General features: G+C 43.4%; 6 protein-coding genes and 1 long non-coding RNA gene across 14 annotated transcripts; 2 read left to right on the top strand and 5 right to left on the bottom strand.

The window, feature by feature from the left end:
- Positions 1-14,762: 14,762 nt before the first annotated feature.
- Positions 14,763-17,671, bottom strand: LOC132459042 (uncharacterized). The gene is made up of 6 exons (XM_060053427.1): positions 17,537-17,671; positions 16,974-17,241; positions 16,178-16,386; positions 15,917-16,064; positions 15,534-15,646; positions 14,763-15,110 (listed from the first exon to the last, which is right to left on the bottom strand). The coding sequence occupies exons 1-6, from the start codon at positions 17,669-17,671 to the stop codon at positions 14,763-14,765; spliced, it is 1,221 nt and encodes a 406-aa protein (XP_059909410.1).
- A 13,380-nt stretch (positions 17,672-31,051) lies between these two features.
- LOC132458738 (sia-alpha-2,3-Gal-beta-1,4-GlcNAc-R:alpha 2,8-sialyltransferase-like) lies at positions 31,052-36,275 on the top strand. The gene is made up of 4 exons (XM_060053016.1): positions 31,052-31,540; positions 32,287-32,409; positions 32,515-33,072; positions 33,655-36,275. The coding sequence occupies exons 1-4, from the start codon at positions 31,383-31,385 to the stop codon at positions 33,935-33,937; spliced, it is 1,122 nt and encodes a 373-aa protein (XP_059908999.1). The 5' UTR covers positions 31,052-31,382; the 3' UTR covers positions 33,938-36,275.
- On the bottom strand, positions 36,058-43,417 carry LOC132458750 (ras-related protein Rab-27B-like). Of its 3 annotated transcripts, XM_060053038.1 has the most exons (7): positions 43,148-43,417; positions 42,398-42,425; positions 41,922-42,103; positions 41,238-41,323; positions 40,398-40,501; positions 39,961-40,084; positions 36,058-37,036 (listed from the first exon to the last, which is right to left on the bottom strand). In XM_060053038.1, exons 3-7 carry the CDS (start codon positions 42,075-42,077, stop codon positions 36,850-36,852), a joined length of 657 nt encoding a protein of 218 aa, XP_059909021.1. In that variant the 5' UTR covers positions 42,078-42,103; positions 42,398-42,425; positions 43,148-43,417; the 3' UTR covers positions 36,058-36,849. The 3 variants fall into 3 exon arrangements, with proteins under 3 accessions (XP_059909021.1, XP_059909020.1, XP_059909022.1); XM_060053037.1 differs by lacking the exon at positions 42,398-42,425; XM_060053039.1 differs by lacking the exon at positions 43,148-43,417 and having other exon boundaries at positions 42,398-43,141.
- A 124-nt stretch (positions 43,418-43,541) lies between these two features.
- On the bottom strand, positions 43,542-44,407 carry LOC132458745 (uncharacterized). Its single transcript, XM_060053029.1, has one exon. The coding sequence runs from the start codon at positions 44,405-44,407 to the stop codon at positions 43,664-43,666; it is 744 nt and encodes a 247-aa protein (XP_059909012.1). The 3' UTR covers positions 43,542-43,663.
- LOC132458735 (DNA polymerase iota-like) lies at positions 43,542-50,756 on the bottom strand. Of its 2 annotated transcripts, none has more exons than XM_060053013.1 (8): positions 49,709-50,756; positions 48,501-48,632; positions 48,071-48,307; positions 47,661-47,839; positions 47,258-47,349; positions 47,046-47,179; positions 44,765-45,027; positions 43,542-44,498 (listed from the first exon to the last, which is right to left on the bottom strand). In XM_060053013.1, exons 1-8 carry the CDS (start codon positions 49,803-49,805, stop codon positions 44,421-44,423), a joined length of 1,212 nt encoding a protein of 403 aa, XP_059908996.1. In that variant the 5' UTR covers positions 49,806-50,756; the 3' UTR covers positions 43,542-44,420. The 2 variants fall into 2 exon arrangements, with proteins under 2 accessions (XP_059908996.1, XP_059908997.1); XM_060053014.1 differs by having other exon boundaries at positions 44,816-45,027.
- A 1,078-nt stretch (positions 50,757-51,834) lies between these two features.
- Positions 51,835-60,280, top strand: LOC132458720 (RNA exonuclease 1 homolog). 4 transcript variants are annotated; one of them, XM_060052983.1, is made up of 17 exons: positions 51,835-51,968; positions 52,090-52,240; positions 52,499-53,847; positions 53,930-54,028; positions 54,503-54,722; positions 54,930-55,261; positions 55,361-55,501; positions 55,752-55,866; positions 55,934-56,005; positions 56,080-56,220; positions 56,879-56,992; positions 57,072-57,145; positions 57,358-57,462; positions 58,237-58,352; positions 58,623-58,761; positions 59,205-59,325; positions 59,853-60,280. In XM_060052983.1, exons 2-17 carry the CDS (start codon positions 52,090-52,092, stop codon positions 59,942-59,944), a joined length of 3,381 nt encoding a protein of 1,126 aa, XP_059908966.1. In that variant the 5' UTR covers positions 51,835-51,968; the 3' UTR covers positions 59,945-60,280. The 4 variants fall into 4 exon arrangements, with proteins under 4 accessions (XP_059908966.1, XP_059908967.1, XP_059908964.1 ...); XM_060052984.1 differs by having other exon boundaries at positions 52,496-53,847; positions 53,942-54,028; XM_060052981.1 differs by having other exon boundaries at positions 52,496-53,847.
- Positions 60,281-66,400: 6,120 nt separating this feature from the next.
- Positions 66,401-68,248, bottom strand: LOC132459240 (uncharacterized). Of its 2 annotated transcripts, XR_009526171.1 has the most exons (5): positions 67,908-68,248; positions 67,586-67,636; positions 67,320-67,383; positions 67,153-67,233; positions 66,401-66,948 (listed from the first exon to the last, which is right to left on the bottom strand). It is a non-coding gene; the product is annotated as an uncharacterized LOC132459240 (long non-coding RNA). The 2 variants fall into 2 exon arrangements; XR_009526170.1 differs by having other exon boundaries at positions 67,153-67,383; positions 67,908-68,212.
- Positions 68,249-69,676: the final 1,428 nt, after the last annotated feature.

Raw genomic sequence — 69,676 nt, 5'->3', positions numbered from 1 at the left:
CAGAGATATCAACGTTTCTTGTTTTTATGCCCGCAAAATGCTTTTCAGAGCGCCAGAATCACTTTTTGACAGACAATGTGTTTTTGACTTTACATGGTTGATTTTGCTCAAAACTACTTCCAAATGGTGGAGTATGGCCCTATAACCCATTGCTGAACTTAGTAACACGTTTGCATTGAAATTGACAGAGATATCAACATTTCTTGTTTTTATGCCTGCAAAATGCTTTTCAGAGCGCCAGAATCACTTTTCGACCAACAACGTGTTTTTGACCTCACATTGTTGATTTCACTCAAAACGAATGTATTCCACTTCCAAATGGTTTAGTATGGCCCAATAACCCTTTAGTAAGCTTAGTAACACGTTTGAACTGAAATTGACAGAGATATCAACGTTTCTTGTTTTTATGCCCGCAAAATGCTTTTCAGAGCGCCAGAATCACTTTTTGACAGACAATGTGTTTTTGACTTTACATGGTTGAGTTGCTCAAAACTACTTCCAAATGGTGGAGTATGGCCCTATAACCCATTGCTGAGCTTAGTAACACGTTTGCATTGAAATTGACAGAGATATCAACATTTCTTGTTTTTATGCCTGCAAAATGCTTTTCAGAGCGCCAGAATCACTTTTCGACCAACAACGTGTTTTTGACTTTACATGGTTGATTTTGCTCAAAACTACTTCCAAATGGTGGAGTATGGCCCTATAATCCATTGCTGAGCTTAGTAACACGTTTGCATTGAAATTGACAGAGATATCAACGTTTCTTGTTTCTATGCCTTTAAAATGCTTTTCAGAGCGCCAGAATCACTTTTCGACCAACAACGTGTTTTTGACCTCACATTGTTGATTTCACTCAAAACGAATGTATTCCACTTCCAAATGGTTTAGTATGGCCCAATAACCCTTTAGTAAGCTTAGTAACACGTTTGAACTGAAATTGACAGAGATATCAACGTTTCTTGTTTTTATGCCCGCAAAATGCTTTTCAGAGCGCCAGAATCACTTTTTGACAGACAATGTGTTTTTGACTTTACATGGTTGATTTTACTCAAAACTACTTCCAAATGGTGGAGTATGGCCCTATAATCCATTGCTGAGCTTAGTAACACGTTTGCATTGAAATTGACAGAGATATCAACGTTTCTTGTTTTTATGCCCGCAAAATGCTTTTCAGAGCGCCAGAATCACTTTTTGACAGACAATGTGTTTTTGACTTTACATGGTTGATTTTGCTCAAAACTACTTCCAAATGGTGGAGTATGGCCCTATAATCCATTGCTGTGAGCTTAGTAACACGTTTGCATTGAAATTGACAGAGATATCAACATTTCTTGTTTTTATGCCTGCAAAATGCTTTTCAGAGCGCCAGAATCACTTTTCGACCAACAACGTGTTTTTGACTTCACATTGTTGATTTCACTCAAAACGAATGTATTCCACTTCCAAATGGTTTAGTATGGCCCAATAACCCTTTAGTAAGCTTAGTAACACGTTTGAACTGAAATTGACAGAGATATCAACGTTTCTTGTTTTTATGCCCGCAAAATGCTTTTCAGAGCGCCAGAATCACTTTTTGACAGACAATGTGTTTTTGACTTTACATGGTTGATTTTACTCAAAACTACTTCCAAATGGTGGAGTATGGCCCTATAATCCATTGCTGAGCTTAGTAACACGTTTGCATTGAAATTGACAGAGATATCAACGTTTCTTGTTTTTATGCCTTTAAAATGCTTTTCAGAGCGCCAGAATCACTTTTCGACCAACAACGTGTTTTTGACCTCACATTGTTGATTTCACTCAAAACGAATGTATTCCACTTCCAAATGGTTTAGTATGGCCCAATAACCCTTTAGTAAGCTTAGTAACACGTTTGAACTGAAATTGACAGAGATATCAACGTTTCTTGTTTTTATGCCCGCAAAATGCTTTTCAGAGCGCCAGAATCACTTTTTGACAGACAATGTGTTTTTGACTTTACATGGTTGATTTTGCTCAAAACTACTTCCAAATGGTGGAGTATGGCCCTATAACCCATTGCTGAGCTTAGTAACACGTTTGCATTGAAATTGACAGAGATATCAACATTTCTTGTTTTTATGCCTGCAAAATGCTTTTCAGAGCGCCAGAATCACTTTTCGACCAACAACGTGTTTTTGACCTCACATTGTTGATTTCACTCAAAACGAATGTATTCCACTTCCAAATGGTTTAGTATGGCCCAATAACCCTTTAGTAAGCTTAGTAACACGTTTGAACTGAAATTGACAGAGATATCAACGTTTCTTGTTTTTATGCCCGCAAAATGCTTTTCAGAGCGCCAGAATCACTTTTTGACAGACAATGTGTTTTTGACTTTACATGGTTGATTTTACTCAAAACTACTTCCAAATGGTGGAGTATGGCCCTATAATCCATTGCTGAGCTTAGTAACACGTTTGCATTGAAATTGACAGAGATATCAACGTTTCTTGTTTTTATGCCTTTAAAATGCTTTTCAGAGCGCCAGAATCACTTTTCGACCAACAACGTGTTTTTGACCTCACATTGTTGATTTCACTCAAAACGAATGTATTCCACTTCCAAATGGTTTAGTATGGCCCAATAACCCTTTAGTAAGCTTAGTAACACGTTTGAACTGAAATTGACAGAGATATCAACGTTTCTTGTTTTTATGCCCGCAAAATGCTTTTCAGAGCGCCAGAATCACTTTTTGACAGACAATGTGTTTTTGACTTTACATGGTTGATTTTGCTCAAAACTACTTCCAAATGGTGGAGTATGGCCCTATAACCCATTGCTGAACTTAGTAACACGTTTGCATTGAAATTGACAGAGATATCAACATTTCTTGTTTTTATGCCTGCAAAATGCTTTTCAGAGCGCCAGAATCACTTTTCGACCAACAACGTGTTTTTGACCTCACATTGTTGATTTCACTCAAAACGAATGTATTCCACTTCCAAATGGTTTAGTATGGCCCAATAACCCTTTAGTAAGCTTAGTAACACGTTTGAACTGAAATTGACAGAGATATCAACGTTTCTTGTTTTTATGCCTTTAAAATGCTTTTCAGAGCGCCAGAATCACTTTTCGACCAACAACGTGTTTTTGACCTCACATTGTTGATTTCACTCAAAACGAATGTATTCCACTTCCAAATGGTTTAGTATGGCCCAATAACCCTTTAGTAAGCTTAGTAACACGTTTGAACTGAAATTGACAGAGATATCAACGTTTCTTGTTTTTATGCCCGCAAAATGCTTTTCAGAGCGCCAGAATCACTTTTTGACAGACAATGTGTTTTTGACTTTACATGGTTGATTTTGCTCAAAACTACTTCCAAATGGTGGAGTATGGCCCTATAACCCATTGCTGAGCTTAGTAACACGTTTGCATTGAAATTGACAGAGATATCAACATTTCTTGTTTTTTTGCCTGCAAAATGCATTTCAGAGCGCCAGAATCACTTTTCGACAAACAATGTGTTTTTGACCTCACATTGTTGATTTCTCTCAAAACGAATGTATTCCACTTCCAAATGGTTTAGTATGGCCCAATAACCCTTTGGTAAGCTTAGTAACACGTTTGCATTGAAATTGACGGATATCAACATTTCTTCTTTTTATGCCTGCAAAATGCTTTTCAGAGCGCTAGAATCACTTTTCGACCAACAATGTGTTATTGACCTTACATTGTTGATTTCGCTCAAAACTAAAGTATACCACTTCCAAATGGTTTAGTATGGCCCGATAACCCTTTAGTAAGCTTAGTAACACGTTTGAACTGAAATTGACAGATATCAACATTTCTTGTTTTTATGCCTGCAAAATGCTTTTCAGAGCGCCAGAATGACTTTTCGACCAACAACGTGTTTTTGACCTCACATTGTTGATTTCTCTCAAAACGAATGTATTCCACTTCCAAACGGTTTAGTGTGGCCCAATAACCCTTTGGTAAGCTTAGTAACACGTTTGCATCGAAATTGACAGAGATATCAACATTTCTTGTTTTTATGCCTTTAAAATGCTTTTCAGAGCGCCAGAATCACTTTTCGACCAACAACGTGTTTTTGACCTCACATTGTTGATTTCACTCAAAACGAATGTATTCCACTTCCAAATGGTTTAGTATGGCCCAATAACCCTTTAGTAAGCTTAGTAACACGTTTGAACTGAAATTGACAGAGATATCAACGTTTCTTGTTTTTATGCCCGCAAAATGCTTTTCAGAGCGCCAGAATCACTTTTTGACAGACAATGTGTTTTTGACTTTACATGGTTGATTTTACTCAAAACTACTTCCAAATGGTGGAGTATGGCCCTATAATCCATTGCTGAGCTTAGTAACACGTTTGCATTGAAATTGACAGAGATATCAACGTTTCTTGTTTTTATGCCTTTAAAATGCTTTTCAGAGCGCCAGAATCACTTTTCGACCAACAACGTGTTTTTGACCTCACATTGTTGATTTCACTCAAAACGAATGTATTCCACTTCCAAATGGTTTAGTATGGCCCAATAACCCATTGCTGAGCTTAGTAACACGTTTGCATTGAAATTGACAGAGATATCAACATTTCTTGTTTTTATGCCTGCAAAATGCTTTTCAGAGCGCCAGAATCACTTTTCGACCAACAACGTGTTTTTGACTTTACATGGTTGATTTTGCTCAAAACTACTTCCAAATGGTGGAGTATGGCCCTATAACCCATTGCTGAGCTTAGTAACACGTTTGCATTGAAATTGACAGAGATATCAACATTTCTTGTTTTTATGCCTTTAAAATGCTTTTCAGAGCGCCAGAATCACTTTTCGACCAACAACGTGTTTTTGACCTCACATTGTTGATTTCACTCAAAACGAATGTATTCCACTTCCAAATGGTTTAGTATGGCCCAATAACCCTTTAGTAAGCTTAGTAACACGTTTGAACTGAAATTGACAGAGATATCAACGTTTCTTGTTTTTATGCCCGCAAAATGCTTTTCAGAGCGCCAGAATCACTTTTTGACAGACAATGTGTTTTTGACTTTACATGGTTGATTTTGCTCAAAACTACTTCCAAATGGTGGAGTATGGCCCTATAACCCATTGCTGAACTTAGTAACACGTTTGCATTGAAATTGACAGAGATATCAACATTTCTTGTTTTTATGCCTGCAAAATGCTTTTCAGAGCGCCAGAATCACTTTTCGACCAACAACGTGTTTTTGACCTCACATTGTTGATTTCACTCAAAACGAATGTATTCCACTTCCAAATGGTTTAGTATGGCCCAATAACCCTTTAGTAAGCTTAGTAACACGTTTGAACTGAAATTGACAGAGATATCAACGTTTCTTGTTTTTATGCCTTTAAAATGCTTTTCAGAGCGCCAGAATCACTTTTCGACCAACAACGTGTTTTTGACCTCACATTGTTGATTTCACTCAAAACGAATGTATTCCACTTCCAAATGGTTTAGTATGGCCCAATAACCCTTTAGTAAGCTTAGTAACACGTTTGAACTGAAATTGACAGAGATATCAACGTTTCTTGTTTTTATGCCCGCAAAATGCTTTTCAGAGCGCCAGAATCACTTTTTGACAGACAATGTGTTTTTGACTTTACATGGTTGATTTTGCTCAAAACTACTTCCAAATGGTGGAGTATGGCCCTATAACCCATTGCTGAGCTTAGTAACACGTTTGCATTGAAATTGACAGAGATATCAACATTTCTTGTTTTTTTGCCTGCAAAATGCATTTCAGAGCGCCAGAATCACTTTTCGACAAACAATGTGTTTTTGACCTCACATTGTTGATTTCTCTCAAAACGAATGTATTCCACTTCCAAATGGTTTAGTATGGCCCAATAACCCTTTGGTAAGCTTAGTAACACGTTTGCATTGAAATTGACGGATATCAACATTTCTTCTTTTTATGCCTGCAAAATGCTTTTCAGAGCGCTAGAATCACTTTTCGACCAACAATGTGTTATTGACCTTACATTGTTGATTTCGCTCAAAACTAAAGTATACCACTTCCAAATGGTTTAGTATGGCCCGATAACCCTTTAGTAAGCTTAGTAACACGTTTGAACTGAAATTGACAGATATCAACATTTCTTGTTTTTATGCCTGCAAAATGCTTTTCAGAGCGCCAGAATGACTTTTCGACCAACAACGTGTTTTTGACCTCACATTGTTGATTTCTCTCAAAACGAATGTATTCCACTTCCAAACGGTTTAGTGTGGCCCAATAACCCTTTGGTAAGCTTAGTAACACGTTTGCATCGAAATTGACAGAGATATCAACATTTCTTGTTTTTATGCCTTTAAAATGCTTTTCAGAGCGCCAGAATCACTTTTCGACCAACAACGTGTTTTTGACCTCACATTGTTGATTTCACTCAAAACGAATGTATTCCACTTCCAAATGGTTTAGTATGGCCCAATAACCCTTTAGTAAGCTTAGTAACACGTTTGAACTGAAATTGACAGAGATATCAACGTTTCTTGTTTTTATGCCCGCAAAATGCTTTTCAGAGCGCCAGAATCACTTTTTGACAGACAATGTGTTTTTGACTTTACATGGTTGATTTTACTCAAAACTACTTCCAAATGGTGGAGTATGGCCCTATAATCCATTGCTGAGCTTAGTAACACGTTTGCATTGAAATTGACAGAGATATCAACGTTTCTTGTTTTTATGCCTTTAAAATGCTTTTCAGAGCGCCAGAATCACTTTTCGACCAACAACGTGTTTTTGACCTCACATTGTTGATTTCACTCAAAACGAATGTATTCCACTTCCAAATGGTTTAGTATGGCCCAATAACCCATTGCTGAGCTTAGTAACACGTTTGCATTGAAATTGACAGAGATATCAACATTTCTTGTTTTTATGCCTGCAAAATGCTTTTCAGAGCGCCAGAATCACTTTTCGACCAACAACGTGTTTTTGACTTTACATGGTTGATTTTGCTCAAAACTACTTCCAAATGGTGGAGTATGGCCCTATAACCCATTGCTGAGCTTAGTAACACGTTTGCATTGAAATTGACAGAGATATCAACATTTCTTGTTTTTATGCCTTTAAAATGCTTTTCAGAGCGCCAGAATCACTTTTCGACCAACAACGTGTTTTTGACCTCACATTGTTGATTTCACTCAAAACGAATGTATTCCACTTCCAAATGGTTTAGTATGGCCCAATAACCCTTTAGTAAGCTTAGTAACACGTTTGAACTGAAATTGACAGAGATATCAACGTTTCTTGTTTTTTTGCCAGCAAAATGCTTTTCAGAGCGCCAGAATCACTTTTTGACAGACAATGTGTTTTTGACTTTCCATGGTTGATTTTACTCAAAACTACTTCCAAATGGTGGAGTATGGCCCTATAATCCATTGCTGAGCTTAGTAACACGTTTGCATTGAAATTGACAGAGATATCAACGTTTCTTGTTTTTATGCCTTTAAAATGCTTTTCAGAGCGCCAGAATCACTTTTCGACCAACAACGTGTTTTTGACCTCACATTGTTGATTTCACTCAAAACGAATGTATTCCACTTCCAAATGGTTTAGTATGGCCCAATAACCCTTTGGTAAGCTTAGTAACACGTTTGCATTGAAATTGACGGATATCAACATTTCTTCTTTTTATGCCTGCAAAATGCTTTTCAGAGCGCTAGAATCACTTTTCGACCAACAATGTGTTATTGACCTTACATTGTTGATTTCGCTCAAAACTAAAGTATACCACTTCCAAATGGTTTAGTATGGCCCGATAACCCTTTAGTAAGCTTAGTAACACGTTTGAACTGAAATTGACAGATATCAACATTTCTTGTTTTTATGCCTGCAAAATGCTTTTCAGAGCGCCAGAATGACTTTTCGACCAACAACGTGTTTTTGACCTCACATTGTTGATTTCTCTCAAAACGAATGTATTCCACTTCCAAACGGTTTAGTGTGGCCCAATAACCCTTTGGTAAGCTTAGTAACACGTTTGCATCGAAATTGACAGAGATATCAACATTTCTTGTTTTTATGCCTGCAAAATGCTTTTCAGAGCGCCAGAATCACTTTTCGACCAACAACGTGTTTTTGACCTCACATTGTTGATTTCTCTCAAAACGAATGTATTCCACTTCCAAATGGTTTAGTATGGCCCAGTAACCCTTTGGTAAGCTTAGTAACACGTTTGCATTGAAATTGACGGATATCAACATTGCTTGTTTTTATGCCTGCAAAATGCTTTTCAGAGCGCTAGAATCACTTTTAGACCAACAATGTGTTTTTGACCTTACATTGTTGATTTCGCTCAAATCCAATGTATTCCACTTCCAAATGGTTTAGTATGGCCCAATAACCCTTTGGTAAGCTTAGTAACACGTTTGCATTGAAATTGACAGAGATATCAACATTTCTTGTCTATGAGGGCAAAATGCTTTTCAGAGCGTTAGAATCACTTTTTGACCAACATTGTGTTTTTGACTTAACATGGTTGATTTTGCTCAAAACTACTTCCAAATGGTGGAGTGTGGCCCTATAACCCTTTGGTGAGCTTAGTAACACGTTTGCATTGAAATTGACAGAGATATCAACATTTCTTGTTTATGAGCGCAAAATGCTTTTCAGAGCGTAAAGAATGACTTTTTGACCAACAATGTGTTTTTGACCTTACATTGTTGATTTTGCTCAAAACTACTTCCAAATGGTGGAGTATGGCCCTATAACCCTTTAGTGAGCTTAGTAACACGTTTGCATTGAAATTGACAGAGATATCAACATTTCTTGTTTATATGAGCGCAAAATGCTTTTCAGAGCGTTAGAATAACTTTTTAATCACTTCCAAATGGTGGAGTTTGGCCCTTCAACCCTTTGGTAAGCTTAGTAACACGTTTGCATTGAAATTGACAGAGATATCAAAATTTCTTGTTTTTATGTGCGCAAAATGCTTTTCAGAGCGCTAGAATCACTTCCAAATGGTGGAGTTTGGCCCTTCAACCCTTTGGTAAGCTTAGTAACACGTTTGCATTGAAATTGACAGAGATATCAACAGGGCCCCGTTTCCCGATAACGATGGATCTTCGCTCGTACGATCATTCTCCCGATGGATCTTGCGATCCATCGATAATTTCTTTGTCGCGTTTCCCGAAACTCCTCTTAAAGGCATATTGTACGATTTTCAGTGATATGCACTTTTTAATATGTTGTTGAAATTGGTTTATACATCCTGACAGCAATAAATAACTTATGGGCAATGAAAAAGAAGCGAAAAAAAAACGAATTCTGTATCTGCTATAAACCTGTTAAAATGCTTACCAATTGGAGACATTGTTCCCGAATCTAAAGAACCAATCACAAGCCTGCGCGTTCTCTCCCCTCTGTGTACGAGCCTGAGCCGGCCTGAGCGCGTTCACGGAGGGCAAAGAAAGCGTTGTTATCATAGTAGTTCATGACAGTGGACTAGACCTAGTGAGCCTACAACGTTAACACAATGGAAGAAAAAAAACAGAAGTTACCACTGCCACCGTTACTTGCCCCGGTTCATCCTTTTAAAAAGGCAAGAAAAGGAAAGACAGAAAATGAAAAGGCAGCAACAAAAAAAAAGTTGGAGAATGCTCGAGGAAAAACGAGAATAAATATTGGATTCGCTTTTCAGCGATGGCGACAGCTGAGGGAGTTGAATGGCCTGAAAAGTGACGCAATGGTTGCTGTTGAAGTAAGCCGTAAGCAGCATTAGCGCTCGTGCACGGCTCTGTGTCGAGGGGTTGGGGCAGGGAGTCCTGAAGGGTGGGGGAGGAGTTAAACGGAACTCCGAAGAGAAGCTCATTTCAAATCATGCTAGCTCTCTCACATCGTACAGTATAGCTTTAACGTGAACGCGCATTCGCTGCACTCACGACGTCGTAGGATTGTAACTGTCTACTGACACGGTGCTGAAATGGGCTCCGTAGGAGGGGGAGGGCAGCGGAGGGCTCCAGTTTTCGCCGGCCAAGTCATGCGCCGTGATATGTGTGACGGCTATGTTGCACAACATTGCAGCTAAGGCAGGGGTGGCTTTGCTTGAACCGGAGGACGTTGAGGACGATGACGACGAGGAAGATCGGTGTGAGGACGGCCTCCCTCATAACTACGCGGCTGGTTTTCATGCGCGTCGAAGAGTGATTGAGACTTTTTTTTAACCCCCTCCACCCTCCCTCATGTCACTAAACATTCCCGTCAACGTGACCAATCCCCACCATATCCCAGCCTTTTGCCTGCTCCTTTGCTTGTTTTTAATAATTTTTTTAATTTAATTAATTTTTTACATTATTTTATGCTACGTTTTATGAGTAGCCTATGTCAGTCTGCACAAATCACCCCACTTTCTCTCACACATTTTGAGTGCCCTGCCTGCGCAAACATTTTCTGGACTGTCCCGTTTTATTTTGGCCATTTTAACATCTTTATTAATAAATTAATTAATAATCTTTATTAATTACCAAACTAAGAACATAAAGGCGCAATGCGTTTTAATAAAACGCAACCAATGCACGGAATGTCCGATGGTGACGCCACTGAGGCTATAGCTGACGATGCTCTTAGCGTCCTACGAGTACCTACGAGCACCCCTGGAGTACTCGTTAGCTACGAGCGTTTTCAAGACGTTCCTTCCCAACGATGCTTTCGGGAAACGCGGTGAAAACTCTACGATGCCCTTTCGACGCACTTCACGATCCACTTAGGCTAACGACGCTTTCGGGAAACGGGGCCCAGTTCTTGTTTTTATGTTTGCAAAATGCTTTTCAGAGCGCTAGAATTACTTCCAAATGGTGGAGTTTGGCCCTTCAACCCTTTGGTAAGCTTAGTAACACGTTTGCATTGAAATTGACAGAGATATCAACAGTTCTTGTTTTTATGCTTGCAAAATGCTTTTCAGAGCGCAAGAACCAACCCCACGCAACCCCACGCCACAAAACAAATAAATAAACAAACAAACAAATAAATAAACAAATAAATAAATAAACAAACAAATAAACAAAAAATATATAGATAAACAAATAAATAAATAAACAAATAAACAAACAAATAAAAAAAAACTAATAAATAAATAAACAAATAACTAACTAAATAAACAAACAAATAACTGAATCAATAAATAAACAAACAAACAAATAAATAAATATATAAATAAATAAAAAAGGTATGAACTGGAAAAGGAACTGCAAAAAATGCCCTCTAAAAAATAAGAAAAAAATAGTGTTTTAGGTGAAAAATTGCTTTTTTTGAGCAAAATAATCTGCAAGTGCAGCAAGCAAATGGGACTTGGTAACATTTATTAAAACAAGACAATAATATCCAAGTAGTAAGCATGCAAAAAAACTTAAATCAAGTATAAAAATATTTTTTTTCTTTTACTTGTTAAGATTTTTTCTCTTATTTTAAGCAATGTATTCTCATTTATTAGTCATTAGCCTCTAAGCAATTATTGCTCAAAACAAGCATACAACAGGCTTAAAAACAAGGCAAATGTACTTGATACCAGCTAATTTAAAGGCTTAAAACTAGTCTGATTTTCTTATCTAGAATACTTATTTTCTTATCTAGAATTAATTTCTTGTTTAGGTGTAGAATGTATGGGAAAAATACACTTGACAAGAACTTCAAAAAAAAGTTTTTTATTAAGATTTTTGCAGCCCCCCCCCCCCCCCCCAAAAAAACCAACAACAACCACGTGCCAAAGCTGACTGGCAGGCCTAACAATGAAGATATGATCGAGACAGGGCCTATTCAAACAATGAACCTGAGCAACCTGAACTATTCAAACAATGAACCTGAGTGTGCATCTCTCATACACCCTACCTAAGAAAGGCCTGCCAGTCAGCTTTGGCACGTTTATAAGATTCAGATTCAGATTCAGATTCTTTATTGTCCTTGTTTAACAGAGTTAATCAACGAAATTAAGTTTAGAGCATCACCACTGGCATAGTATATAAATATAAATATATTAATAAAAAAAAAAAAAAAAAAAAAAAAAAGATGAATAGATAAGTAAATAAATAAATAACAATAATAACTTGAATAAGAATGCAGCCAAGTCCAGTCCATAGTTGTGATGTGTGAGAGTGAGGGGGGTTGGGGGGCTGCAGTCCTGCAATAGATGGAAAATAGTGTTATATGAGTTATATGACCGAGGGGGTGGGGTGGGGGGTGCGGGGGGCAGGTTGTTCGTTCAGCAGTCTGACAGCCTTTGGATAGAGGCTATTGGTCAATCTGCTGGACCTGGAGCGGATGGAACGATATCTCCGTCCGGAGGGCAGTCGCTGGAAGAGATGGTGCGCTGGGTGGACCTGGTCCTTTAGGATGTTGTTCACCCGGCGTAGGCAGCGGGAGGTGAAGACTGTGGAGATCTCTGGGAGGCTCTTCCCAATGATCCTCCCCGCAGCCTTGACCACTCTGTGGAGGGCCTCCTTTTCGGCCCTGGTGCAGCTGGAGAACCACACCAGGAGTCCGTAGGTGAGTACACTCTCTACTGCGCAGTGATAGAAGTTGACCATCAGTCCCTGTGGAAGTTTAGCCCTTTTTAGTTTCCGAAGGTAGAAGAGGCGTTGTTGTGCCTTACCCACGGCAGAGGTGATGTTGGTCCTCCAGGACAGATCGTCGGCCACAGTCACACCCAGAAACTTGAAGTTGGACACCCTCTCTACCTCCTCCCCTCCGATTAGGAGTGGAGAGTGGCTGAGGTGTCTGGCCCTGCGGAAATCGATGATCACTTCCTTGGTCTTGGTGGTGTTGAGAACCAGGTTGTGATCACCGCACCACTCTACCAGTCTCTCGGCCTCCCTCCTGTATGAGGTCTCATCATTTCCTGTGATGAGGCCAAGTACTGTTGTGTCGTCAGCAAATTTCACTATGAGGTTAGATGGAGAAGAGGAGCAGCAGTCGTGAGTGAAAAGTGTGTAGAGAAGTGGGCTGAGCACGCAACCCTGGGGGGCCCCGGTGTTCATGGGCAGGGTGGGGGAGACATGCTTGCCAATCCTGACATGTTGTGTACGGTGTGTTAGAAAGTCCAAAATCCAATTGCATAAAGTGGTGTTCAGGCCAAGTTTGTGTAGTTTGCTGTGTAGCTTGTTAGGCAGGATAGTGTTGAAAGCTGAACTAAAGTCAACAAAAAGGAGTCGCCCATATGTGTTACTGTGCTCAAGATGTTCTAGTAGAGTGTGTAACACAATGGCAATGGCATCCTCTGTTGACCTGTTCTTCCGGTAAGCAAACTGATTCTGATCTAATGATGGCGGTATGGAGGCTTTAATGTGTTTCATGACTAGTTTCTCAAAGCATTTTGCGACGATAGGGGTGAGTGCCACAGGCCTGTAGTTGTTCAGACCTGCAACATTTGGTTTCTTGGGAACCGGGACTATTGTTGCTGCCTTGAGACATCCTGGGACCCAGGATGAGGCCAGAGACAGGTTAAAGATGGTGGTGAGAACTGGAGCTAGTTCAGCCGCACAGTCCTTGAGCACCCGTCCCTGGACTCCATCTGGGCCTGCTGCCTTCCTGATGTTGATGTTGCGTAGGATGAGTCTGACCTCATGAGTGCTCAGGACTAGGGTGGAGCCGTCAGAGGGGAGAGGGGGCGACACCGGGTCCTTGTTGTTCCTGTCAAAACGTGCGTAAAAGATGTTTAACTCCTCCGCTAGGGGGGCGCTGCTGTTGACAGGGGGGGATGTTCTTCCCTTGTAGTCCGTTATTGCCCTAACGCCCTCCCACACCTGCCGGGGGCATGAGGCGCTGTTGAACTGAGCTTCAATGCGGGTCATGTATGCTTGCTTGGCAGAACTGATGCCTTTCTTCAGGTCGGATCTTGCCGTGCAGTATGCATTGGTGTCACCGGTTCTGTATGCTGCATTCCTGGCTCGTAGTAAGGATTTTACTTTAGGTGTCATCCAGGGTTTAACGTTTGGGAAGACACAGAATTGTTTCCAGGATGTAACAATATCCACACAAAATTTGATGTAGTCAAGGACTGAGACAAGATAATTATTCAGAGACCTACGTGTCAACACACCCAGTCCACTGAAAATGTCCCAGTCTGTGGAGCTGAAGCAGTCCTGGAGCCTAGGGATGGCGTCCTCAGGCCAAATCCTGACAGACCTGACTTCGGGCCTACTGGCTCTGATTTTGGGTGAGTGCCAGGGGTGCAGGAGGAGCGAAACATGATCAGAGAGACCTAGGTGGGGGTACGCCTGGGTTCTGTATGCATGGGCTATGTTGGTATAAACCTGATCAAGTGTGTTGCTCCCTCTGGTAGCGCATTTTACATTACGGTGGAAAGAATGAAGTACAGACTTTAAGTCAGCATGATTAAAATCCCCCGCTGCAATAAAGATACTGTCGGGATGTGCCAGCAGGCTATTGTTTACAATGTCCTGTAGCCTTACTGGTGCCAGTTTAGCATTGGCGTCGGGTGGAATGTAAACAGCACAGATGTAAACAGAAGAGAATTCTCTTGGTAAGTAAAACGGTCTGCATTGGAGCAACAAAAATTCCACGTCAGGGCAACAATGTTTGCTAACAACTGTGACATTGGTACACCACGAGTCATTGGTATAGATACACAGACCTCCTCCTAGCTTCTTACCCGAGTCAGCTGTTCTGTCTGCTCGATAGGCAGTGCGGCCATCTAGCTCAATAGCCGAGTCCGGGGTCTTTTTATCCAGCCAGGTTTCCGAAAAGATTAAGCTGCAGCAGTTCTTCATGTGTTTTTGTGAAACTAGTTCCAGTCGGATCACATCCACCTTGTTGCGGATCGAACGGACATTTGAGAGAAAGATGGTAGGAAGCGGGGGTTTGAATGGGTTCGCTTATAAGCTGCTGTTTGGTCTTTCTCATGAATCGCATCACCCAAGACCTCGGTCTGAAGGAATAACAGAACCGATGACACACATTTTGGATACGTCATGTGAAATGCGTAGTAGTACGCCATGACGTACAGGACCGACTCAGCAAGACTGCTCCTACCAAAGGACACAACAGGGGCATTTCCGGCGCAGAGGAAGCAGTCCTCCTCTCCTACCAGGATGAACGGTGTGGCTAGTGGCCGTCTTCTCAGATACATTTCTGGGGCCTCTGTGGGCTGAACATCAACACAAGATTACATTACACTTAGCTGACGAGTACTGCAGTTACAGTACAGTTACAGTACGACTTACAGTTAGGCCTATTTACAGGGTATTGGTTACAGTCCCTGGAGCAATGTGGGGATTGGTGCCTTGCTCAAGGGGACCTCAGCCATGGAGGGAGGAAGAGACTAGTAAGGATGGGGATTGAACCGGCAACTCTGTGATCTACCGTCCAACGCCCTAACCATTACACCATGGCTGCCCAAAGATAAAGCTAAAGATAAAGCAAGACTTTATGCTCAAATGCTCAAGGACACTTTAATGGTGAATTCAGAGTGAGGCTCAAACCTGCCAAATGTTAAATGATAATAAGGATGGATACATAGGCTACATAGATATTTTATCTTGCATAAGGTTATGTAATTAAGTTGGTTCACCCGCAGAACATGAATGAGTGCCTCTGATGGAGATGACATCTTCTTTGGTGCGGGGTAATAACCAGAAGGGAACATATCTGGCAGGGAGATGATCAGGTCAATGGCTTGCTCATCTACAGAGAGAGAGAGAGAGAGAGAGAGAGAGAGAGAGAGAGAGAGAGAGAGAGAGAGAGAGAGAGAGAGAGAGAGAGAGAGAGAGAGAGAGAGAGAGAGAGAGAGAGAGAGAGAGCGAGAGAGAGAGAGAGAGAGAGAGAGAGAGAGAGAGAGAGAGAGAGAGAGAGAGAGAACTGAGTTACTTAGAGACAGAGTAATTGGAGCTACTCAGTGAAGTAACAAATAGTGCAATTTGCAATTGTAATTTCAGAAGGATTGCAAAACCTTACCAGCAGGTAGTCCCATCGGTGGCTTCAGGACCTTCTTATAGACACCATAAAAGGAGAGTTTGGTTCTGTAGTCTGCCCAGCGCTCCTTCAGCTCTTTCACATAATGCACGTTGTCCTTCGCCACTATTCGTCTCAGCTCCTCAAGAACCTTGACATTATATTGCAAAAAAGGGGATTAATACAACATGTTTTTCTTAAAATACAAGGATACAGGCTGACCGGTACATTCTTCCTTTAATTCTGAGTAGTGAGTGTACTTACATGGTCTATGTTCTTGAAGCACGAGTAGGCCTCAAGGATTTTGCCAGGTCTGTCGGCTTCCTTGAGGGTCTCCGAATCGATGAACTGCCTTCTTCCCTCAAATTCAAGTTCAAGGAGCTGTGAGACATCGTCTTGGTTTTGCTTATTCTTCCGGCACATCTCTTGAAGATGTCTGTAGTGCCTAGCCTGAGCCATCCTACTGTCGTGTCCTAAGTTTAAATAGGGATAAAAACATCACATCATTACATTTTTAATCTCAATCTCAATCAATGACTTGTCAGAACTGAAACGTATCGGTTTTTGTTCGGTGTTTCTTGCACGGTTGGCTAGAAAGATAACCCATTGGGGCAACCTACCAACAGAGTCCCCCTTTTATAAACCATAGCCATCATGAGACCATTTGTATGAGAGGAGACAGAGCGCTGAAGACATAAATAAATGAGGATAGTTCGTAACAGCAGTATGGCCGTTATCCCGGCTGTTCTGCTGACAACAGACAAATCATTATGCATTCCAAACATATTGCATGCTGCACTGTTCTTCTTGTGCCGTTACGGAAGTACTGTATCTGTGCAGTGTCAAAATAAGCCATGAGAAAAGTGGCTCTAAAAGCTTTATTTTGACTCACAATAAACACATTAGTATAATCAACTTCTCGCAACTGATAATTATCTATAAGTCTATTAGTCACGTTTCCCCATTCTTTTCGAGAGGGTCTGGTTTTACTAATCTGATATAGAGTAAATATAATTTTGCGTGTAAGGCTAAATGAAAATGTGAAATCCAATACACTTACCAACAGCTGCATATTTCACTGGAGTGCTTGTTGATGGGGTGTGGACCTCAGGGAGAGTGGAGGGCGGAGTGTGGACCTCAGGGGTGCTAGGGGTGCTGCTGGGGCTTGCCGTATAGAGAATGGTAGATGTGGTGGAATCATCAGTGTCATCGGCATCCGTATATTTCAGTTTTCGTTTTCTCTTCCCCCTTGCAGGAGTGCCACCCTGGCTTTTCTTCAGTGATCGAACATTGTGGATTCTCTTTTGCAGTCGTTTGTAGACTTCAATCTAGGCAGAAAATACAAAGACCAAGAGCAAGACATTGTCAAATATCCACATTTGCTAAGAAAAAAAAAAAAAAAAAATACGTAATCAGAATAATAAAGCTTTTTTTAATCATACCCTTCTACAACTTGTATCATTAAATAATAATAATAATAATAGCAATAATAATATTGGGTTTAGGTATGTTACCTTACAAGTATGTTACCTAATGTAATGGGTTCATGTATGGGAGACAGTAGAATGAACAACCAAAGGCGTGCGATTTGAGGTACTTTATTACATTGAAAGCAATACTTACCCATGGACGCTGTATGTCGAGCTTATCAGAGAGCATGGGATAGTAGATCACCAGGCGTTTGGCCATGGCTACGAGGTCCTCCTTCGATGGATACTGCTTCTCTTCACAGTGCAATGCCCTCACCGCTGACACCATGTTGGTAATTGTATTCCGGATCAGTCTACATGTTAGCTCTTTGGACAGCTCACACTCTCCTGCTCTACCAAGTCTTTTCAATTGAAAAAAGTAAGATTTCACATTCTCCAATTCACTATCAGTGTATATCACGTATTGGGGGCTTGGCAGTGTAAGTGTTCTGTATGTAGTCCCCCAACTCTTCTCCTCCTCTTTGCTGTCACTTCCCCCACTACTGGTTCCAGTGGCCGCACACTCTGTTCCATTGCTGACCTCAATGGAGGCGGCAGAAGAGCTGCATGAGGCCTTCTCCTGTAAAGGAATCAGCAAAAACTAGTCAGAAAACCCATGCTTAATTAATTAATTTAACAAATAAAAGTTCAGAACATACCAACACAGAGGACAATTGGTTGAACACATAAGACGAGGCAACTTGGTATGAGAGAGAGAGAGAGAGAGAGAGAGAGAGAGAGAGAGATGGGACAAGAGTGACAATACCATACCCCATGATATTGAATAGCCTATTTATAGGCTTATAATAAACCTAGTATAACTCGTAGCAAAAACGAAGACAATAAACCTGACATCACAGTGACACCACTAAATACAAAATAAACATGGGACTAGATACTAAATAATAGCAGACTATTTTAGTGACAGGTGAGTGACAGGATGCACTAGAGTTTTGATGACAGTCATAGGTGTGCACAGATAGGGACGAGGTGGTGCTAAAGCACCTGCCCCTTTGCCCTACTTGTTTTGTTTTTTTAAACCTTTTTTTGTCACAATGTACTCTGGTCCATGTTGACATGATAATCTCCATGCTTCACGATCAAAAGCATGTGAAAATAATGCCCCGATATAATATAGCCTCTCTTCTATAACCTAGTAGCGGGAAGTTCCACATGCCCCCAACTTCAGCACCTGCCCCCCAAAATGTCTGTGCACGCCACTGATGACAGTGAAGTGGTGAGTGTTTTGGCCAAAAGCGAAGGATTGTAGATGGATTATAGTGTGTTTGTATAACCGGACATGGTTAGTGGGTGGCACACTAGATATGAGCATGAACAAAACTGAATCCAATCGCCTAAATACAAAACTTTGCCTCAAACTCCCCAACAGACATTTAACAAAACCCCAGTCCAGTCAAGTACTTTTCCACCGTAGTCTCTGTGCATGTAGGCTACTGTGTGTATGCAAACTGTGTTCCTCTATCCACTGCCATCAATGGATGTGACACAAAAGCGTGTTGCATTGTGCTACACAGCATTCTGGCATGAATGAGTTAACCACTGATTGTACATGAGGTTTAAAAAACTTTGCTTACCACAGGGTGACACAGATCCCATATAGATTTTCTTCGCAAAAAATGGTCCTGGGAAGAGGTCGCAAAGCTTTTCTCTCGAAAGCATCTTCAGTGCCTCCATATTGACATTGGCAGCTGTGTCACAAACGAGAGACAAAAGGTACAGAACATGTACCTGAATCAGATTAATCAACAGATGAGGTTCACTGATGCCCCAGTGACTGTCATTTAACATTATTTTAGTGTGTGGGAGATTCTATTAAAGAGTAAGTGAAAAGTATCTCAGGAAGTATTAGTATTTATTGTGGCTCAAGTCTGCTGTATGAGCTTGCTGAATGCCTTAGACAGGAGGGCGAACAAAACTGTATAGTGAATGCACAGCTGACACCAAGATTGACCCATAAGGTCACTTTCACTTTTGTTACTCACAGCACCATTCACATTATCTTCTGATCTGATCCAGTATTTGTTGATCCAAATATTTTTGGTCCCATTTGTCTAAAAATCCCACTCAGCAAGCTCATACAAGCCAGTATGACAGATTAGTAACAACGATTTTTTTTTTCGACGCAATTGCCACTCTGGCAGCAATATAGGTACAAATAACAAAACAATTCAATTTGGGAGAATTTCACACACACCTAACCTGTAATGAACTAATGATATTAGCAGATACACAAATGAGAAAATCGACACATTCACTTAATTTACATTCACACATGAGCACCATCATCACTGTATCACGTTATCATAATTACCTGTTAAGATGTCTTTGGCCACACGGTCTAACTTATCCATATTGCCGTCCATATGCCCGTTGTGAGCAAAGCAGCTGGAAACAACTCACTCGTTAACTGTGAATAAAAACAAAATACTGTCAAAACAAGCTATACATTAGACAGAAAATCGTGCAGAGCCAGCCTTTAAAACCAAGCAGAATTGTTTAGGTAAAGTATAATCATTAACACTTCACATTATTTACGGCGGAGTATAGCCGCATTAGTCAAAGTAATCAACAGCATGTTTGAGACCAAAAATGGCCAATGCGAGGACGATGTCGCTATGCTCATGCGCCCCCCACGTGTTAACATGCAGACTTATGGCGCATTTCCACTGCAGGGTGCGGAACGGATCGGATCGCAAAGGTGCGGGTCGGATCGCGTTTCCACCGCCAAAAGTGGGCGTGACCCGGACTTTGCCGTACCCGTTCCGACCCCATTCTAGGGACTCCTCCGTTGCGGTACCCAAAACGAGACCAGACGCCTGAAAGGGTACCCTGGAATTCTAGCTACACCCCCCCTCCGTTGATTGGTCGACAGAATCGTCACTTCCGGGTGACACGGTGATAAAAACAAACAAACAGTAGCCTCGAGGTATTATTCTTTACAATTAACATGTCGCGTAAAAAGCTTGCTTGGGCGAACAAGGAGGTGGAGACGTTCGTCTGCATTCTTGCGGAGGAAGACGTTGTTTACGATGTTTACGTAGCTGCCGCGGCGATTGACATCCGGCCTACCACCAAGGGTACTGTCGGCAGTGGAAACGCGACCTCGGAACTGAGCTGGGCTATACTGCCCCCTCCCTACCGCCCCTTTGCGATCGTTCCGCACCCTGCAGTGGAAACGCGGCATAAGGGCCCTTACATAGTCGACGCGAGCGACGCGCGTAAGCGACGTGAGTGACGCGAGCGTCGCGCTTCCTTTCATAGTCTACACAGCATACGCGAACGTCGCGGGCAATGCATGACATGCAATACACCACTCACGCCATGGGTGGCAGCAGAGTCACCGGTGTTTTCGCGGGGGGACGTTCGAGGTGACGTTCCGATCAAAGTGGCTACGGAAGAAGAGATGAAGCGCAGAGATAGGCGGTGGTATGTGCGCCCTTTAAATACCACACGAGATCAGGATGGGGAATTTGTTTCTCTGGTGCTTCCAATGCGAAGCATGGACGAGGAGAGGCATTTCCAGTATTTTCGGATGTCGGCACCAAAGTTTGATGATCTCCTTTCGCGAGTCATCCGATATCTTCCCGACTCTCACCAAAACCGGCCCTTGTCAGGGAGCAGCTGGCAGATTATTTTTTGTCAGATGCTGGCGTGTTTCCCCACCAGTACAATGTGCTACGATTGGGTATGCGCACTGACCAATAAATGTATATACATTGGTCACTTGGAAGCATGACTTTTGATTCATTAGTTATGTTACACAAGTTACCTAATTTGGTTTACGTCAAACTCATTAATTCATATCCATATAAAATGTTTATACAACGAGCTATTGCCTTGACAGATGAATGAATTATTTAAGTGTAGGCCTATAGCCAAAGGCTTTAAGCTATAGCGCATAATGTCCACAGAAATTATATGGTAGCCAACATTATTAGAGAAAAGGGGTTTATTTATCAAATACAGAAAATAGTCCCACCATACACGCACACATTTTTCATTCACTACACACTCACGCTTTCAAATTTCATTCACTCAAAGAAGCTACTGAACTTATGTTTCAAATTGAACGTGAACACAAAACATTACGTAATTAATCAAATAGGCTAACAGTAAAACAAATAAGGCCAGTAATAGAACGAATATCGGGTGACAAGAAGATCATTAAAATGGCTCACAATCCCGCATCAGCTGTTTGATGTCGCGCATCCAAATAGCACTTTGACCCTGTGGAAGGGTTCGCATAAATTGGCACAGATAATTAGTAAAAGAGACGTCAAGTCATTCTTATCACGTTCCCGCATCCTCTCATATGTTCTTCTGTAAATATAACCTATAGTAGTAATAATGTACAATATTTGCAGTATCGCCCCCACCGACTACGCTTGGTATTGCATGGATCGGCGCGTCGCGTATCAAAAATTTGGAGGACGCGTTTTGCTACGCTTCGACGTTTAATGGCGGCCGAAGCGTCGCGTCGCGTAGCCTTTTGGACGCGTAAGCGTAGCGTTGCGTCGACTATGTAAGGGCCCTAAAGGGAAACCTTATACTTGGGGATTCACGATGTCATTCATGCCAACCATTGCCAACAAAAGACAGCATGTATAACATATAATTAGCCGAGTAAAATATATCATGCGAGGTTACTACATATCATGCGAGGTTACTACATAAGGCAAACTGCACCAAAGTTTGCCTTATGTAGCATTAGCCATCTGGAGATTGTGCAAGGTGCACGAAGCTTTAGCCCCCTTTTCCAATAGGTTTATTTTTTTAATTTACCGGAACCTCGACTCCGTTAAAAATGTACTCAAATGATCTTTGACTGAAATAATCTCCAACCCTCATACACACCTGATAGCGTATCTGTATCTTCTGATATCTCCTCTTCTCACGTCCTTGCAGCAGCAGTAGTGTTGGCTCGTTCGTTCGCGAACCGGTTCGAATGACCGAGTCTTTAGGACGAACGAACTGAACCGGTTCGTCTCTCTCGTTCGTTCGGTCGTCTCGTTCACCATTCGATTCACCGGAGACTCGACTGAACGAACGAACGAGTTTCCGGTAGCACTAACTCCTCTGAGTCTGACTGACTCAACTGAGAACCGTGCAATGGTGTGCATTCCATGATGCAATTCACCGTTTCCGGAAACTAGGCTGAATCGCGAACGACTCCTCCACGTTCAGTCGAGGAGGAGTCGTTCACGAATCGTATGTTCGTTCAGCCTGGTTTCCGGTAGCGGTAAATCGCATCATGGAATGGACCCCATTGCACGGTTCTCAGCTGAGTCAGTCAGACTCAGTGGAGTTAGTGCTACCGGAAACTCGGCTGAACGAACGAATGAACGAACGATTCGCGAACGACTCCTCGTGGCGAACTGAATCACGCGAACTGGGTCACGGAAACGAATCATTGAATCCACCACTAAGCAGCAGCAGCCAGGGTAAAAAGAACGCGCGTATATTTTTCAACGGAAAAGTCGTTAGGCGAATCCAAGTCAGCCCGAATTGGGAGTGCATGGAATTGTGAAATAAAATCGAAGAGTTATGAAGTAGTCAACTATAGCAGTCAATAAAAGTTTCGTCTCCAGGTTTGAAAAATAAATTGACTATTTGGGTAAAAGAGGCTGGGTGCAATCACACAATTCACATTAGGTCAGTCACCCCAACCCCCCGGTTTTGTATGGAATTGTCCATCGCGAGAAAGCGGGAAAGCGAAAACGCGGGATCTCAATCAATCAATGCATAGTTAGGAACACTTTGTGAAGATGGCTGGTTGGCGATGTGTGATTTGCTTTGCATTTATTGCACTGACTTTAAAAGTGTTTTTAAGCCATATTACAGTTTTTTCCTATCGTTTTAGGCAATTTACCTAAACCATGTTCACATTCCCTAAACACTTCACACAGTGAGCATACCAGTAGACCATGTGAACCAAACTGTGGTTACTTGCCCCTATGCTAAGATACAAATGCTGGCAATGACGCCTTCTTCCAAATTTCATGGATACCTGCCCCAGTTCACTACCGGCAAAACGCTGTGGAACTACAGCATATTTTACCAATGTTTAGATACTCTGTTCAAAACAGTGAACTTTCTGTTCAAAACCTAACTTATCAGTAATTTAGATCACTGTAGATGGAAAGATGCTGCATTTGGACAGACAAATGAAGTTACATTTATACATTTTATAAAAAATATTTAGTTTATAGTTTATTTATTTTATTTTACAGTAATTTAGATTTTTTTCCCCCTGTGCACCATAGTTCTTGGTGAATTGGCATGGAATTACTTTTTTTACGTAAAAGCAACACTACATACAATGATCTGTACAAAACACAGAGGATAAGTTTTGCAATGCAAAACACCTGGTGGTCATTTCAGCTAAAGACCTACTCAGCTAAAGACCTACTCAGGTGTTTTACATGTAATTTGTGCCTCGTTGAAAAAGGGCCTTCTTTGGCATTTGCTTTGGACTTCTTTACGTAGTTGGTATAGGAAAATGGATGCAGCAAGAGCAAGAGGCAGAGGCAGAGGCAGAGGAAGAGGAAGAGGTGGAGGTGAAGGTGAAGGTGAAGGTGAAGGTGGAGGTGGAGGTGGAGGTGAAGGTGGAGTAGGAGGAAGAGGTAGAGGAAGAGGAAGAGGTGGAGGTGAAGGTGAAGGTAAAGGGGGAGGTGAAGGTGGAGTAGGAGGAAGAGGAAGAGGTAGAGGAAGAGGAAGAGGTGGAGGTGAAGGTGAAGGTGGAGGTGGAGGTGGAGGTGAAGGTGGAGTAGGAGGAAGAGGAAGAGGAAGAGGTGGAGGTGAAGGTGAAGGTGGAGGTGGAGGTGGAGGTGGAGGTGGAGTAGGAGGAAGAGGAAGAGGTAGAGGAAGAGGAAGAGGTGAAGGTGAAGGTGAAGGTGGAGGAGGTGGAGGTGGAGGTGAAGGTGGAGTAGGAGGAAGAGGAAGAGGTAGAGGAAGAGGAAGAGGTGGAGGTGAAGGTGAAGGTGAAGGTGAAGGTGGAGGTGGAGGTGGAGGTGAAGGTGGAGTAGGAGGAAGAGGAAGAGGTGGAGGTGGAGGTGAAGGTGAAGGTGGAGGTGGAGGTGAAGGTGGAGTAGGAGGAAGAGGTAGAGGAAGAGGTGGAGGTGGAGGTGGAGGTGAAGGTGGAGTAGGAGGAAGAGGAAGAGGTAGAGGAAGAGGAAGAGGTAGAGGAAGAGGGAGAGGTAGAGGAAGAGGGAGAGGGAGAGGAGCAGCAGCAGCAAGGACAGTTGTATCTGATGAAATCAGAGCAACTGTCATCGACCATGTAATCAATCATGGTCTGTCCATGAGGGAAGCTGGTCTGAGGGTTCAGCCGAACTTGCCAAGATCAACGGTGGCAGCAATCGTGAGGGTTTTCACACAAACTAACAGGTACTATACAGTATTTACAGCATTCTGACTGATGTGTTTGTAACAGTAGTAATGTGATGTGAGAAGTCTCCAAAACTCTCCTGACGTATCAGTGCATTTGTGTCTGACTCACTATTGTAGGACCCAACGGTTGCCCCACTCAGGTGGAAGGGGAAGAAAATTCACTTTGCCACAAGAAAATGCAATAGTGCAAATGGTTATTGCTAACAATAGTATAAGGCTAAGAGAAACATCATCGCAGACATTGGTGTATTTGCCAACATTGAGAATGTTGGCACCACGACCATCGCCAGAGTGCTGAAAAAGCACCAAATTCGAATGAAGCAGCTTTACACTGTCCCCTTCGAGAGGAACTCTGAGCGGATAAAGGAACTCCGGTACCAATACGTCCAGGTAAGACTGAACACAGGACACACTGTCATGTTGATTGTGATTTTGCACAAAACTGTAAGCTATGCCATTTTTGTCTTATGGTATCTTGTGTATTCTCTAATTTCCTGAAGAGAGCCATGGAACTTGAAGCCAGTGAGAATGAACATGCGTTCATCTTTGTGGATGAGGCTGGCTTCAACCTGGCAAAAACACGTCGCCGTGGAAGGAACCTGATTGGGAAAAGGGCCACGATAGATGTTCCAGGCCAGAGGGGTGCGAACATCACCATGTGCGCAGCAATTTCGAACGATGGACTGCAGCTGCAGAAGGCCGGCATAGGCCCATACAACACCGAACGCCTAATTGCCTTCATAGATGAGCTTTACGAAAGGCTCACAGCAAGAGAGGTAGACAGGCAGAATCTACCAACGTATGTAATTGTATGGGACAATGTGGCCTTTCACCACTCCCGGCAAGTCACAGGGTGGTTTGCGGCGCATCCTAGGATGAGGTCACTTTTCCTTCCGCCTTACTCTCCTTTCCTCAACCCCATCGAAGAATTCTTTTCGGCGTGGAGATGGAAGGTCTATGACCACCGCCCTCAGGACCAGATGTCCCTATTAGAGGCAATGGCTGCTGGGTGTATGGACATAGCCCCAGAAGATATCCAGGCCTGGATAAGGCATTCCAAAAGATTTTATCCACGTTGTATGGCAAGAGAAACCATACGTTGCGACGTAGATGAAAATTTGTGGCCAAATGCGGAGGATAGGAGGGATTAGCCCAATTCTGCGCCACTGTTGGGCTACTGTAATATACAGTATGTGCAGGTTTTGTGCATTGCATTTTTTGTTAGAACACATTTTTTGACTTTGTAATGTATTTTCTGTTTTGTGTAACACTTCAAAAAAAATCTCCAAAAAGTAAAGCACAGTGAAAAAAACTGTTGTGTTTGTGATTTGTTTCTGAATCATATATTACGTACTTACTGTATGTAATTTGCATTACAACAACTGAAAATTGTTATTCTCAGTTTCTCATAAAACACTTACAGTATTTACTGTATTTACAATTACAGTACATTTACCACACTCAATTGTGACATCTTTTGTGGGAGGTAAACCGACATATGAACACTGTCAGCAGATACTTGGCTTGGATTGTCATACTGTAATATTACAAACTTTATTACTGTAGTCCAAAGAAGTGTTTGTCTGTGTTTTTTCTCTTTTTTTCAATGCAACACTACAGGAAATCTATGCCAAACTGGAGGACACAGCAACATTTTATATATGCAATTGGCAATGCTTCAAGATGTTAGTGTTTTTTAGGTCATAGTGTTCTGAGAGGAAACATGTGTTAAGTTATGGCAGCATTGTTTGTGGTGTGGTTGTTGTAGTGCATTTTGCACCAAAGGTTAACAGATATGCAGAGGTGTGTGTCTCTAAAGCCCACTGTGTTAAGTGATAGGGAAAAGTGACCATAGTATGGGTACATGACCGAAAACGATAGGAAGAAACTGTAAGAAGACCCGTGTAATATAAGGGATAATGTATAGAACGCCGGTCATTATCGGGAAAATAAATAAAATAATGACCTGTGGTAGGAGGGGCATTAATGACCGCTAGGGGGGCACGGCCCCCAAATGCCCCCCCTTAGCGCCGACACTGAGCAGGAGCTGGTTAAAGACTTGACCAAAGAAAGGGACTTCCTGCTGGAACAACTGGCTATGTGTAAGTCAATTTGCCATATTTGACAATACACTTGCTAACTTGAAACCTTTTCGTGCCAGCCCAAACGTGCCCTCATGGTCTAATACCACGTGCTTATAATCTCTTATGCTAACATAAAGTTATCATTGTGTTGCCATATGCGTTACTGATGATGTAAGTGCATAATTGTATGTTCCTGCTAGCATTAGCCTACTCTCTTCGTGTTTATGTTGATCAACATTATTGGTTAAATTCTAGTCATTTCCTCACGTACGTTTGCATCGACCTGTGCTAGCCTGTCTCCTACACTGTGCCACGGAGATTCGCGTGTTCGGATCGTGGTGGTAGCTGGACATAGGCTCCTAGGCAATGCCTGTATTTTCCATTTGTGGTCTTAGAGCGCCATTTTGTGGTATATTTATGTAACTGCATTGTAATTCTTGTGTTTATAATACACTGAGTGCAGGTGATTGGTATAACAATTATTATTATTATTTCAGTTGTTTGCATAGCAAATCTGCATATTGCATAATAGTGAATTATATATTATGAATTATTAATATGTAATTGCACAATAGTGAATTATATATTATAAATAATGAATAATTACTATGTATATTGTTAAATATTAAGGATATTGGTACAGGTTGCTATTATGTATATTTATTTTCTGTATTCTGTATTTCTTTATTCTACAGAAAGCCAAACTTTAATTAATAATAACTAATGAATTATGATATTTTTAATACGGTAAATAATAAAACAAAAAACAGTAACGGGATGATTTTGAACTCAGAAAACTATCTTCCAAAGACCATCACACTTACTAGTGTGCCACGCACATGCCTATATTTTCCACTAATCATCCTCGGTCATTGTCTGTTTTTAGCAGCAAGAAAAATGGACAAGGGCAGTCCACCCCAGGCGAAGAAGTGCCAGTCGCAGGGAGCCAACTCAACCGACTCGTCCAAGTCGGGGCCTGATTCTTCCCACTCTTCTTCCGACTCTTCTTCCGACTCTTCCTCCGACTCTTCCTCCTCGGATGAGGGACGGAAGAAGAAGAAGAAGAAGAAGAAGAAGAAGAAGAAGAAGAAGAAGAAGAACAGCAGGGGAAAAGGACGGAAGCAGGGGAAAAGGGCAAAGAACCGGAAGGGGCAAGGTGTTTACCAGCGAGGTAATAAGAATATACAGTGGCGGGGGAAAGTGTACACCCACTTTCAAGTGTATCAAGTTTGATAATTGAATTAGTAGTATATGTATGATGTGCGCTGTACTAATTTTACCTTCTCTCATTTGAAGCTAAAGATCCTGAAGAGGTGGTGGCCTGGTACCGCAAGGTGCTGAAAATCTGCAGGAAGGGAAGAAGCCTTCAAAGGGCAGCCTTCAAAGCTGTGGGGGTCGACCGCAACACCATTGTTGTAAATGCCCCCATGGCAGAGCTGTGCATTGCTACCCCAGAGGCGTATGCAGAGCTAAAAGAGAGCGCCCCCAAAAAGGAGAAGCTCTCCAGTTTTGCACAGAGGTGCAAGGATGCCATAGACGTGGACGAAAACATTGTTACCCGAATCAAAGAATATAAAGACTCTGGCAAACTTTTGGCAATTACTAAAAAAAACTAGCTGATCCCCTTATTTAAAGTTACGTTGTTGTTGTTGCTGTTGTGTTAGATATTAGATTATTAGAATGCATGTTTAAAGTGAATTTATTGTCAGTGTGGTTTTTTAAATAAATGTTTTACAATTTCACTTCATTCCCTCGATGCTGTGTTGTGTGTTTTTGCCATTGATATGTTTAACAACCTAACGTTTGAGGTCATTTTTGGAGTTGTTGCTGCTGCAGAAGTGTCTTCTAATGGTATGTCCCTCAGTAACAGGCCATTTGTAAATGCTTATAAAGACCACTTTATATCAACCCATGCAAAACACTTTACTAATGATAAGTAAATGCTTTCTAAAAACCTATATTAAGCATAAACTAAGGTGTTACATGTGCTCACATATATTATTTCACTTATGAATTGGACGATAGCTTATGCTTGACAAAGGTTATTCATGATGACCCATAAATGGTGAGCAGACCATCATCACATGCCTTATAAAGGATATTATGAATCATTACTAACTCATTGAAACCTGCTTGCTTAATCATTTGTAAAATGTGAGCAGGCCATTATTATATACCTTATTAATGATCTTATAAATAATTAGAAAATGGTTTGAAAAATGTTCATACAAACATGACTACTCGTTTACAAATAGCTTGCTAATGTCCTTATAAATGATCTTTTAGATCGTTAGAAAATCATTTGAAACATGTTCATAAATACATCTATACTCATTTAAAAATAGCTTACTAATGTCCTTATATATGATATTATAGATCATTAGAAAATCATTTGAAACTTGTTTGTAAATACATTAATACATGTTTGTAAATACATTAATACTCATTTATAAATCCCTAACTAATGTCCTTATAAAAAACTTATAGATCATTAGAAAACAGGTTCATAAATACATTACTACTCATTTACAAATACATTACTAAGGTTTGTAAATGTTGGGATAACAATTTGTAAATGATGAACAAACTATGAACAAATGCTTCATAAATGGTTTATTATGGAGGGTTATTATAAAGTGTTACCAGTTAAGATCTGGGCGAAGTCCCCATGGCTCCCAAATGTTATCCTAAATTGACCAGCATTTGTATGTAAGCTTCTTAGAAAAAGTTTTAGGGGGGGAACTAATCTCTGGGCCGTGGTGGCGCCGGGTCTCATATCTGGCAGTAGTTCTGCGGAGGGAGGACATGCTATACCATGGCTGTTACTACAAAGCTTTATTGGTATGTCTCTGTTGATCCCTTCAAAGATAAGTGAGGGTGAGCATCTCCAGTGGAGAGGACTTGTGGCCCAGTGCATGGTCCAGTACTACTCGGGGGGAATGTACCAAACAAGAAGCTGGTCTGGATCATGTCCAGGCGCAAAGCCCGGAGCCTGCGAGCCAAGCGCTGCCAGGCCTGCCCACCATCCCCGAGGCCAGCCGGGATGAGAGGTGAAGACCTGGGCGTTGGCACACTGCCTTCTGCTAGGACATCCATAGTTAACGATACTCTTATTGCTGTGGAAAGCAAACCTATCTGCTGTAGGATCTCATCTGTCAATATACTGGGCCACAAGGTGGTTTATTGAGTCAATTAACAGCATACGGTTATGAAGGAGTCGGTTTGGGACCTGCTGCTTCATGACCTGTATCTGAAGCCACTGTTAGTCACCTGGATAAAATTGTCTGTCTGTAAATTGTACCTGTTAATAGTAACAACATTAAGAGATGGACTCTTTAAATGTAGCCCCCTCTTATTTTTCTCCCTTTTATGACGTGTTCTCCCCTCTCCCACAGCGAGGACTCGTGTGAGGACATGAGCTGCAAGGAAGACAGCCTCTACAGCTCCCCGGGGAGCAATGGTGGAGGAGCCTCCACCCTCCGCTGCAGAGAGTAGCCCGCCAACCCGTGACCTGCTGTCCCTGGAGGGGAGCTGTGTGTGTTGTTTGTTTTAGTCCCAACCTGTTTGGTGTCCTAACTAACATTTATGCACCAGTGGAACCAAGTGCCAATGTATGTCTTGTTTACTGTGGTTAGATTCTGTAGCTTTTTCTAATTTCAATGGACAGAATGTCTTGGCAGCGTTTTGTCAATATTTGTAGCTGTGATGGTTTTATTTAATTTTAGTCTTTCTCTCATGGCAGGTTGCATGCTAACAAGACATATTCCAAGAGACCAGCTGTTACAGCTGCAATGTTAAACATGAGTGATATATTTATGGAAGGACAGTACATGCATATTTAATTGTGAATGCACACGTTACTGTCTAAAATAGCCCATTGTAAAAAATCAGAAAAAAAGTATACAAAAATCTAAGAAAGAGAACAAAAACATGTGATGAATACTATATTGACTAATATTAAAAAAATTAATGTGACCCGTCCTAAAAATAAAAGATTCAGCCTGATTCACGGGATTTCTTGCTAGATTGTGAAACATTATTATTATTATTTATAATTTCATAAGCACTCACTAGAGCATGTCTGACATAAGCTGATGAACGGAGGGAGGTCCTCCGAACCATTCATGTAATTATAAAACAATATTTATTTTATACCAAGGGCTTTTCTGTGTTTGTGTGTGCATGAGGGAAAGAGGGAGAAAACCATCTCCTTGATTAGACGGGCTGCTACCGAGACTGCGTTGCAGTGCGCTGTGGAGCCACAAGGGCTGGAACGAAGGAAACGGGAATCTGATCCGCGCTACAAGACATGCGACCGACCATCATCCTCAAAACACAGCGCACAGATAGGCTATTTTTGCGTGGTTCATTTCACAGGAAAATATGAACACTTAACTTCACTCGGCGACATTATTTACGAAACCACAGTAAGGAAAATAACCCGTACCAAATCTCCCCCTTCCGATGACTGCATAGGCCCTGGCAGGGGAATGAGAAGGCACCAAGATGGTGCGCATCGCGAACGCCCTGGGTCTGGTCATCCTCAGCGTCGCTCTGCTCATCCTCTCCCTCATCAGTTATGTGTCGCTGCGCAAAGACAGCTTCCTCAGCTCCTCCAAGTACGACATGGGGGGTCCGAGGATCATGTTCCACGCGGGGTTCAGGTGAGTGGCTTTTCGGTACAGTGTCGTCTTCATCTAATGCGATTTGAATGAAAATGTGGATTGTCGCAATAGAAGTGAAAGCTGGATTTGGGCCTGTTATCCGATACGTTCCTTTAAAATACCCGAATATGCAACTGAAATTGTAGCCGGCCAATTGTATTGATGGACATAACCTTTTCACTCCACGTTAGGTTGTCTGGTGTCTTGACCCACTAGTCGACCCTTTACTCTAAAGTCTCACGCATTGGGCGTGAGACACACGCATTTCAACCCATGCACCCGCTCAAACGCCACACGTATTTCTCAAGCAGAGAAATTACCATGATAGCGCCAACCAAATTGCGCCGCTATTTAACAGTGGAACAGGTAGGGTCCCCATACGTAGGGTGACCAGACGTCCTCTTTTGCCCGGAGTTTCCCTCTTTTTAAGGCACTTTAAAACAAAATGTGTCCGGGCGGAATTTAAAAATCGTCCGGGATTTTATTAAAGCCTCATACATGTTCACATTCAATTTGCGTTGGGTTTCTCTGGGTCGTTCACAAACGAGTTAGGCTACGTCCAACAAAACAAAATCTCACTCAGTTCAAAACATCAGAGCCCTAAACGTCAACTAAGTGAATCAAACAGGAGAACTCTCCATGGTGCTAGGAGTAAAGTAGGCCATGGGACAGAAATGGGGTTCTTCGCAACCCATCCCAGATGGCCTTTCGAAGGAAATCCACACATTAATGGAATCTATCCTCAGGTCTCAGTTTGCCATGAATTTCCTGGACCCATCCTTCATCCCCTTGACGAACGCACTTAACGAAGAGCTGCAAGGAAAACCCTCTAAGTGGAAATTCAACAGGACTGCTTTTTATCTACAAAGGTAAAATACTTCCACTGTATCTATCTCTAGTCGGTCTATTCTCACTGAAAGCGCTGCTATGAGTGTGAGTGTGACGAAGGCTTTAACCTCATACATGTCTTCCAGGAAAGAGATCTTCCACTTCATCGACATCGCAAACAACTTTTCCCTCACCAAGAATGGCGTCCGCGTGGGTCAGTTGATGCACTTCGACTACTCCAGCAACAAGTATGTGTTCTCCATCAGCAACAACTTCAAGTCCCTGCTGCCCGACATGTCTCCCATCTACAACAAGCACTACAACGTGTGCGCCGTGGTTGGCAACAGCGGGATTCTCACTGGCAGCCGCTGCGGCAATGAGATCGATCAGGCCGACTTTGTGTTCCGCTGTAACTTTGCGCCCACAGAGGTGTATTACAAGGACGTAGGCAGGAAGACCAACATGACCACTTTCAACCCCAGCATCCTGGAGCGCTACTACAACAACCTGCTCACCATCCAGGACAGGAACAACTTCTTCCTCAACGTCAAGAAGCTGGAGGGGGCCATCCTGTGGATCCCGGCCTTCTTCCTCCACACCTCGGCCACGGTGACCCGCACCCTGGTGGACTTCTTTGTGGAGCACAAGGGCCAACTGAAGATAGAGCTGGCCTGGCCCGGCAACATCATGCAGGACGTCAACAAGTAAGAGGGTTAGGGAGGGGCAAGCTCTTAGACTCCATGTACTGCCTTCTTAATATCACCAGCTAGACTTTAGATTAGAGGAGGGCTGTGGACCTGAGGTGGTCACTCTAGAGACTAAAACACTTTAGACCCTTCCTTCGGAGGAGACGTAAAACCAAGGTCCTGACTCACTGAGGTCATAAAAGATCCCAGGGCACTTATCGCAAAGAGTAAGGGATTCCCCAGTGTCCTGGCTAAAACTGCCAACCAGGCTTATTCAATCTGGCCCCCTAATCATCCCCCTGTATAATTGGCTTATTCATTAATTCTCTCACTCTCCACCTCAAGCTGGTGTGTGGTGAGCATTCTGTTGCTGTTTGGCTGCCGTGCATCACCGGAGTGGGTGCTACACACTGGTGGTGGTTAGTGAGGTCCCTCCCCTTCACTGTAAGCGCTTTGAGATTCCAGAAAAGAAGCGCTATATAAATTCAATAAATTACTAGAGACTAGGATGGCTGAAGGTCCTTAGCAGGTCACTCTAGACTTGCAAGCATCTTTACAGATCAAAGTTCCCTTTATTAACTTAACCATTCCCTCCCACAGATACTGGAAGACCAAGAACCTGTCCCCGAAGCGTCTTAGCACTGGTATCCTCATGTACACGCTGGCCTCTGCCATGTGCGAGGAGATCCACCTCTACGGCTTCTGGCCTTTCGGCTGGGACCCCAACACGGGCAAGGACCTCCCCTACCACTACTATGACAAGAAGGGCACAAAGTTCACCACCAAGTGGCAGGAGACCCACCAGCTGCCCAGCGAGTTCAGACTGCTGTACAAGATGCATGGGGAGGGTGTGACCAAGCTCAGCCTCTCGCACTGTGCCTAAACTTCAGAGTGAGAGTCTCCTACCTTCCCCTCCCACAACACCTCCACACCTTTCCAACCCGAGCGGAGGGCGAAAAGGCTGTGACCCAGATACATCTCCTCCCCGCCCCACATTTGCTATGGCGCATATATCAAACATTGCATGATGGGCACTGAGACATTTCAACTGACAGTCCTCTTCTATCCTCCTCCACGACAACACATGTATGTCGCCCCTAGCGGCACGTGACGGTATCGACACTTCTCAAACAAAGATGTCAAGGTTACTCGGGGGCTTGTTTTTAGACCACACAGGTTAGCCACATGCAGCTCAGTCCGTCACTCCTCTGGCGTATAGCGGCGTAGCCGGAACTAAAACTGTTCCAACAATCACAGGCCAGCTCCAATTAATTCCACATGCTATTTAATTATAGAGCATCTGACCTCTGCTTTGAAACAAAGGACGGGCTATTGATTTTGGAACGTGCTTTAAACTTTATAGAAGGCCTTTAACAGAGGAATACGCCGACTCTATGCCCTCTAAGCACTGCCTAATCTCAGGGATGGAGTTAGATCAGTGATCCTTTCCTTTTCTTTCTTCCGTTCTATTCTACTATTCTATGTCTTCACAGTGGGAAATAATGTTTTTATTAACTTAGGCCCACTGGAAAAGACAAAAATTCAAGAAATGTAGGGGGGCACAGATATGGAGTATGGTGTTTGTTTACAGTGCTGTGCTCCTGCAACAAATCAGACCTAGCGCTGTCTCCAGCTGATTCTACGTCCTGCTACCGTTTGTTTTCCTCTACAGAATCGATAAAGTTTCAGAGTAAGAACCAACATTCCATAGAATAAGCCATAGGCTAACCTTGTGACGACACAGAAGAACAACAAGAGATTATTATAGAGGATTTAAGCAACAGCTGACGATTAAGAAGCCTTGTAACACACAATCAGGAAGTCTTTACAATGTTTTAGGAAAATATTTATAAATTATGACACATACATCAAACCTTGTCAATCCCTTTTATTACTTAAATTGAAACTATATATGTTGAAACAAAATCATAGTTATGTAGATTATGTTAACAAAGGCAAAAGCTATTATTTTACTATCTATAAATATACTTATATATCATTCGACTTGCGATATTTGAACAGAGAAACCCACTGTTTTTTATAACCCACTTGTGAAAGAGCATGATTCATTTGAATGACATTGCATGTGAGTGGCACTAACATATGTTAAATGCTGTTTCTTTATTCCCATTACAACTTCTTTGTAACGTTTATATTCGCATATTGCTAAAGTCACTAATGTTATCAGTGACTTTATATCAAGGATGTTTCAAAGACATCTCTTCCTATATTTCACAGGTACCAGACCAGTAGTCTTGTTGGAGAGCGGCCCTCCCTCTGTCTTCCCAATCACACCCATAGTAATAGCTGGCCACATGATTGACTCATGAATTGTGCTCTTGTGTTGAAACACATGCTTGGGGGCGAAGTTGTGTGGTGAAGTCATTCCTGGAGTTTTCGCCAAGTGAGCCACACGTGATATAGCAATTAGCGTATGGAAAGGACTGAAATTATTGTGACCATGCAGTGTTGTTGTAACTATACATACATAAAACTTTAAGGATTCAATCCTAATTGAACTGCCCTAGTTGTGTGAATTAGAGACCCTGAATGTTCGGTCAGTACACCAAAGAGCACTTTTCTGTTCGAGCGTACATTGGCGGTGACTTAAGATGGTGGAGTGTTGTAGAGCATTTGGATTGATTCTTTTTTTTATCACTTAAATTAATATCAGTTTTATTTTGTTTCCCAATTTTGGTTTTGGGAAGTACACAATGGCAGATGAATGTTGGGAAAGATTTGTGTGTTTGTATCTATCTTGGCTCTGCATTATATATATATATATATATATATATATATATATAATGAACCAAAACATGTATAATCTGTGTTAAATTTTGAGTTATAAATCAAAGGTATAGGTTTATGTGTATTCATTCAGAAAACAGATCATCTTTCTTTTTTCATTACAAACAGGTTTCATTCCGATTACCCTTTAAAATGTACGCATGAACAATTGTATTCCATAACCCCCCCAAAAAAGTAGCCAATGTACACGTCATATAAAAGTCTAGATTTATGTAAAGGACTTAACATCTTGTTCATGGCAACTAACATAATGGTCGTTCACCTATAAAATACAAGACTACAACCAAGACTGAAGTGTTTATTTTTGTCACTTTGAGAATATACTCCCTGATAACACATCTACATGAGCCTGCATATCCCTGCCAGTCATGCTACAATGTGTCAAATAAAAATAGTATTTTTCTCTATGGTGACCATTTTTAAAATGTGGTTCATTAATTAATAGATCAACTATATATCAAAATTAATAATTATTCTCTGCTTTGACAGGGGTATTAGCAATGCTGTGATGTTATTCAAAGAATAAACTAAAAGGTTATACCGTGTGTATTCTGATTCTTCACTTGGTCAACAAGACCTGAACGTATATGTAGGTGGGAGGGGATGATGGTATACATCTTTCAATGCTGATCTTACTTACCAATTCTAGTTCTATCAACCTTTGGGGTCTAAAATAACATCATAAACCAACCAGTCATCTTGTAGTGGATTACACCGTCTGCGAGGTGGGCGGGGCCTCAACAGGAAAGATCTGCTGGACCTCGGGAGACCCTCCCCGCGGGCTCTGGATGGTCTCAGTTTTTCTACGATGTTCCCAACCACCCCCCCATTATCTCCACTTGAACCCGCATCTCAAAACATAATTTGGGGAGGGAGGGTGACCCCATTACCCCCCAATGGGTAACAACATGTTCAAAATGTTTTTGGTTTGTAAAATACAAGGCTAAAACAAAGTTCTGGGAGTACAAAACAAGTCCAGCTCCTCTCCTAGCACTCGCAGCCTCCCCTGACCGGCGTGTCCGTCACCTCCTGGCTGACGGTGGCGCTGCCGTTGGGCGCGGCGCCGCTCGGCTCCGCGCTCTGCTCCATCCTCTTCATCACCAAGCCCAGCAGCGCACGCACCGCCTCGTCCACTGCCACGCCCGTGGCCGCACTCGTCTCAAAGTACGGGATGCTATGAAACCAGAAGGAGGTTAGGAGGATCTGAAAAACCCTCGGGCCTCACCAGGGTCAGTTGTTCTACCAATTTCTGCTATCCACCAAATTCTGCTACCTCAGGATCCTGCCTGCGCATCCATTAATTTCTGCTACCTTTTTGGCTCAGTATTTTCTTTAAAACATGTTTTCAACTGCGCAATTATCTTACAAATATGATTTACATTGCGCCTTATGACCTGTAAGCATGTAAATATGTGCATGTATAAACTGGCTTTGATGCTGAATGTAGAAATAAGATGAAATAATGTGTGTTATCTTTACGGAACTTGGAGTGGAGAAACAAGATATTGTGTTACATTAATTCTAAATATTGTGTTTTTGTTTCTATGGAGGAAAGGTGAAAATAATCATTTGACCTCCTGTCTCTGGGAACATTCCTGGATGTTCCCAGAAGCCCCAGAAATTAAAACTTAGGAGGTACGCTTCGAATTTCACGTTAAAGGGTGAGTGAATATCTGAAATACATGCTTGTTTATAACGTCTTTATTGACGATTACAGGGGTACAGTATGTGGATAGACCAATTCCTCTATCAAATAATGCTCCCAATGCAGAATCACGTTATTTTACACCACTACTTACCCTATGTACACTGTAAGAATATGGGGAGCGGATTTTGATGCTTGTTTAGACCAATTGCCTGTATCAAATAATGCTCCCACTGCAGAATCACGTTATTTTACACCACTACTTACCCTATTTACACTGTAAGAATATGGGGAGCATATTTTGATGCTTGTTTATAACGTCTTTATTGAAGATTGCAGGGGTACAGTATGTAGATGGCTTTATTTACATAGTTTCAGAGACTGATTGGAGTTGGCACAGTTTAAAAGCTTATGAAAAACATTGTTTCTAGGGAATGCAGAGGACTACTGTGGTGTGCTCCTTTGCTGAAAAATAATGCAGATGAGAGCATGTTTGAAATTGTAAAGTATAACATAGATGTGGTTTGCATTATTAATTGACTTAAAAATGAGTGGGCATATTACCATACAATGTATCTCATTGTAAATTGTAATGCTCTTTTAATTTTTTTTTCTGGTAGGTTCAGTGCGAATTGTGCAGTCGGTGGGCAAATTTTGAGCGTGCCCAATATGGCCATGATAATAGCGCAGTATCTGCAAGAAATGCCTCAAAATAAAATAAAGATTTGAGATCTTTGCTTGTTTTTATTATTGGATCTTTTGAATAATTATTATATATTGCATATATAAACCCACACATACAGAATCCAATTCACAAATATATACAAGTTTTAACAATACTTTGCTGCACTTTTCTTGTTGCAGCTATTATTTAATTTAATTGATTATTGATGTTTTTTCTTTTTACATTACATACATTGCACATACTGTACTGCTGAAATCTTCAATATATACGTATTAAACAGCATCAACAGTGTACTTGGGGTGAACAGGGGTGTTAAATAACCTGATTCGTGAGTATGATTCGTATTCCTGATTCCTGATTAGTGGGAGCATTATTTGATAAGCAATTGGTCTATCCACATACTGTACCCCTGAAATCTTCAATAACGACTTTATTAACCAGAATCAAAAGATGCTCCCCATATTCTTACAGTGTACATATGGTAGAGTGGTGGTGTAAAATAACGTGATTCTGCAGTTGGATCATTATTTGATAGAGGCGTTTGGTCTACAGATAAAATACGCTTGTGACATAAGGTATCCTTTTCTGATAGGGTAGCATGATTTGATAGACTCTGCTATCGAGTCGCACTACGGTAGAAAAATCTAACAAGGGAGCAGAAATTGGCTGCTGGTGAACTAAATGTAGGACGGAAGGCCTCTGGCACAGGTTAAAGCAGTGTATCAAGTACCAAAACCTAGAAATCCAGTCATCCATAAGTACGGCTGCTTATTAATATGACATCCCTGAAGCAGTGTTTCCCACAGAATTTTGTGAAACTGTCGAGGGAACCCAGTCCTTAGGGGGGTCCATGGGCATGCTCCCCCGGAAGAAAATTTGGTACCTTTTAACCTAGAATGCATCAATCTGGTGCACTTTGAGAGGAAGACTTGTGTGACTGTGTACTATTTTCTGGAATAATGTGGAGACACTGGGTCCCATAACATGGAAGCTATTGAAGAATAAGTTATTACTTTTTATTAAAATATTTGTAAAAAATTAATGAATTAAATATTATCAATCAAACGAGTGTGTTCAAAGAATATCAAGACATTTTTTTTTACCATTCAATGTAAAATTCATCAATCTGGTGCACTTTGAGAGGAAAATTAAGAGGCTAATTCAACTGTGTCCTATGTGAGCTGTTTAGTATTATTTTCTGGAATAATTCAGAGGCATTGGGAACCCTGCCTGTGTAACACCCTGAAAAGGAGAGAAGTAAATAATCACGCTTGACACGGTGCTCTCTTTGTCGTGGCTTCGACAAGAATGTATTAATATATACAGTGATATGAGCATGATCATATCACTGTATATTTTTACTGCCATGCGACCGCAAATAAGAGGCTTGGCGAGCCACATGCGGCTCACGAGCCGCGCAATGAGTAACGCTGGGTTAAAGTGTACCCTCATCGATTAAGCCTCTGTGAAAAGGGTCAAATTATTAATTATTAATTAACTAAGTCTGAATACAGGCTCTTCAATCATGACCCTGCACAAATCACAGAACCATCATCTCCACAGTGTTGGATTCCACGGGCTTTATTCATCTAGCGGCCATCTCAGTGTCAGCTTGGTTCTAGCTAAGCTTGGCTAGCTGGGTGGGAGAAAATTAATACTCTATTCCGCATTCAGTCCCCCCCGCCCAGCTACAGTTTAGAACCAAGATGGCTACTATAGGTGGAACCCAGACCCAGGACTTCACCTTCTTGGATCCTCCCCCACTCACCCGTATCGGGCTGCCAGGTCTCTGGCCTGCTCCACCTGGACATCCCTGGTGTCTTGGAGGTCTGCCTTGGTCCCCACCAACACGATGTCTGGGCTGTCGCAGTAGGCGTTAACCTGCAGCTGACCTGAAGTCACACAAAGTATTTGTAATCAATCGATTCATCGTCTATGGTTCCTATTCATAGCAATTTAAAGCCAAAATAAACTCCTGTCTTCCTGGAAGGATATAAAATATTAGGTATAAACTGTATCTACAACTTAATGCATTTAACCCATCATGATGACCCGCGGTTAAAGAATCCTGGAGAAGAGTGCCAAATGCATTTCATAAGTTCTCAGGGAGGACCATATTCATTTGAATCATCATCATACAGCAGGTCTCATTTCAAAAGCTTTTACTATATATATATATATATATATATATATGAACAGACATACTCATCCAGTTCCTGACGTTGAGGAAACTCTGCTGACTGCTGAGATCAAACATCAGCAGGAAGCCCATGGCGTCTCTGAAGAAGGCTGTGGTGAGGCTCCTGAATCTAAACACAAGATCAAAAGGTTGTAAATTAATCCAAAACATCATGTAATAACATCTAATTCAGCCAGTAACTCAGTCATTACAACCCGGGACGTGTGCCCTAGGCTACGGGGAACTTTAGCAGGTTCTTAAGCTGCTTTCATACCGCCGCGCGGCAACTCGCCGCCTCCATTCATTTCAATGAGGGAAGGGCGGCAGAGGGGAGGCATCGGCGGTTACAAAAGCGGCTGTAGACCAGGAAGCGGTTGCCGCCCACGTGAACGTGAGCTTTCCCCCTGTTGAAACAAGCGGCAGCATCAGCAGCAGCCACTTTTGAAAACGCCTGGCCCTTCACACCGCCGCGCTGAACCCTCCGGCAGCGAGGCGGTTATAAGGGCGGTTGCCGCGCGGCCGTGTGCAAGCACCTTTAGGGACACTTGCAAAAATTATGTTCAAGTACTCAAGCATAAGTTATACAATTTAATATTTCTTGAATAGGCTGAATGTGTTCAAACTTGCTCATCAATTAAGTTTTCGTTTAGGAACAAGATAATCCATTTGAAACCCCTGATGATAAAATAATAACTGTTTAATATTAGCTAGGTGTGGTTTTTTTGTGGATGAAGGGGTCATCAACACCAAACTATCAAACAGCAACCCGCCGATGGGCAGAGGGGGGACATGAGACAACAGGGTGGGGAACACTTTCCATTGATCTATGGATGACCGTCAGCAGTGTGTGTCAACAGGCTGCCCACCTCTCCTGTCCAGCTGTGTCCCAGAGCTGGAGGTGGACCTTCAGGTTCTTCTGGGACGTCCCATCAGCCCCTGTCCCCATGTAGTTCTGGAGACCCCCCCAACAGCATTACTACATCAACACACCTCCCATCAGCTCCTTACCCCATGTAGTTCTTGAGAATGCCCCCCCTCATACACACACACAGCATTACTACATAGACATACCTTCCACGTGAAAATAAGATGGGCGTGCCGTGCCACATCCACGAGGCAAATATGGTATTAAATCTCTTCACCCCAATATGTCAATATTTTCAGAGCTCAAATGTCTACACATAGGGCTATGTACATTGTTATCAATTATGCAAGCAAAACTCATTTCAATTTCCGTTATTGGAAATGGAATGAGTTACCAAGAATTATAAGATGTGACTTTTATCTGTTACATTTTTTAATCGACTTATTCAGCTACATATAATATAATAATATCCGTTATCAAGGAAACATAAGGTTGAAAGTTGTAATTGAAAAAAAAAAAAAATATCTGTAACACATTGATTCAGATGGTTAAGAAGCAGATGTGTCCCGTGATAAAATGATTATGCACAACCTTGGAGCATTGCTGACCATCAGGATCAAGTACTTAACACTACAGTGGTATACATTGTGTTATTCCGAGTCTTCTGTGTACGATCACCACTCACCACTCTCTTCTCCCTGAAGTCGATGCCCACAGTGGTGGTGAACCTGCGGTTGAAATGTTGGTCAGTGTATCGGTATAGGAAGCTGGTCTTCCCCACCCCCGAGTCTCCAAGTGCCAGCAGTTTGATCAGATAGTCATAGTCACCGTCGACGGCCATCTCGCATCCAGAGTATGCAACCTTCCCTGATGAATGAAGTTCCAGCCAATATTTAGTTAGTAGTACTGAGATACGTTTCACATTCACAAAACCCTCTTTGTCCTAACGGTTCTCAATAACCGGTTAATAGCCCCAAGTCAGCGTAGTGAGGTGTGCGTAATGGAGTACACTCAACGAAATGAGAAGAAAAACCAACAAATCAGTGAAATAAGCTGCATAGCCGACATTCTCCGTCTTGGTGGGTCGGTGGGGGGGGATGTGTGGTGGGTGGGTGGGGGGCTGGGGGCGTGTGAGCCTCTCAGGAGCTTATATCGACCCACCATAACTCTGTTGGCATTAGGAGCAGATCTGAGAACACAGAAGCACATGACTGGAGCTGGTTTCCACATGAGTAGTCAAATGCCTTGATGGGTTTGTAGTATACACAGCTCCTTCAAATGACCACACGCCCTCACAGACAAAACCTCTTTAATTGACATCCAGGAGATATCTCTGTATGACACTCATGTCATTGGCCTTCATTAACAGTGACACTTATAGCAGGGATGTGTATGTGTGTGAGCCAATGCATGACCAATCCTAAATAGAAGAGTGCGTCTGTTTAACCTGATTCCTGTTTACTGGGCTGGGCAGGTCAGGCATCAACTTTCTGTTCATGTTTTATATTGTTTATGTTTTTGGAGTGATAGCTGGGATTTTTTGGATATAAAACGCAACCGTCATGTTTTATCAGATAATCAAATAATTTCCATTAATTAAAATTGAACACTGGGCACCTCCAATGTTAAATGGTTGAATAAATCCTAACAAATAAGATTAAAGCTACTGGATACTAGGCAGCATTACAAACAACAAAGAAGGATGAGAATGACCCACAGGGCCCTAGGTTCAAATGACAGAACTTTACAGAAAATGGCAAAAGTTCAAGCTATTGTTATAAAGTTAATACAGCTGTATTCAATGCATTTCAATTGTGTCCTGGATAATAATTTCAAAAGCAAATATTGTTTACCAATGTTCCATCAAGAAATCCAAAAGGATAGATAGAAGAATAAAAGGGCAGATCTTACCAATGTCTGTGGTGGGAGCTCACATTCAGGAGCTCCGCTGGTCCTCGCTGAACGATGTTATGGGACTGCTCAACCGTTGGCTCGCATGGGCTCAGGGAGGAGTTTGAGACTAATATGAGACCAACAGATCTGTTATGGGGTCAGCTGCTCACAGGCCTATTTCCCTCTAGAAAATGGAGGCCCTTGAAACTGTATTGTGCCCTTCGACGAATGTGCGGCTTTGTGGATTTCCATGGACATCGGCCAGAAGGGGAATTCTCAAGGAGCGCAGAGCTTAAGGGTAATTTAAGAACTGATTTAGGACTACATACTCAACCACGAATGAAGTCCCCATATTTAAGCTACATTAATATTAAGTCATCATGAATATTAATAAGCAATAACCAATCACATGTCTCGAAGAAACCATAACTTTTATTGCCAAAATAACAAAAAAATAATCCTTTGATAAAATTAACATTTCTTATGAACAATCAAAGAGTCTTGGGCCACATAGGGAGGAACAAGGCAGAAAGCCTAGCTGGCCTTAAAATACTTGTACAAGTCGTTCTGCCTACCGCCTTTAACCGCAGCCTTCTTGTATTTGCTAGAAGACTTTCTCTCTGAGGAGGGTGCCTTCAGAAGCGGCTTCTGTTGTCTCCACCCGACCATCAGCTCCCTCTGGATCTCCAGGGGCAGCTCTGAGAACACAGCGGGGTCCACGTCCCCTGGGACCCCACAGGGGGAACACAGGGCCTGTCCCCCAGCCCTCTGGGGGTCTCCCGCGGGGGGTTCTCCTGGTCCTGTACTGGTCCGGCCCGGTGGGGTCCGGCTGACCTCTGTGGTGGTTGACAGTGCGTCAGATGAACAGAGGTAGGACCCCACCCTAATGGGGAGTGGATGGGAGTCACCGGAAGAACGGAGGGGAGGCTGGGACTGGGAGGCAGGGTCTCGGTCAGGACCATAGTAGAGGGGTAGGGGGGTGGGGACTGGCCGACTGGTGGCCGAGGCGGAGGAGGTGGGGTGGGTACGGGTGAAGGCAGGTGATAGCAGCTCCTTCTGGATGTCCTCAGGGAGTTCCCTGAACACATCCGTGTCAACATTAGGGGGCAGTTTATGTGCCCTGCCTGCAGTCGTCCAATAGTCTTCAGACGATGCCTGTGTGCTGCGGGTAGCTCCATGGTGATCACTAATATCCGGAGAAACAACTGGGGTCTTTATTGCTGCTGATGCGGGTTGATCTGCCTCGGAGCCCGTTGTGCTCGCTGCTAGTGTCTTCATTTGGAAATCCTGCTCAGTCTTCACACTCTGGGTTATTCTCCACTTCCTGGGACCCGTTCAAATGACCCAACCAACTGGGTGGATGCTCCTCCTACCGGGAACACAAACTAGCATTACCGCTAACATGAGCCACACTCATGTAAGGTTAAATTAATCCCCCAAATAACTATTGATATGCTTGCTGTGTCCATATCCTTTGTAATATAGGAACATTTAGACTACGTTCAGAGCAAACAAGGGAACCTTTCCTCCTAAGTAGTTTCTGGGCTTGAATTAAACAGTATGGACCAACTGGACCAATAGTCCCAACCGTTTAATAAATAACAATTAATTGAATGAAGTGAACAAGCGTCTTACTAATAAAGTTTGAATTGATTTAAAGAGATGAGGTGAGTGGGAGTGAGGTATGTGAGTTCGGGAGGGGGTCGGACTGCTTTGTGGGGAGCTGCCCAGTGTGAAGAACGACGTGATGGCCCCCTGGCCCGAGGTCCCCCGCGCCGGAGGCAGGTTGGTGAAGCAGACGTTGAGCAGTGTGAGGTGGAACGCCGTGCCGCCGTCCACCATCTTATTGAAGAGCTTCATCGCCAAGGTAACCAGATGCACATTAGCATCAGTGCTGCCTGTTGGAGAGAACGGAAGAGGATGAGCAAATAATAACAATTATAAAAATTTGTATTATTCAGGGTTTCCCCAGGTTTGATCAACCCAAATTTAAGACTTTTTTTAGACCACTTCAATGAAAATTAAGACCTACATCGCACCCATTAAGCAGTCGTAAAACGCGGTCGTGCATATGTTATTCATGTTTTTTTGGAACATATGAAACATTCATGTCAATACATTAATGAATGTGCCAAAGGATAAGTGTGCACTCACCAATCAAAGAGACAAACTGAGGGCCTAACTCAAAGTCTAGAGGCCTGATGTCTCTTAAGACCATGTACCCAGAAATGATAAAAGATTAAAAAAACAATACACAAAGTGATGGTGTGAAAGTGTAGCTGCATTTTTGGTTTAAATATCAAACTTTCAACACACAATATAAAATATAAACAAACAAACTCTTTTCAAATTGCTGTAGTTTCTCAGCATTCAAAATTCCTCAACCATTTCAATGAATCCACCACTTGCCTCCTTGACCTCTTTTACTAACTCCGTCGTAATGTATGGAGCCAGCCCGAACCCTAACCCTAACCCTAACCCGTCCACAGACATGGTGACTAATGTATGATAGTAAGCATTATTGGCCCTTAACACTAATATTCGGAAACAACACTGCCTCAAAAGGATATTGGCCTAAGCAACACCAGTAGAGGCTATACTTTTCCCTGAACTTTTAAACGTTGCAAACGTGCAAAAACATAATTATATATTTATGTGGCATTCAGTCCAATGCTTAAAATATATCTGTGGCATTCAGTAGGCCAATGCTGTGGTAAAGTGTGTAAAGTATGACCAAGTGTTTCTTTCTGTTCAATAGATAGAACTTTATCAATCCCCTGTAGGAGAAATTTGTTAATGTTTGTCCCTATAAAACAATAATGGCAACAAAAAAAAATATACAAAACATGACGGTAACTCTAAAGTCAAACCGTCCAATCTGAAGGCTCTACTTAACCACTCCCCCTACTCACTTCCAGCAATGCAAAGCGAACAGAACTGAGGTGGGGAGGGCGTAGCTTAAGTAGTTTGTGACCGACCCAGAGGAACGCAACGCAAATTCAATGTGAACATGTATGAGGCTTTAATAAAATCCCAGACGATTTTGAAATTCCGCCCGGACACATTTATTTTTATAAGTGTCTCAAAAAGAGGGCATGCCTGGGCAAAAGAGGACGTCTGGTCACCCTTCGTAAGGGGAACCCATTTGATTCCTACCTGTTCCACTGTTAAATAGTGGCGCAAGTTGGTGGGCGCTATCCTGGTAATTTCTCTGCGTGAGAAATACGAAGTGTGGCGTGTGAGCGTGTGCATGGGTCGAATTGCGTGTCTCACGCCGAATGCGTGAGACTTGAGAGCCCTGCTTCCCCATGATGTGGCGTGGCGTCTCCTCTCGACTGATTATGTTTGTTGAGATTGCCGGCGTGAAAACCCTAAGTATTGTTCGCGCATACTCCAATAAATGAGACGGTTACGCAAAACCCCGATACGCAAAACGCCCCCTATTTTCCCCTTGTGTTACAGTCCGGTTGACTACGAAAACATATCCTAGTAGGAAATTTAAGACCATCTTTAAAAAATTAAGACTTGGGTAACGCAATTTAAGACTTTTTAAGGCCTTAATTTAGGAACATGAAATGTAAGAATTTTTTTTGACTTTTAAGACCCCGTGGCTACCCTGTTATTACAGTTATAATAGTAATATTTATTTCAGTATTATAATTATAATACAGCAATAATAATATTTGTAAGGATAATAATAATGACCGCAGCATCTGAGCCACTTTATAGTCTAGCATAAATTAATTATTGCTTAATTTTTTTATTATACTTTGACTGCCATCAATATGGTTTATTGCAGAGCACCAGTGAAGGCCCCATTTTACCTCCGGATCAGTAAAGTCCTCTGAATTTGACCAACACAGCTCCCCCCCACCAGAGACCACCTTGTGTACGAGGTGGTGGGGGAGGGACCCACCTGAGACCACCTTGTGTCTGAGGTGGTGGGGGACGGGACACTGGCGGCTCTCCCTGCTGAACCACTTGTTCTCTGCAGAGTACCTCGGGATGGTCAGCCTGAAGGTCTGGGGCGGCCGGCCGTCTTTCTGCATCCTTGTTTCCAAACCAAGCAGAGAGATTAGAGTCTCGTGTCCAATCAGACCGTATCAACTGTAACTAGCTGTTACCAACCTCTCAACCAGACTGGTGAGCAGCTCTTGGGTCTTTTCTACAACTTCTCTAGTGGTGGAGATCTTCTTGAACGAGTCTTCATCGCTAAGAGACTAAAAGAAGAAACAAACATGATGCCAGAACAATTTTAGTAATTTCAAAGCGTGCTTTAGGTAGGATTTAATTGTAATGCACACACACACACACACAAACACACTTCGTTGCTGTCCAATCAGGACTTATTTTTGCTAATTTGTTGAGGGAATCCATCTTGTCTGTGTATCACGTTCAACCTAGCGCCACCTCAGGTGCATGCATAGGCAAAGGGAGGATTGAATGTATGTAGATCTCAAAAATCTTGCCCTTTCTCTCTTTTGCTCTCTCTCTTTTGCTCTCTCCACTCATCCCTCCAGCCGTGTCCTACCTTGGGGGCTCCTGTGGGCACGACGGGGGAGTCATCGACGCCCAGAGACAGGTTCTTCAGGCGCTGGCCAGTTGGGACTCCAAACTCCTTCACCAGGCCGGCCAATGGGAAGAGCTGCAGGTCCTGCACAGTCACCAATCCAAGGGCCTGGAGCCTCTTACTGGTCTGATGTCCCACCCCTCAGAGGAAAGAACACAACTACAATGAGTTCAGCCCCCTAGGACAACTTTATCCATTTATATGTATAGTGTATTTTTTTAATCATAAGCAGACCATCATTAACTCATCCTACCTTGGTGCCATGATCCAACATGCGTGTGGTATGAACTACTGTTGAATGAATCTTCTGTACAACACGGTGTGTTTTTTAGAAGACAAACTACACTGAATTAATGCAGCAATTTCTCTACCGGGAACTCTATGAAGGCCGCCGAGGTGGCCCATGATGTGGTCAACGTCTTGGGGCAGCAGTGTGGTCTGCTGGTTCGGTTTGAAGGACCCAGACACAAGCTTGGCTAGCAGCTTATTGGTGGCGACCCCGGCACAGACGTCGAGGCCCAACTTGCTGCAGATGGCTGTTCTGAGCTCCGCCGCGATGTGAGAGCCGACCACCAGCCTCCGGTGGGGTCCAGGGTTAGTCTCAATCCCTACAGAATACAGAACAAGTAACACTTCCGTTTGTTCGTCGAGTTTCAAAAGCTTTGGTTTTTAGTATTCAGCACAGAACTGAAAGTTAAATGTAAATCCTTTTTCTTACAAATTAGACAATAAGCTGGTTTCATAATTTCCTGGTTTCAGTGAGACACCGGCCTGTGTGAACACAATGTAATGAAAGCATACCAGAACGGTTATAGACATGTCCCTCGAACGAGGAGCAGTGAGTCAGTCTCTTCTCTACCATCTCTGTGACGTCAACATAGTTCTCATCGAACCCAAGCCGCTCCACTAAGGGACAGTAGGACGTCAGCAGTTCTGATGGAAATCCCCACAGCAGAAGGTGAGTGCGTATGGACTAGGGCTGTCACTTTTTCCAAAAATGAAATTCGAACGAATTTCGAATGTCCATAATTAATTCGAATACATTCGAATACATTCGACCCCCCCCCCCATAGAACACGACAACAGTCTTGATTTTTTATGTTGCTCTCGTAGGCTATAGGCCTACCTCACGTATACCTACTGAATTCATAACAGCACAGGATAAAAACACATCTTTGATAACACATTTGTAAACACAACAAGAGGAAGCTCCGACACACAAGTGCGGCTGTCTTTTACACATTAACAATAACTGCTCGGAGCGCGATATGCGGAGCGCATGTCGTCCATGGCACACACAGCCTATATAAACGAACAATCTGTGAGGCCGACCTCCAACACGGCATGCTGCTCTTTTTATTCCTTACGGAAAGAAAATTACAAGTAGTCTCGCAGCTCTCCGTTACCGTTGCAGCTGCTTGTGTCAGCCGCGCTGAGTCCCCAAACAGGCTGCCCATCGCGCCAGCGGACTTTTCTCCCTGTCGTGTGCGATCAGTGTCGGTCTCCGTTTCAGTGAGCTCGTGTGAGAGGCTTTCAGTCACGAGATGTTTCTGTGCAGGGGAAAGGCGGACTAACCGGGAGAAGCGGGGATCCAGGAGGGCCGCTTTATTGAGGAGAAGCCACTCGCCGCTCTCTTCTTTATAGTGCATTTTTACAGTTCGAATGGAGAATTACACTTCGAATTCGAACTTTTCACCCCACCTTCGAACGAATATTCGAACTTCGAATAAAAAGTGACAGCCCTAGTATGGACAAACCAATGCAACATTCAGTAGGAGATCAAAGCTTATTTTTTTTTAAATAATTCACATACAAGTGTTAAATGACAATAAAACAATATTCAACGTAATAAGGTTTAATAGTTACAATAAAGCAAAATAACATCATAAAAAATGTTTGAAAGTATTTTACTTTATTTTACATTACTTATTATTCTATGATATACATTATAACACTATAGAAACACTGAAAAACATGATTATTACACATTATGTGATTATTAGTTGTACCTGTGACTTGGTAGGACATTTCCCGGTAGTGTGTCAGGTCCTCTCCTTTAACCAACACAAGCTGAGGGCATTTCTCCTGAGCATCCACCACCGACATCCCCTTGGTCACACCTTGCTCCCTCGCAACGTAGTTACAGGTGATACATTATACTTCTATTGAATACCTGCAGATATATACACAGTTTTTGTATGGGGGTTGGGGGGGTCAAATCCCCCGTTCGTCACGGCGCGGGCTTTCTTGGTTTACTGGAGAAGGCGGGGCTGCGCACGGAGTCTCTGACCTCATAAGAATAATTTGTATGATTGCATACTCCCGAATGTTTTAATTTTTTTATGAATGAAGACACCCGCATGCAATGATGAGTTCACGTCCGAGTGTAGACTACAAACGCGATTAACTATGGTCAGGGACGTTTGTTACCGTCTAGACAGGGTCCAATAAATAGCGAACTTCATCACAGCCTCACCGAAGCGCCTACAGCAATGCAAACAATCGCAATAAGCAACGCCTGCAGAAATTCTCCGACACCCGCTGGTCTCAGCATGATGCATGTCTACATTAGCCTATGTCTTCTGACATGGATCAATATGAGGACATTTTAACCACGATGGTTGAATTAAAATCAGAGGGAGACAGCAAGTGCAGCTCGAAAGCGACCTCCCACACAAGAGTAATGGAATCATTAGATTTTATTAAATGCCTTGTGACGTGGTGTTTGATCGGTACATTTCGGCTCCGCATGCATTTTTGGAATTTTAAATTGCTGCAATCAATTATGTTGTTGTTAGCTTCTAACATGTCTCTATCCTTGCTGTTTAAATCTAACAGTATACAGTATAACAGTCTATGAGTAATATATCTGCGGTAACCACTGTTTTTGGCTGCGAAATTGCGCCAGCTGGGCATTCCGTGGTATTGGATGTGTTTTCATAAAACGCATCCAATAGACAGAATGTCCGCTGGTGACGCCACTGAGGCTATAGTAGGTAGTACCCCTGGAGTACCCCTGGAGTCGCGCTTTAGATGCCTTCACAAGTCCAGCGGAGGGCTCCAGTTTTCGCCGGCCAAGTCATGCGCTGTGATATGTGTGACAGCTATGTTGCACAAAATTGCAGCTAAGGCTGGGGTAGCTTGGGTTGAACCGGAGGACATTGAGGACGATGACGACGAGGAAGATCGGTGTGAGGACGGCCTCCCTCATAACTACGCGGCTGGTTTTCATGCACGTCGAAGAGTGATTGAGACTTTTTTTTAACCCCCTCCACCCTCCCACATGTCACTAAACATTCCCGTCAACGTGACCAATCCCCACCATATCCCAGCCTTTTGCCTGCTCCTTTGCATTTTTTTTAATATTTTTATTTATTTATTTATTATTTAATATTATTTATTTGTATTTATTTTTTTACATTATTTTATGCTACGTTTTATGAGTAGCCTATGTCAGTCTGCACAAATCCCCCCCACTTTCTCTCACACATTTTTTAAGTGCCCTGCCTGCTCAAACATTTCCTGGACTGTCTCTCTCAAACTAATGGCCCACATTAGGCTCAGACGCACGTGATACACCATTACCAATGTGTTATAATAAAACGCATTCAATACTAGGAATGTCCGCTGGCTACGCCACTGAGGCTATAGTAGGCTAACGAGGCTCTTAGCGTCCTACGAGTACCCTGGAGCACTCGTTAGCTACTCGTGAGCGTTTTTAAGAGGTTCGTTACCAAAGATGCTTTCGGGAAACGGTGTGAAAACTGTACGATGCTCGTACGACCCACTCTGAGATCCCGCTATGCTTTCGGGAAACGGGGCCCAGTACGACGTTGACTATTTATTTATCTTTTTGATTCCGGTTTGTGTTTAGCTCACCATAATCTGGACTTGGCGCGACTGTAAAGTCTGTCAAACTGGTCTTCCACGTTTCATCCTCATCGTTATTATCGTCACTATTTGCCATTTGAAAGACCGTGAAATATAAACAAAAGCAGTTTTGTAAGTACGTTACTGGTGGACATGTTGTTGTTCACATTTCTCCCAAGCGCCACCTCTTCCTCCCCACGTCCTCTGAACGCAGCGCCGCCCCCAGTGGCGCGGGGAGGTACTGCAACACACTCCTCACGCCAACAGACGCCAATCAATCATTAGAGACGACCAACACGTAATACAATGCCACGAGCAGCCGGCAACAGACCTACATTTTGACCATAATTCAAAATGGAATAATCATACAAATAATCAGACAAACAAAACTATTGGACGGTACGTATGACTTGTATAACGATGTGCACCACCTGCCTCACCTAATTAGGAGTCTCCACGCGTCGTTTATAACTTTTTTATTAAAATAAAGGCGAACCTGACGGGTTTAGTTTTTTTGCAGATGTTGCCAGCGTCCGGTTTCTTTGCCGAAGTGGTCTGCCCTTTCCGACGTGGACTTTGTGAGAGGCCGCACTGTTTGTACAAGCATGAGGAACAGGTCCGAGAGATGTTTGCTGCTTCGATGAAGCCGGTTGGCCTGGCTGATTTTCAAGGTCAGTTGTTGACAATTACATGGAAATTAATAACGGATTATATTTACATGCCTATCCAATATTTTACTAAATGATTGATTGTAGTAAGAATTTTCGGGATAGAAAGTAGTGCTGTTATTTTGCTTTGATGGATTCTAATGGTTCTCCTTCATTCGTTGGACTACTGCTGTAAAACTGCTGCAAAACAGTTTTATCAAAACTACTTGCTGTTTATGTAACAAAACATGCATCTCCATATGTCTTCGTGCCGTAAAGCAGGAATCCCAAACTATCCCCCAACTGAGAGCAGTGAATCCCTCCAGGAGTTGGCTCGTATCAACAAGGAGATTGAGGACGTGAAGAGCGAGGTGGAGAAGGAGCAGAGGAGGCTGTCCCGCTACCAGACGGAGACTAATTGCAAACATGAAAACGGGGATGGTTATAAACCGTCGTCGCACAGACGCACGCCAAAGCTCTCATCCCAAGCAGGGAAATACGTGGTGGATAACTCCAAACCAAGGACGGATCTGGAATATGACCCTTTGTCCAACTTCTCTGCAGATCTGCGGTCTTACAGTTCGTCAGGCAAAGATCAGAAGGATAAAGCTGGGGTCAAAAGGGCAAGAGAGGTTTCCTGTAGTGATGGTCACAACCTTCAGTCAGCCAGCAGGGAGGCTTACCCCATGCTGGAGAACGACCTCCAACAGGAAGGGGACCTCGTCATCGACATCCCATCCTCCCCGGATTTAAAAAAAAGCAAAGTTCATGATGTCATTGAAAATCAATCGATGGTGGCAGAACCGGACCGGAGCTCCCCTCACAACGAGGTTGACCACACACCAACACACACTTCACACTCTGAGTCTTCCCAGGGTGAGTCCTCTTCTGTTGTACTGATAGAATCAGACAAGGCGGTCCATAGACGCCGAAGTCAACCCATTGACATGTTTGACGGCTTGTCTAAATGTTTGGAAGACTTGCGAAGTGAGAACCAGAGGATGGCTGGCTCCCACGCGGATTCCGCTGGGGAGGAGAGGAGGAGCAGTTTGGATGGATGTCACTTTGAGGACGCTCGGCCCACTGTCGAGTTCAGTGAGATCTCCATAACAACGATGCCGCCTCAGGCCTACGCTGACAAGATGGCCTATCCAGCGCAGTCCAACCGTGATCCACATCCTGCTCCCTCAGTCTTCTACCATCTCACGACCCTGACCGTAGAACCTCCAACCAACACGGCCCAACACTACTGGTCCCCGACCAATAGTGTGCCCACAGTTGTGCCGTGTGGACAGGCGCACACGGCCACCCCTCCCTCGCCATCAGGGTCCTCAGACGGGGACCACAGCTGCCCTTGGTACAGGACGTCAGAGTCCAATGTCCAATCACATTTACTGTCCCCCCAAACCCCTCCCCCCACGGAGTACCCACCTGGCAGCCCATCGGGGGAAGGGAAGGTCACCCTCATCGAGTCAAGCTCTGGGGAGTCGGCCACAGAGAACCTCCACTACTCGGACATGGAAATGTCGGACAGCGACCCCATGGAGGAGTGTTATCGGATCTTCATGGAAGCCAACGAGGCGGAGAAGGGGGCCCAGCCCCCCGCGCCCCCAGTCCCACTGACCGGGAACGTGAGTTTCCGGCAGAACCCTCTTCAGAGCCAGGGTGGACTCCCCCTTCCCTTAAGTTTCTGACCCCTTCGCCCCTTGTCAGGGGGACGAGCAGACAGAGTTGGAGACGTCCGTGGTAGAGGAAAAGCCACAGGCCCTATCTTCGCAGAAAAGGGTGGCCCACATCCCCAGACGTCCAGAGGTACCCCTTCTGTCCCCAGATGTTAGACCCATGGTCATTAATGGTTTTATTTTACCCAATGGCCACGCTATTTAGTCCAAACATTCCTGCGACCCTTAAATCTTGTCTGTTGTTTATCTCCCTACACTTAGTTTTAATCCCTTAACATCAGTCTGATTATCATATTGCATTGAAGTAGTACTGAGCATATGGCTATGAATCATAGTTGGTATATAATCACTGAGGGTATATATCCTTTGCACTTAAAGGAGAGTAAAAGATTTATCGTCAAGTATATGTAGCTTATAAGTCATTAATCGCCTGAGCCCCCGGGACTGCAATAACTTGATAATAGTGTGTATTGTTAACATCTGACTGTCTGCTTTACTATCATAACCCATGTTAAAATACTTTTTGACAATTAAGGCTAAAAGCCAGAAATGCTTGTAACAGTAAACAAGCAAACCGAAACCTTAACCCTTGTTATTGGACCAGCCGGTTGCTGTGGTTAGACCTCGGCCCAAGATTCCAGTTCCCCTGCGGGGGGGGGCCTCTGGGCCCCAGCTTCCCCACCATCCCAAGGTCCTGCAGTTACAGCAGAGGGCCACGCCCCTCACTGCCTCTGTGAATGCCCAGTCTACACATCAGAGGAGGCCCGAGTCCGGAGCCCCGGTCCACCCCTCTCAGATCCAGCTCCCGGTCTCCGTGCAGAGTGGTACGTGGACCTCTGTTACTATTTTTGTTGGATCGCAACATTCTGATGAGGTCAGGTTTTAGAAGATACTTTATTAGAACTAAGATGATGATAATAATAAGTGATGAATTGAATTGCATTTATATAGCATGAAGACGCCCGAAAAGTAAGTGTGTGTGTGTGTGTGTGTGTGTGTGTGTGTGTGTGGTGGTTCCTGTCCTCTATCAGCGTACATGAGCTGCATCCCAGTGGGCAACGCTTTGATCCAGGTGGGCAACAACCTGCATTTCATCCTACCTGAGGGCTCCTACCCGCTGCCCCTCTCATCCATGGCCAGCTCGGTGTCCACGGTGCTGACGCCCATCAGCGCCGTCAGCAACAACGGCCTGCAGTCCTTCCAGCTATCCGCCGTCACGCCGGTGCACCGGTACCGCCCGGACCCCTCAGCCCCGCTCCACATGGTGGGCAACATGTCCCTGCTGCCCTCGGTCTCCGCCCTTGGCCACACGGGCCTGGGCACGCCGTCCGGACCCCAGGGGGCCCTCCAGGTTCCTCCCAAGGTGTCCTGTAACCTCCTCCTCTTCTGGGCACACAACAGGCATCGCCACATGAGGTTTTGAAAGAATAAATACTGAATTTTGGGCTTCTCTTTTTTTGAGCCTTTGACCAAGCGTAAGGTGAAGCAGCGATCCGAGAGGGTCAAAGACAAAGTCCCCCATGATGTGCGACAGCGCTACGTGAACATGTTCACTGAGGAGTTCCTCAAGACCTCTCCCACCGTCAAAGACTCCTTTGAGAAGGTGGGTATTCGTGGCTTGACAGAGATGGATAATCCTGATTCGCTGCTTGACCGCGGTGCTTACCGTGTGACTAAATAAGTCTTGAAGCAAATCAACCGTTGTCCTGTCTAACAAGTAATCCGTTAATGTGTTCTAATGGTGATTCCCAGAAGACAGATGGTGAACAGCTGTGAAAGCTTGGCTGTTTGTGATATCTGGTGTTTGTATACAGTGTTTCATTTGACAAGACGCCTGGTGTTGTTTACAATAGGCACTGGCAGAGGAAAGGACCGTTTATAACCGCAGTGCCAACAAATTGAAATATCTGAGTGTTGCTGTAAATGCACTGAAGAGGATGAAAAACCAGAGTGCTGTTCCTACCAAAGGTGTGTGTGAGTGTATGTGTGTGTGTACGCGTGTGTGTGCGCTACTAATCTTTAATGCTTCCCACAGATGAAAACGAGATGAGTGGCAAGAGAGCAAAGGGGAACATTCCCCTCAACATGAGCCTGCTTGTAGGACGCGGTGAGTGTTAGTGGTCCTTTGGCCCGTTATCCCTCTCAATGACCTGTATAACCGTGGTGTTGTGTGTCTGCTAGGGGACGCTGTGCTGTATGAAAGCTTAAAGGAGTACATCATGAACGAGGAGAAGCTGATCGAGCACAACTACCCTCTGCAGAACCCTGAGCGGCCGGGCAGCGCAATCCTGTTTGCAGACAATAAGAAGACAGTCAATGACCGTCAGTATTCAACCAGCAGCCGCCTTCATTCAAAGGCATTGGAATTCATACACTGAATTATTCTTGCTGCTTGATTGACTTCCTTCATTTTCACTACCCAGTGTACAGTATAACCATGTGGCTCACCAGAAAGCTATGGCAAATGGTTTTAGAGTAATAGTTGATCAATGTTATATTCAGGGTTTCCCGCAGCACTTTACAGCTTAGGCGACCGCCTAAGCAACACAGGCCTGCCGCCTTAACTACGACATAATAAAAAAAGGTATATTATACGAAAGTATATTTCGTATAATACGTAATTTACCCTCTGTGTATCAACAGCCTGCATGAAAATAAGCATAAATGGTCCAACTGTAAAAGAGTGTGTGGTCAGACAGCAACTACGCCCAGCCCACCTCCTTAACTAACACATTTTCTGCGGGAAACCCTGATATTATATTTGTACATATGGGCTAGTGTTAGGGTATGTAGCTGTACCTCCTTAATTTGTATTTCAAATGTTTTTTAATTAATATTTTATATTACAGGGGTATTTTCGTTCTTTATCTTATACCGTATTATATTATAATAATAATAATAATAATAATATAAATATCTTAAGAATTTTGAAAAGTATAAATTATTTTGCATCAATTAACTTTGAGTCTGTCTCTCAAAGCCCTGAAGAGGATATGCTGTCGCTGTGGGGCAACGTACTCTGTGAGCAAAACAGGGAAGCACACTCGCAAGGAGGAGTGTAACTACCACTACGGCAAAGGAGTCGAAAAGAAAGGTGAGTTCACAGTAAGAACATAGCCTTTGGGTACAGTACTTTAGGTTAATATTAACAGCCTTCTCTGTGTCTGGACCAGTACCTGGAGGAGATGAGACGCGCTACAGCTGCTGTGAAGGAGTGATGGGAGCACCAGGGTGCCAAGTGTTCAGAGTACGGACTAGAGAACCAGATCCCAACACCACTACCGTAGATTGGTTTGCATTGTAGACAACGTGTGTGTGTGTGTGTGTGTGTGTGTGTGTGTGTGTGTGTGTGTGTGTGTGTGTGTGTGTGTGTGTGTGTGTGTGTGTGTGTGTGTGTGTGTGTGTGTGTGTGTGTGTGTGTGTGTGTGTGTGTGTGTGTGTGTGTGTGTGTGTTTTTAGCTACACGTCCACGATGCGGTGGACATGAATGGTTTTGTCTCCTCCCGCCCGAGAGAGGACCCTGAGAGGAGCTGTCCGGGGGTCTACTCTCTGGACTGTGAAATGGTGACATCACTCGGTTCATTCACCTCTTATCTGCATTGGTTTTGGCTTTCATACCTTAAAGGCACCCAGTGCAACTTTCGAGGCTTAAAAATAAACATTCAATTTCTCGTCTTTTTTACACGTAGTAAGTTTCAATAACTCCATACCATTACATACCGACATTCAAGCAGCAAAGATGAGACGTCGTTGTGGTGTGAGAACTGATAGAAAATCGATAACAACAACAATGCCGCCATTTTCTTTATTTTTTGTAACCTACAATAAATAAAGCAGGCTTCCAGGCAATGGAAAAATGGCTTATCCCCACCGGCGATTGTTGTTGTTTACGATTTTCTATCCGTTCTCACCACACAACGACGTCTCATCTTTGCTCCATGAATGTCGATATGTAATGGTATGGAGTTATTGAAACTTACTACGTGTAAAAAAGACTAGAAATTGAATGTTTCTTTTTCGTTGAATGTTTACATAAAGTTGCACTGGGTGCCTTTAAGGAAGTATGAGGTTCAGTTTTAAAGGGTTGACGACAAATTAGTACATCAGCTAATTATGGTTCTACAAGCAAATATTTTCTGCTTGATACATTTTCTGCTTTTCTACTCACAGACCTGTACAGGTTTGAACTTTAGAGGGGAATATTTCCAACTCAAAACAATGGATTTGAAATTGCTTGATAATTGGATATAAATACCTGTCAACACCTAGTACTACTAGGTGTAGTACTACTAGATAGACCTTCCTTAGTTGGACATCTGGTCTTTGTTTCCTGTCTAGTGTTACACCACCCACGGGCTAGAGCTGTCCAGAATCACGGTGGTCAACTCTGCTCTGCATGTGGTGTACGACACGTTCGTCAAACCCGGTAACGACGTGGTCGACTTCAACACCAGGTCTGCACATGTGTCCTTTTATATCCTCCATGCTCCCTTCCTCTCCTTCACCAGAACTCTTGCAATTCAAACTCTCACCGGTTTTTAGAATTGGCAAAGACTGTGGAAAGATAAGGACACAACCTTCTCAAACTTAATGATATTGGAGCCACTTCTCATTTTCGATTGGTCATTGTCCTATTGGCTGATAAAACACTGCCTGAAAGGAAACCTACTCCCTTTCTATTGGCCCATGGTGTTGTAAATCACTGGTGTGTTTATTTTCTGGAGGTTCTCTGGCATCTCGGAGAAGGACCTGAAAGAGGACTGTCCCTCCGTGGGCGAGGTCCAGCAGACCCTGCTGCGCTTCGTTTCAGTGGACACCATCCTGGTGGGACACGGCCTGGAGACCAGCCTCTGTGCCCTGAAGGTGAGCAGCCGCGGACATGGGTCAGCCCCTCAGCCCGGGGACATGGGTCAGCCCGGGGCCCGTGGGCATGGGTCATCCCAGGGACATGGGTCAGCCCGGGGAAATGGGTCAGCCTAGGTCCCTTCTGCCTCTTGAACTATAGAAGACGTGATGTGGGTTAGTATTGGTTTAGTTGCGTCTTTTTTGCACAACTGAATAGTTAGAGTAGGAAGCAAGCATTGAAACAAACCACCATCATGTGAGACCTGCAATTATCTCACATACAAACAGAAAAGGAGATACACAATAACATTGCTAATAGAGAATTCTAAAATTAAGACATTTAATTTGAAGAAAACATAATGTATTACCTAATGAGGACGAAACTAATTTAATAATGATGGTATCAGACGAGGAAAGTGTCTCTTAAATAACTGACCTCCTCCTGTGTCCTCCCCTCTCAGTTTCTCCATGGGACTGTGGTGGACACCTCAGTGCTGTTCCCTCACCGCATGGGGCCCCCCCACAAGCTGACCCTCAACAACCTCACTGCGGACTACCTCCGGAGAATCATCCAGGACAGCGGTTGGTCAAACCTGCTGCCAACCTTGGCCTAGCACCCAGCATCCATCCTAGTTCTAATTGCTCGCCGGGTTCAGCTCTCCCACGGCTAGTGCTCAGAACCCGAGCTGCTCGGCTGGTGCTCAGAACCAGAGCTGCTCAGCTAGTGCTCAGAACCAGAGCTGCTCGGTGTGGAAGTCCTATGACTTAATCAACATGAGAATGTCAATGCGAAAATATGAATTGTGTGATACTGCTGGATACAGATTAACGATCAAATAAACACAATTTATTGGTTTTAATGGGGGGGAGGAAGGGGTCAGGATAGTGTCTTGATGAGGGTATGCGCCTCCTAGCTGAAAGGTTCTCGGTTCGATCCACAAAGTCTGCAATCCTACCTGTATTAGTCATCCTTGAGCAAGATGCCCCACTATACTCCTAAGTGACATGTATCTGAATACAAAGTTCATTAAGTGGCTTTGCATTGAAGCCTTTGCTTTGAATGAATGTTACTGGGTGCCTTGTATTCTAACCCTGCTCTCCTCTGCCAGTCTGTGGCCACGACACCGCGGACGATGCGGCCGCCTGCATGGAGCTGGTGCTGTGGAAGATGAAGGAGGACGGAAAGGGCAGGAAATGGTGATTGTGGGAAATAAAGAAATGTTAGGGTTTGAGTCCATGAGACGACTTGGAGCGACGCGAACTGCCTCTAGCTGCTGTGTCGGACTCTGTCATGAGCTGACTGCCTTTGTTTGTTTTTGAGTTATTCGTTAAGATTTGAGCGTGAGAATACTGCATGTTTATAAGAAATTATTTTTATTACTTTAAGTTCAGGCAGAATTATTAGTTTATTAAATTGCTTTTTGGTTTGCAGTACTTTATTTCATGCGCTTGTGAATATTGTTGTGGGGGCACTTGGTGTTGTGGAAACCTAAGGGTTGGGGTCTGAATGTTTAAGAAAATAAAAGCACTTGTTGAAGCTTAGTGTGATTGTCTCATCCGACCGGCCAATGAACCTTTCAGATCAGTTCAATCGTGGCCAATCACGTTCCGCAGATGACGGAGTGGCATTTACTCCAACCAATTGGTAAACAAGTTGATCTCACCAATTACCAGAGGTGGGACCAAGTCATTGTTTTGCAAGTCACAAGTTAGTCTCAAGTCTTTGCCGTCAAGTCCCGAGTCAAGTCCCGAGTCAAGACAGGCAAGTCCCGAGTCAAGACAGGCAAGTCCCGAGTCAAGACAGGCAAGTCCCGAGTCAAGTCACAAGTCAAGGCCGACAAGTCTCAAGTCGAGTCCCAAGTCCTACCGTTTGAGTTTCGAGTCCTTTCGAGTCCTTTCAACAACAGAGAAGTAATATTTAAGATTTGTATTAAGCCTTTTTTGGAAGAACATTGTTCAAACACTCATTTCAAAAGTGTAAGCTTAACCTTTTCAAGCATGTCACCACTTTATAAAAGATATCCTCACTCTCAAAAATTAAATAAAATAAAATAATCTACATGTAATAGTAGCGTGTGCAGTGACGTTGAAAGGACTTTCTGTTGCTGGTGGCTTGCTGGTGCTGGTGGCTTGCTAAGCTGCGTTGAACACAATGGAACCTAAGCAATGGAACATAAGCAAAGGAACCTAAACAATGGAATGTCGTGGAGATGAGTTCCACGTAAGCAGCGCTTTGCAAATCTACAGTAGCCGCGTTTACATGGCACATCTGATCCACATAGATTTCTATGTTGCGGCATAGATCTGTTCCTAAAATGTGTTCCGAATGTACTGTATACATGGCAGTAACAAAAGTGTCCGTTATGTCTCTCGCGCACACCTGACACATCTCTGGACCGGCGGCGACATAATGGATGTCTTATCACTATCGGGGATTTTAAATTGGATTTTAATGAAAGCACAGCAGGAGAGAGCTTTTCTCTGCCTGCTCCTTCAATTAAGAAGGAGCAGGACAGCGCAGCAACGTCAATTTCTCGTCAGATCTTTATATTTACCCTAAGCTCCGCCGCAAACAAGAGGAATTTGGATGCGAGTCCGCAGCCAAGACTGGAGGGAGAGAGTGGTCTTACGGGAATTTAGTGACCAGGAATCCTCGAAGGTCCAATTGCGCACTACTGCAGATGCCATCTCTCTAAGTTAAGAAGTATTTTAACGTTCAGCCTGCAAAAGTACTAGTAGTAGATAGCAAGCACACGTTGGCCCAACTGCGGCATTGGTTGGCGACTGGTTGGCGGTGGAATTCCAACGTTGGGCCACCCTCATGCCAACCTCGGCTTCCGCAGCAGCAAGTGTTGGCGTATGGTTGGAAAGCCGACGTAAAAAATCACGAGTTAGAAGATTAAAAAAAAAAAGTCACAGGCTGATCAATTCCTATACATTTTAACTCAGCGCTGTCGAATTAAACATTTCCCTTTACTATTTAGTCGGTCTGAATGTATTTTTTAATCCCCGACTTCCAACGTCAAAACATTGTCGGGCCATCGTTGGCCCAACACCAAGCTTTGGCGTCAAACCACCCTCGGGCCATCGTTGGCCCAACCTCAAGCAGCAGCAAGCGTTGGCGTTTGGTCAGAAAGCCGACGTAAAAAATCAAGAGTTAGAGGATTTTTTTTGTGTATTTGTGTGTTTGTATTTTTTTTTCAGGCAATGCTGTATATTGTAACAGAAGCAATGATTGTAAACACAGCCTGAACCAATAGGTACAGCAGTTCTCCCATAAAGACTCGATCACTGATAAGTATGAACAGGATTTATTTAAATAACGACATGGGAATATTTTGCATGGTAAATCTTTGGCATGAGCCCCGTCACTGATCCAGGGTGACGTGCGGACTCGGCGTATCCTGCCAGGACTAGCAGGGGCGGAGCCTTCCCCTGGACAAGTAGACTGAGGCCGACCTGGTGGTGGTGGGGTGGATGGAGGTGCGTCGAACGAAGACCTGAGCAGCAAAGACATATGTTAGACTACTCTTTATAGAGCAGGTGTAGGCAGGTGATTGGTAGCTGGTGATTGGTGATTGGCGGCCAGCCGCGCGTGATTTGAGTCCTCCTGGTAAAACTACCAGCAAGCTTAACATTTCTCCCATAAAGACTCGATCACTGATAAGTATGAACAGGATTTATTTAAATAACGACATGGGAATATTTTGCATGGTAAATCTTTGGCATGAGCCCCGTCACTGATCCAGGGTGACGTGCGGACTCGGCGTATCCTGCCAGGACTAGCAGGGGCGGAGCCTTCCCCAAAAGAGAGGACGTAGGCCTACGCCGGAAATAGGTGATAACTCGGCATGTCCTGCCGGGACTGGCAGGGGCGGAGCCGACCCCAAAAATAGAATAGCGAAAGGGGGTAATGAGACCATACATACCTGCGTAGAAGAAGTGGACAAGGATCTATACTGCTTCTGGAAGATAAAAGGCATACCCAATATACGACATATTAAGAGTCAATCATACATACCGTAAAACGATAAGCTTAAAACCGTCAGCGAGATCGATGAATCACGTAAAAGCAGTTGACATGAAATGAAACGAGATCAATTAAAATTTAGAGCACTCTGCAGCTGTTACGCAGCGAGCCACGAGTGCTTTCGTGCTGTACCAACTGCCGTGGTCGATTCACTCTCCGGGGTCGCTGCGTGACCCGAGTGCTTTCGCGTTGAACCACCGACGTGGTCAACGAACTCACGAGTGCCCTTGATGTGCCACCGACGTGGTCACGCACTCACCGGTGTTGTTGCAGCAAGTATTGTGAACTTCTATGTTGAACACCGACGTGGTCAACGAAATCACGAGTGCCCTTGATGTGCCACCGACGTGGTCACGCACTCACCGGTGTTGCTGCAGCAAATATTGTGTACTTCCGTGTTGAACACCGACGTGTTCAATGAACTCCGAGTGCCCTGCACTTGAGTGTTTGATATTATGCCACCGACGTGGTAATTATATTTGCATGTGCCCGAGTTGTGCCCACCGACGTGGTCAACGCACTACCAGGGTTGCTGCAGCGAACGTGGAGTTCTGTGTTGTACCGCACCGACGTGCGCAACGAACTCACGAGTGCTTGAGTTGTTCCCACCGACGTGGGCAACGCACTCACCGGGGTTGCTGCAACGAACTAGAGTTCTGAGTTGTACCGCACCGACGTGCGCAACGAACTCACGAGTGCTTGAGTTGTTCCCACCGACGTGAGCAACGCACTCACCGGGGTTACTGCAGTCAAACCATGAGTATTAGATAACGTGCCACCGACGTGGTCATACTCACGAGTGCCCGAGTTGTTACCACCGACGTGGTCAACGCACTCACCGGGGTTGCCGCTGCAACCTTGAGTTTTATTTTCCTATTTACGCCACTGACGTGACAGCGAACTCAAGAGTGTTTTCTAGATGATCCACCGACGTGGTCACACTCGCCGGGGTTGCTGCAGGTTAACCTGAGTTATGAAACCGAATTTTGCTTTATGAATTTAGTACCTGATAACCACCACCGCCGGTAGTTGCAAATAGTGTTGCTTTTGGCAATGAAAATTATGACTAAGTCATCAACAAACCTTTATCGCGTGAGAAAAACGAGACTGGACGCAACGTGGATGCTGGGCATGTGACAATAGCAGTGATTAAATGCATAGTACAATATAGTTGGCGAATAAACCAAGACTAAAAAGTGTTTTACGAAAATAAGACTGCTAAAATGTCTCTTCATTTTCGTTGACCTAAACTAGGCGATAAAGACTTATAACGTTATTTTGTTCGACTGGAACTTCAACTGTTCCAGACATAACATCAATTTTCAACCATTTACCTTATTTAACAAAACTACGCACTTGTAACTTCGATAATATCTAAATGGAAATATGATAACACTGGAAAGAGTATGAATGTAACCAGTGGCGTTTCTACATTAGGGGCAGGTGGGGCAGTGCCCCACCAGACCCACGAGATGGCGCTGTTGAGCAGAAGGCGCAATCCATTCCTACTTCGTGGCAAACTATATATATTTTTTTATATACAAAGTAGCGTACACATTTGTGTGAATAAACTTGACTCACAAGCATTATAGCCTTGTTTTGGAGTAATTTGATTCGTGTGTTCTACTGCCTGTGTGCTTGCTTGAATGAACGTTGTCTATATTTACGTTTCCTGTTTCCGGAGGGGCAAAGACCCACGCTGCCCCACCGTTACCATAGAAACACCAATGAGCGCGAACCACACCGGCCAAAGTTAACATTGAGGCTAGGGGCAATTTCAAATTTGCCCCTAGACGTTAACTGCGTAATCTACGTATTCTACGTAATGTAGAATTACGTAGAATACGGGTGGGGGCCTGCACGCGAGTGAGACCGTGTTGGGGGTTGCCGGGGTAACCGGGGTTTGTTTTGGTCCGGTTTTCAGCTGTTGGTGACAATGTTGACAATGTTGTTACAACGTTACGGGTTTCAGTGACCTGGTTTTTGGTTCATTAAAACTACCTTCAACTACTAATGACTCGACATGATTATGTCACCGGCGAGGTCGTTACACTATATTATAGTGCGTACCATGTTGGCGCTCTGAGATTCTTTGGAACGTTTGCGTTTAAAATATAATGCAATATTATTATTATTATTATTATTATTATTATAGGCAACATCTTTGTGTCGTACTGAGCGCTAAAGCATGTGAAATGTATTTAAATAGGATGTCTGCTCCCTGCTGGCACTCAAAATGCAGCCCATAGTATACCTGACTGGTCTATATACGTAGGCCTACTGTTATAATAATCAGCTACCTCTATTTTTCTGACGTAATATGACGTCATATAAATTTGCCCCACCAGAAATTTCAGGCTAAAATCGCCACTGAATGTAACTAAAACTAAAATGACAGCTTGACACAAGACTAGACCAACACTAGAAAGGAAACAGGCCACCAAAAACAGCTATGGTTGCAAACGTGTAAAACCTGTCTTAACCGACGTTAGAGAGCATCGTGTGCGCTTGAAGAAAGAACCTTGAATTCGACCGGATGTAGGACGTCGAGTTCTGTGTTGTACCGCACAGACGTGTGCAACGAACTCACGACTAGTGCCTGAGTTGTGCCCCAGTTGTGCGTTGACGTGGTCAACGCACTCACCGGGGTTACTGCAGTCAACCATAGGCTACATTTAATTGAAACGTATCCTTAAGAGGCTACGTTAAATTTCGATAACACATTATTGTCAGTATATAGGCACAGGGACGCTGGAAGTGGGGGGGCTGCAGCCCCCCCTCGTGGCGAGAGGCTGAATGTGAAATGCAAAAACCCCCGTGTAAATAAATACATAAATACATAAATATATCAGACTATCATTATACTTTTGTCATTTTATTGACATAACTCAAACAATATATTTGACTATAGATATCGCAAGCAGTATAAAATAAATGAAACTCTCACCCCCCCCATCGGAACGTTTCTCAGCCCCCCCAACTCCAATATCATCCGACTGCAGACACAAATGGGCGTTCCCGTGTCGTGGGCGTTCCCGTTCACGCAGACTAAAACGCCCCCCCGGCGTTCTCGTTTACGCAGGCTGGAACGCCCCGTTCTTCTTCGTCGATCTAGTAGTATGGGCAGCATAGAACTGACGTTAGCACCCCCTTCTTCGATCTCGTAATACGGGTACGTTAGCCAGCTAGGCCTACAGAATGTTAACTTACATTTATGTGTCGGATCTCGACCCAAACTTTGCATCAAACTTGATGCAACACGATCATTACAGGGAGGCTCCATGATCTCATGTTCATTATCGTCTGGGTTAGTATAGGTAGGGTATTAGGTATAAGTGAGATGTTTGATATAGTTGTTTAAGAATATGCCCAAATTAAATAATGAATAGATTAAAATAACACTTGGGACATTATGCAGTTCAAATCCAGTTACCAGACACTATGAAGGCTCAAACAGTAGGCCATTTGACTCCAAGTGTTCACTTACTTTTCCAACTGAATGTTTTCAATAAAGACAAAAAAAAACAGTAATTGCTCTGTAACAATTAACCTTACAACATACATCGTAGGCACAAATGTATGTTATACATCGTATAGCATTTGTCACAAAAACAAAAGAAAGGAGTAATAAAATACCAGCATTTCTGGGCAGATACATTTACTACAGTAGTATGCACATTTACAAATGAAAGGGATTGCAAAAAAAGACGTCCCAAATAAAACGAAAAAGGAGTAATAAAAGAACATTATCCTAGGCAGACATCTTTTATGACAAACCTGCCACATGCAACGTGCCTCAGTACCAGGGGTGCTCTTGGCCAATTCTTCTTTTTTAAGAAGCCTTTGAGGCGTAGCGCCACTGCCACAGCCTGCATTGTTGTAAATCTTTCTAACCGTTATGCATATGAGATTGTCTTTATTAAGCTTAATGTCCCCTGCCAAACTCATTTATATATATGGAAGGATGGAGAGGCTTGATTAGTTCTCGGAATGTGTTTGAAACCCTGTTGAACACGCCAAGCATCGCCATGTCCAGTCTCAGCGTCTCTTGAACAATTTGCTGAAGGACTTCGGGTGGTAAGAATGGCCTGTCATCTGTTGTGCCAGATTGGAGCGTGTGGCTGAGATGGGGAGATAGAGAGGGTGAGCTTGGTGTGCCAGCTAGCCCTGCAGGGCTAGAGAGAGCGAGAGATCCAAAAAAGAGTGAAGGAGAGCGAGAGAAACAGGGATTATAATCAACCTTCAATTCAATCACACAAGCCCAGACCAACACTACCCACACCATTAAACAAAAAGGGAATCACTGATCGATCAAAAGTCTGAGAAAGAGCAAGAGAGAATATACGTAAATAGAAAAGTATGGACATAGTATGTAATACCTTTCACTGCTTAGTGATTGGAAGGTGTGACTGAGATGGGGAGATGGAGAGGGGGAGAAGGAGCCAGCTAGTTCTGCAGGGCTAGAGACAGAGAGACAAGTGTATTGGCTACGATCTTCGTGAGCACCAAAAATAAGTAAATAGCAACATGGACACAGTATATAAACCTTTCAAGCATAAAGGTCTCCAACAGCTGTCCAACCACCACCTCCTGATAGAGAGCATGTCCCCCTGAAAAGTAAAGTTATGCTTTAAATGACTTCATAGCCTAATACAAATCCATGTTACAGTACTGTTTAGCAGTGTACTATGGCACTGAAATCATATTGCTTTTGAGGGTAGAATACATTGCGTACTGAAATTAACATACAAATGAGTTAGTTGTTTTGCAAACTAGTCATCGGTCATCATTTCTGAAAATAATGCATCTCACCAGCAGCATAAACACCCCACAGCTGTTGCTCTGATACTGGTGAGGTGCGTCCTGTGGTGGTATAAGGGGAATGTGATTTGTCAATGATTCTTATTAGTACATAATGCCTAAAAACTATAAAGTGATATCCACCCTCATTTTGTAGCTACATACAAAAAGTGCACAATGCACTTTCAACAAGCATTTAGCAGCAACCAGGGCCCATCAGCGTCACATAGGAACACTTCATTAAATCATAATAAACAATCTAGAGGCCTGCCTGTCTACCAGTGAATGCTACTCTACTAGATGCAATGAATCGTGCGCCAGCCACACGTTTTACCTCGTCAGCCAAGTAAAGTCCCTTCCATGGTCCATTGGACAAAGCATGTGCCAGGGTACTGAAAAGGTTTGGAAGACGTGTAAGTTGCAATTCATATGCATCATCATCAACACGCATTCAGTACACACTACGCTTCGATTTCACCCAAGGGTGAATTAAAAGTACATGTTTTCCTAAACGTTGGTCATCAGCGAGGTAATAAAGTAGTAACTTCGGGCACATCTGTCATCTGTTTTTCAGAGTGCTAACGATCTTTATTCATTCGTTGCGCAGCGACCGAACAGACAGAATTATCTGATATGCCATGCATGTAAACATACTAGTTAGTTAGACGTACTAGTACGATGCACAGTTTAATCAGATGTGTGTGTCACCACAACGAAGCAGAGTGGCCGCGATGTCATGCCTCTTACCATGCCAGGCTGCCAGCTGACACCTTAACATCCAACTTAACAATGTACTTTGGTAATGTTAACCTCACAGTAAAATAATCGGCAAAGCCTTCGCTGCAAACTTTACCCTCTACCTACAAACCGTCTTAAACGTTGCTGATTTCTGAATAGTATATGCAACGTTTATGGACGAGATAGCATAGCATTCGCTGCTACCGAACCATGCTTGTCACGAGTATTTATATCGGATTCGAATACAACGATACCACAGCTAAATCAGTGATTTAAATGAGAATACTTCACAGCCAATGTTGTCAAATAAACAATATCATACTTACTGACATAATCTCTCATCATAACTCTTTCGTTTTTCTGGAAAGTTACTACGAGGTAAAACCGCCAAAAAAGCAAGCCTTGCGAAACTCACTCACCTCTTCTTGATTGATCGATGAAACGCAACAGGAACGCCTGATGGGCGTTTTTGTGTCATGACGGGAACGCCCGATGGGCGTTTTTGTGTCATGACGGGAACGCCCAAGCCTGCAGCTGGACCCTTCTCCCCAACTGTGAATTACTTCCAGCGTCCCTGGGCATAGGCCTACCTTTCGGGGAAGCGTACGTTTGATTGTAATGTTAATAGTCCAACGTTATATCAACATGTCACAAGAGGAGAAATTAGCTGCTGACGGGGTAACTGTAGGAGCAGGGGTTGCTTTGTTGATTTCTTTATCTAGGGCTATAGCTGTGGTCAAAGCGGGAAGTGTGCGTTGTCTGGGCGGCTGCCTGAACTGAGCTGCGGGAAGTGTGCGTTGTCTGGGCGGCTGCCTGAACTGAGCTGCAGGAAATTATGTTCACATGTTTCTTCATTCATTCATGAAGGCTATACCGGTGAACGGTGACGTCAGACTCACGCCCACCTACAAACCAATCAATGTCCAGTATCAGCCTGTCCTCTCGGAAAATACGACCACGTAGGAGGTTTGTTCCGCCACAGATTACGACCCATTGGAATTTATCCAAAACGAGCGAACGAGGCCCTCTACATGTGCGGGAGGTAATAGGATATTTTTCCGTGAAATGGCGGAGGCGGACAATAGGATATTTTAGTATTTGGGTTTGATAGTTATGACGAAGAATATTTTAGCTCTCGACAGAAAAACATGGTTGCTATGGACGCTGAAAACAGCAGCTCGCATGCCGTTTAAATCATGGCTATAAAACCTTTTTCTTTGCTGATTATGCTATTTTACGTAACCGTGTAACGATATTTAATTTAACAACTTTAAAACAACTTTAAGCCCGGAAGGAAAAGATAATTCACCGCCGGAAGTCGGGAAGGCCCATGCAAGTGAACGGAGCGTTCCACGGCATTGAGAA

Source organism: Gadus macrocephalus, chromosome 6, assembly GCF_031168955.1.
Source record: "Gadus macrocephalus chromosome 6, ASM3116895v1".
NCBI classification, from domain to species: Eukaryota; Metazoa; Chordata; class Actinopteri; order Gadiformes; family Gadidae; genus Gadus; species Gadus macrocephalus.
Note: the sequence above shows the minus strand (reverse complement) of the source record. Positions and strands in the feature narration are given on the sequence as shown.

Excerpts from the sequence above, each read along its gene's own strand:
- LOC132458738 (XM_060053016.1), top strand. The coding sequence starts at position 31,383 with ATGGTGCGCATCGCGAACGCCCTGGGTCTGGTCATCCTCAGCGTCGCT. Across the intron at positions 31,541-32,286 it reads ATGTTCCACGCGGGGTTCAG|GTCTCAGTTTGCCATGAATT; the intron begins GTGAGTGGCTTT and ends ATCTATCCTCAG. Across the intron at positions 32,410-32,514 it reads ACTGCTTTTTATCTACAAAG|GAAAGAGATCTTCCACTTCA; the intron begins GTAAAATACTTC and ends CATGTCTTCCAG.
- LOC132458745 (XM_060053029.1), bottom strand. The coding sequence starts at position 44,407 with ATGAAGACACTAGCAGCGAGCACAACGGGCTCCGAGGCAGATCAACCC.
- LOC132459042 (XM_060053427.1), bottom strand. The coding sequence starts at position 17,671 with ATGGTGTCAGCGGTGAGGGCATTGCACTGTGAAGAGAAGCAGTATCCA. Across the intron at positions 17,242-17,536 it reads TCGACATACAGCGTCCATGG|ATTGAAGTCTACAAACGACT; the intron begins GTAAGTATTGCT and ends TTTTCTGCCTAG. Across the intron at positions 15,647-15,916 it reads ACCGATGGGACTACCTGCTG|ATGAGCAAGCCATTGACCTG; the intron begins GTAAGGTTTTGC and ends CTCTCTCTGTAG.
- LOC132458720 (XM_060052981.1), top strand. The coding sequence starts at position 52,090 with ATGTTGCCAGCGTCCGGTTTCTTTGCCGAAGTGGTCTGCCCTTTCCGA. Across the intron at positions 57,463-58,236 it reads ACTCTCTGGACTGTGAAATG|TGTTACACCACCCACGGGCT; the intron begins GTGACATCACTC and ends TTTCCTGTCTAG. Across the intron at positions 59,326-59,852 it reads GAGAATCATCCAGGACAGCG|TCTGTGGCCACGACACCGCG; the intron begins GTTGGTCAAACC and ends CTCCTCTGCCAG.
- LOC132458735 (XM_060053013.1), bottom strand. The coding sequence starts at position 49,805 with ATGTCGGTGGTGGATGCTCAGGAGAAATGCCCTCAGCTTGTGTTGGTT. Across the intron at positions 48,308-48,500 it reads ACATGTCTATAACCGTTCTG|GGATTGAGACTAACCCTGGA; the intron begins GTATGCTTTCAT and ends TGTATTCTGTAG. Across the intron at positions 47,180-47,257 it reads CTCACCAGTCTGGTTGAGAG|GATGCAGAAAGACGGCCGGC; the intron begins GTTGGTAACAGC and ends TTTGGAAACAAG.
- LOC132458750 (XM_060053038.1), bottom strand. The coding sequence starts at position 42,077 with ATGGCCGTCGACGGTGACTATGACTATCTGATCAAACTGCTGGCACTT. Across the intron at positions 41,324-41,921 it reads ACTTCAGGGAGAAGAGAGTG|AACTACATGGGGACAGGGGC; the intron begins GTGAGTGGTGAT and ends GGGGGTCTCCAG. Across the intron at positions 40,085-40,397 it reads CAACGTCAGGAACTGGATGA|GTCAGCTGCAGGTTAACGCC; the intron begins GTATGTCTGTTC and ends GTGTGACTTCAG.